The following is a 72089-nucleotide window of genomic DNA, read 5'->3' as shown; positions in this document are numbered from 1 at the left end:
TTGGACATCATCTTCAACTTCATCATTTTCTTCAAAAGAATCGTCAATTTTTGTGGTGATCATGATGAGTTGCACTTGTGGAGGAGGAAATGGTGGTTGTTCTTCCACTGGTGTAATCGTTGGAACCAATATTTGTTGCTGCACAAATTGTTTCTCTGACGGCAACTCCACTTTTTCAACAAATTTAAAAGCTTCCACATCCCTTTCACCATGATTAATATTCTCTTAATAGGTAGAATGCTGATAAGTGCCAAATATTGCATATTTGGACCCCTTTATTTACATTAGTTAATCCTTTAGCTGTGTCGTCATTTAATATTTTGTGTTAGTTTTGTGTTTTTAATGTTTTGTAGGTCATTAAAGAAAAACTACAACTTTAAAGGGAAAAATGCAAAGTTTGAAAGATAGCATACTTTGAGAAGACTTTGATGATGTGGTTAAGTCTAACAAAATATAAGAAAATGTTAAATCGGATTAAAGATCATATTGGATTAAAGTTCATATTGGATAAAATTTCGGATTGGATTCAAATTCAGATTCTGCACACGTCTCAGTATTTTAACCATAACTTTCCTTTCAAATATCGGATTGAAGTGATTCAAATGGCATTAGAAAGCTAACTCAAAATAATACAATTTGTTGTGAAATATGATTTTCCTAATTCGGACGGTTACTATGACAAAATCGCCCCAAAATTAAAGAACACAAATCTGGACGAATCCTATTCCGATTTCAGACTTCTATTTTGACTGGGAGACAGATGTCCGAATTATCTAGGTTTAATAGGGCTTCTAGGACTTTCCTAAGGCTATAAATAGATTTCTTTGCATTCTAGAAAATATAGAATTCCAGAGAACAAAATTCTACAGTTTTTCTCTTTTTAATTGAGGTTTTCTTTAGATTTAGGTTTTATTTTTATGTGGGGCTAAATTCCCAACTAAGGTTGTGATTTCTTCAGTGAATTGATACATGTGATGGTTTTGATTAACTGTTGAAGCATAGTAAAACATATCTAAGATTTTAATTGTAAGAACTTCAGATTAATATTAATAAACATGGAAGTATGTTGTTATGATTCGTTGAGTGTGAATTCCCAAACCTTAATCTTTTATCTCTTAGTTTATTTTAATTAGTTTACGTTTGTCTTTTAATTTCAAAATCAAAAACTTTTTGGAACTATATTAGGATTTAATTAGTTTAGATATGAATTACACAATTCCCTGTGGATTCGACCTCACACTTGCAATCCATTAAACTACAATCGATTCGTGCACTTGCGAGTTAAATAAATTTGCACAATAAGTGCCTATTTGGAGATTTATGAATATGGTTGCGGACATATAGAATATGGCTTATGTCATCGTCAAGGAATCTGTAAACATAAGGATACTGAATGGGTTTCCTTCGGATCCCATAGTCATCCTGGGCATACCTGTGATTCCGAAGGGCACACGTTTGCATGCATTCAAACGTCTCCCACAACTTGTGCATCCCCTGTTGCATAGCCTACATCGTTTGCTGGAGCTCTTGAAATTCGGCTTTTGAAGGAGCCTCTGATTGCTTGATGTATCATTGGTAATCGGATCTCGAAACAACATCTCGCTCACGAACGGCGTCGTTATAAAAGCGGCGTTGTTGGAGAAGTTTGTCACCATTGAGCTGATTAGCCATGATCAAGATAAAGCCTACTCTGATACCAACTGACGCAACGGAAGACTAAGGTAACTAACCAAAGAGCAGCATCTTTGATTCTTCAAGGAGAACCGTTTTCGTCTTCTATCCAAAAGATAAAACAAACCCGCAGGCTAAAAGAACAATAAAACTCCGCAAAGTATTTGAGAGAGAATTCTCTGATTTCATAATAATTCAATTGGTTGGGTTTTACATAATAAACTAGCTTATTTATATAAAAGAAATAGTTGTAGAGAAAGTAAACCTAATCCTAGTAGTAATAGCAATAGTAATCCTAATCCTAATACGGAAAAGAAATAAAGTCCTAATAAAATAAAAATAAAATCCTAATAGAAAATTGACAATTAACAGGAATCGTGACAATCTTTCATTTTGTACTTCCATTGTCTGAGAACGGGTATCAAGCGGCACTACTCCAATATTTAATTTTTGATATTTTTGATTTTACCCAAAATATAGGTAAATATTGTCCTACATCACTTGGTGACCCACGGCGAGTCACTTAATGACCACCGGCGGGTCATCTTGTTACCTATGATGGGTCACTTTGTGGGTCACAAGGTGACCTACGATGGGTCCCTTATTTTTTTAAACAATATAATAATAATAATAATAATAATAATAATAATAACAATATGACCCGTGGGTCACAAGGCGGGTGGGTTCAATCCATCATTGTACCCACGGGTCAAGAGTTTTTAAAAAAATTATTTTTTTAATAGAAAACAAGGACAATTTAGGAATTTCACACCTCTGTTAGGATTTAATAAAAAATTCTAACGGATAGAGGTAATTGAAAAAAATCAAAATATCGATACACCAAAGTGAGAGTTTTTAAACTTTGGAGGGGTGTTTGCAAAAGACGTGACATTTTAGGAGGCTAAGTGAATCTACTCGAGAAAAAAAAAAAAAAAAATTCCACTTTTTGAAGCTCTCTTCCCAACAAGACAGTGCATCACTTTCCAAATCTCAATAACCCCGAATCCGAAAAACTAAGTTCCACTCGTCTTAATACCGTAAACATATGCAAAATTGTAAAAGTTTCTTTCCATATATGATTGACAAGCATAAATTAAGTTTCATTGCGAACACTATAAATTAAATGAAGAGCATCGATCCAAGTAGAAAGAAGAGTGTTACGAACCTAAGTTTGCAACGAGATAAATTAGGTTCTAAGGGAACCTAGACCTAAGATTCTAAAGGAACCTAAACCTTTCAAACACAAGGTTTGTGATTAACTCTCTCCATCCTTTATTCATAGCATAACCCCTTTAAATAGATTGTGATTGTTAGAATATGAATTAATGATTAAATTTAGCATTTTCTATTAGCTTTAAATTTTGGGCTAAGTAGTACGTAGTTTAAAATTGTATTAAAGCAAAAAATCTTGAATTAGAATCCTGTCTCATTCATTCAATTCCTAGTTCAATTAAAATATTCAATGGTTTGGGCCACAAATCCCAAATATTTGGATCATCCTCACCACCGTTGAAGGGAGGAAAATCGAGCTTGATGAATGGTTGTTGTATGTCTGTCTTGATGAGTCCTAGACTCATGTGTGACATTGGAAGATTCTTTAAGTTTGACTCCAACCAACAAAACTAGATTACCAACTCTAAATTCATTAAAAGACCAAAAATATCTCCACAAAACATCAAACAATATCCAAATTCAAGGCAAAAGTCAACAACAAAACATGCCCAAAGTCTTTAGCATAACAATCTAATAGAACACGTCTACAATAGCAAGAGATAACAAGGCCAACCATTTGTCCTTCAGTGTTGTTCATATTCCAAGTTGAACTACCTCACAATGACTAATTATGTACTTAGCACTAAACCTAAAGATAAATATTACAATGAGATTACCGAAACCCCAAACAACTCCTAATCAAGTTGCTGATCAAGACGTACAGTTTTCCTCTTAGACATTAGCTGGGACTTTTGCTGGAGCCTTTGTTGACTTGCGTTTGAAATTGCGCAAGTTATTCACCATCCAATAAAGTGGGCAAATTATTTGAATTACGCCAGTAATCACAACCACTCCAATACAAACTTTTGTTACATTGTATGCGAACTTATTAATATTATCTAAAACCTCAAACGAGGTAATCAAATCTAGTGCAAACAGATAGGTAAGTGTCATGAACACAACTGAGGTAGTCATGGTTAATGATAATAACCATACAGAGAACTTGCTCGTAAGAGGAAATCCACTAATGACCAAGAGTACGACGCACACACATGCAATGAAAGAGGTGGTATTGAATTTTAACATGAGTTGGTAGACTTTTGGTAACGAACAAGATAAAATCGTTGTGCCAGCATTATAGAATTTTATGTTTTTGATGTATTTACTGCCTACCAAATACGTAGTACAGTTGCTCTATTTATAAGCTCATAGGATATACAATTTGTTTAGATATCTACATATAATTCAAATATATAATCTAATCTTAGTGTTCTATTGCTACAAGAGGATTATGATAAGATTGTTTGATTATCTTGATCTGTAGCTTTATCTTCATCTAAGACTTTATCTTCATTTGAAATTCTAACTACATGCTTATCTTCATGTGATCCAATACGTCCCCTCAAGCTCAACATGGATGGTCGAACGTTAAGCTTGGTTTTGAGAAGAGTGAACCGTAGAGTTGCAAGAGGCTTGGTGAGAATGTTTGCTATTTGGTCTTTGCTGGATAAGAATTGGACTTCCAACTGTTTTGCTGTGACTCTATCCCTAACAAAATGATAATCAATCGCTATGTGCTTCGTTCTAGCATGAAATATAGGATTGGATGTGAGATATGTGGCACCAATGTTATCACAATGGAGGATAGGAGCACGTGAAAGGGGTATTCCAAGTTCACCAAAGAGAGACTGCAACCAAATTAGTTCAGCTGCTATGTTTGCAAGGGCCTTGTACTCGGATTCAGTGCTTGAACAAGATACAGTGGGTTGTTTCTTGGAGCTCCATGTCAATAAGTTTCTGCCAAGGAAGATGCAAAACCCGAGCTTTAGCGTCTGTCGTCTGGACATCCTGCCCAGTCAGAGTTGAAGAATGCAACAAGGGCTAATGTAGATTTCTTATGAATATAAAGACCATGGTCAAAAGAGCCCTTTAGGTACCGTAATATTCTTTTTACAGCAGACCAGTGAACATCTCTAGGATCCTGCATGAACTGGGAGACTTTATTTACAGCAAAGCCGATATCTGGTCGTGTCAAAGAGAGGTACTGGAGGGATCCTACAATGCTCCTGTATAGAGATGGATCAGTCATGGTGGTGCCCATGAATTTGCTCAATACTGCAGACGACGACATTGGAGAGCCAATTGGTTTGGCTTGTGACATATTGGTTTTGTTGAGCAAGTCACTGATGTAACGCAATTGAGATAGTCGAAGACCTCCATTTTCCCATGTAGCTTCAACACCTAAAAATAAATGAAGAGGCCCCAAATCTTTTAGAGCAAATTCAGAGTTAAGATCCTATATTAGCTGAGATATAGCACCACGGTTAGGACTAGTAATTATAATGTCATCAACGTAGATTAAGACATAAATAACTAGTGTAGAATTGCGAAGCATAAACAGAGATGAATCTGACTTTGACCTATGAAATCCCAGCTCATGTAACCTTGTGCTTAGACGAGAGAACCAAGCTCAAGGTGCCTGTTTAAGGCCATATAAAGCTTTGCATAACTTGCAAACAGCATTGGGAAATTTTGGATGAGCAAACCCGGGTGGCTGTGACATGTAAACATCTTCTTGAAGAATCCCATGTAAAAATGCATTGCTTACATCAATTTGATGTATAGGCCAGCCAGCAGTCACGGCAATGGTTAACACTGTGCGTATGGTTATTGGTTTGACAACCGAGCTATACGTTTCATCAAAGTCTATTCCAAGCTGTTGATGAAACCCCTTGGCAACTAACCTGGCTTTGTATCGCTCAATACTACCATCAGCTTTCCGTTTGATGCGAAACACCCATTTGCACCCAACAATGTTCATAGAGGGAGAAGTGGGAACAAGTGTCCAGGTTCCATTTTGAAGAAGGGCATCAAACTCCTTATTCATGGTTGTTCTCCATTTAGGATATTTTACTGCACTTGAGAAGCAGGTGGGCTCAACTTCAGACAGAGAGAGAGATGCAGTTAAGGCCGTTGGGGCTGGATACCGCACAGTTCCATCAAAAAATGACTTGGGCTTGTAAATTTGATTTTGTGAGCGTGTGGTCATTGGGTGAACATGAGGCTGAGCCACTGGCAGTGATGGAGAGTCCGAGGAACCAACAGATGGGGGAGACGGAGGTGGGGAGGGTATATCTTGATTGGAGTTGACGACAAGCTCAGACATGGTAGATGTGGAGTCTGCAGAAATGCTACTTGAAGGTATAGGAGGAATGATAACAGTTGGAGAAGGAGCTGATTTTGATGGAGTGAAATTGGCAAAAGGGAAGGAGGATTCATTAAATATGACATGTCAAGCAATGTAAACACGTCCAGATTTAACGTTGAGACACTTATAACCGTGATGATTTTTGCTGTAACCAATAAACACACATGATTGAGATCAAAAAGAGAACTTGTTGTTGTCATAAGGCCTGAGAAATGGCCAACACTCACAACCAAATATTTTCAAAAATTGATAATCAGGAGGACTTTGAAAGAGGATATCAAATGGTGTTCTGTTTTTGGTAACAGGGGATGGGAGACGATTTATCAAGTAACGGGATGTTTGAAATGCATCATCCCATAGAGAAAGAGGTGCCGATGCATGAGCCAATAGAGCTAGGCCCGTGTGAACGATATGGCGATGCTTACGTTCTACGGATCCCATTTGATGATGAGTGTGAGGACAACTAAAACGAAAGGAAACTCCAATGGAGGTGAGTTTGTTGTGAAGTGGGAGAAATTCTCCACCATTGTCACTTTGAACCAATGCAATTTTATATGAGAAAAAATTTTCAACAATAGTTTTGAACCTTAGAAATACATGAGTAACATCAAATTTCATATTGAGAGGAAAAAGCCAAGTGTATTTGTTGTAGTCATCAACAATGCAGAGATAATATCGATTATTATTGATTGAAGGCATTGGAGAAGGACCCCATACATCAAGAAATAATAATTGTAATGGACGACTAGACCTAAACAACGAATTTGAAAAATGCAGACGATGACTTTTGCCCATTTGACAGGAGGAGCACACAGCTGTGGCTTTGGAGTAAATGGGCAGCTTATTGGAAGCAAGAACTTGACGAACAATGGATAAAGCAGCATGACCCAGACGGTTGTGCCATTGATCTACCGAGGCTCTCTCACCAACGAATGCAGCAAGTTCAAACGTAGGAGAGGAGTGTTTGGAAGGCCAAGGGTACAACCCTTCTTTACTCGGGCCGCGGAGTAGTAGACGGCGGGTGGGGATATCCTTAACACAGAAAAAACTAGGATGAAACTCAAGAAACACATTGTTATCAGTTGTAAATTGATTGACAGAGATTAGGTTTTTCTGTATAGCAGGAACATGTAATAATGAAGGTAAATAAAAAGTATTATGAGGAGATTTAAGAGATGCAAGGCCAGTATGGTGAATACCCACACCTTGGCCATTACCAACTCGGATCTGTTCACTGCCAAGGTACTCATTTGCTTTTATGTTGAGATTGTGCAAGTCATTTGTGATGTGGCTTGTGGAACCAATATCGGGATACCATTGATGATTAGATGGCTGTTGTGTAGATGCCATAAAAGCACCAAGTTAGGATGTGTCACATTGGTACGCATGATCAAATCGGTGCCAACATGTGGTAGCTGAGTGTCCTGGACATTGACACACCTAGCAGATGAGTCGCTGAGATCCATTTTGATTAGATCCTGATGACTAAGATGAGTGTCCACCACAGCCACACCCCCTGCCTCTGCTGCGATTTGAGTTTCGCGAAAAATAGCCCCCGGTTTAATGTGTTAAGCCTCGGCTAGATCTATAAGAGCCAGATTGATTGCGTTGAGCAACATTTGCTGTGGAAATAGACAAATCAACTGCAGTATGGTGCTGTTCCAAACGCAATTCATGGGATAGTAAGTGCCCATAGAGATCACCTAGAGAGATGGAGTCATTCCGAGTGGTGAGGGATGTTATAAGTGGATCATATTCCACGCTCAATCCAGCAAGGATGTATGCAACAAGATCTTCATCTTTAATGGGGTGACCGGTAGCAGACATAGATTGAGAGAGGCTTTGAGCCCGCTGAAAATAATCAGCTATTGAGGAAGAACCTTTCTTGAGGTTTGCCAACTGGACTCAAGTTTGAAGCAGACGTGCTTGGGATTGTGAGGCAAAATGCTGCTCCAGAGTTTTCCATACTGCCCGAGCATTGTCAAAACCAATTACATGGGCAAGAGTCTCTTCAGTGAGAGAGGATGGATAGAACCACCTTGTCTTTTTGATACCAGGAGGCATAGGCAAGATTTGCCTTCATGATACCTGTGGTGGAATCAAGTAATTCTTTGGCAGGGCATTCGAGTGAGCCATCAACATGACCAAAGAGTTCATGGGCTTGAAGGGTGGGAACAATCTGTGCTTTCCAGAATTGATGATTGTCACGAGTGAGTTTGATGTGGGAGGAGGGAAGAAGGTTGGAAGGAATTGCAGAATAGGAGCTAGAGGTAGACATTGTAGATGAACGACATTGGTCGATTTGAAGCTCTGATACCATATAGAATTTTATGTTTTTTATGTATTTACTGCCTACCAAATACGTAGTACAGTTGCTCTATTTATAAGCTCATAGGATATACAATTTGTTTAGATATCTATATCTAATTCAAATATATAATCTAATCTTAGTGTTCTATTGCTACAAGAGGATTATGATAAGATTGTTTGATTATCTTGATCTGTAGCTTTATCTTCATCTAAGACTTTATCTTCATTTGAAATTCTAATTGCATGCTTATCTTCATATGATCCAATAAGCATAACATATGTCTTCTTCCATAGAAGCCTTACCTTTTACATCATCTTGCCAAACGCCACCTGGTGGGTTGATCCCAACTTGGAAAGCCATGGTTGCCATCACAGTGGCCACTACCATCAAAGTGCCACGTGTTTCATCGATCCAATTTCCTTGGTGCTTCAAGCGTCTACCAAATGAAGAACAAATGCACCTCCACCCTCTCTTAAGCCATGATTGATCTTTTGACACCGGCTTCCTTTAGAATGTTTTTGATTTCAGCATATTTAAAATCTCTTGGATAAACGTTAGAGGCCTCTAAGACATCTAAAGTTGTTTGACCATACTTGTTCTTGGAATTAGCCTCTCTTTTTATTTCTCGTACTGAAAGTAAGTAATTTATGACCTGCACAAAGACAACACTCTATTGTTACTTCCAGCTGCTACTAGAAACTGTAAAAGCACTTCCATCGAAACAACCCAAATAAATTTAATTCAACCACACACACATTGAATGGCATTTTAGTTATTCTACAAATATATCTTTCTTCTAATTAAAAAAATTTAGTCATACTTTATGAATACAAACAGAGTTGCAAATTACAGGAAGGAAAAACAAGAAGTAGATCTAAAATAATTTATATTTTATATATAATTAACTGGAAAAAAAAAAAAATGCTCGTCTAGGAGATTAGTAGGCAAAAATATTGTTAACACACCTTCATTTGCTTGAGCATCACTGCTAAATGCAATATGGAGTTGTCATCACCGTCTTTGGAGCTAAGGAATGATTGGTCACCATTAGCCGATGCCGGCCACTAACAATTTCAGAGCCTCCAAATGATTGTTTTGAACACACAAGTGCAATACACTATCTCCGTTGAGATTCTCCAAGATGGACGTTGGTTGAGCATGAATTGACAGTCTCATAGTCTCTATTCGTCCTCTCATTGCGGCTAAATGGAGGGGAATTCTCTCATCTTGATCACAAAAAATGACGCAAACATCTGCATTTACTAGCAACAATGCTCTTACAATTTCAGTGTGACCCTCAGCAGAAGCCAAGTGAAGAGAGATTCGTCCTAGCGAATCCACCTCTTCTGCAAGTTTAGGTTTCTTGCTTAGAAGAGCTTTACTAAATTCAAAGTGACCAAGCAAAGCAGCTCTGTGTAAGGGAGTCTCACCAAAAGATGTGAGTAAAACTCTATCAAGGATGAGTGCATCCCTTTGGATCAATGTGGTCAAGGTGCTCACATACCCATCTCGTGATGCTTCATAGACTGCATCCATATTGGCTTTCTCATCATGCCCTCTATCTATCCTTCACTTGTGATTTATGAAAGTGAAGATTGAAGAAACTTCAACAAGTACTTATAGACTTACTACAGTCACGTGGGTTACTTACAATGACATGTATGATCAGCAAACGAGGGCCAACTGCTATGTCTCTTTGGTCAAGACACGTGTTTGTGTTGGGTTGTCCAAAGAAGTTTCACAGCTGGGTAAGTAGTATTATTGGACGAGAAATAAATTTTTTATATTTAACTCATTTTTTTTTATAATTAATTAATTATTAAATCTGTGGAACTCACATTAATTTATGTAAAATCTAAATAAATTTATAAATTTAAAATTTAATTGTACGAAAATATAGATTAAATATGAAAAATTTAAGAGTAATGATCTGGGTTATGCGGCGTGCGTGAACAGTAACGCACGCCGCTGACGTGGTACACGCCACGTCGTAACCTCTGGTTTTTTTTTTTTTTTTTTTTTTTTTAAATATATATATCAAAACAGAGACAGAGACACGATCGTCTTCCCCCCACCCCAAAAAATTTCCCCCCAAAACCCATTTTCCCTCCACGGCTCCACCCCATTCTCCCTCCACCGAAAACTCTCTCCACCGACGCCGGCGCCGGCTTCGGCTCCGTGATCCCACTGAAACCGTCGCCGTGATCTCCTCTCCCCCACCGTCGACCGACCCCTTTCCTTTCTTCATTTTTCCTCCCCAACCCGTTTTCTCCACCGTGCGTCCTCTCCTCTCCCCACCTTCACCGGCATTTTTGTTAGTGGAAACACTTTGATGGCTATCTGATCTGAAATGCTTTGTCCCGTTTGCTTAATTATGTGTGATCTCATTTAGCTAGGTAGAAGCTACAATATTTAAATTTCTTTGTTGGGTACGTTTTAGAGGAAGGGAGCTTTTATCCATTTGATGACTGAAGTTCACGACTGTTTTCTGACCAATAAAATGTTATTTGTGCTGCAGGAATAAGGGGATATTTTTTTGTACCCATTGATTTAAAGAGGCCTCTGTCCGATCAAGGTCCTTTCGACGTTGTTTTGCATAAGGTTAGTGATGATTTCTTTTGGAACTCCGCTTGTTGTTTAACTTTGTGAAGTTTCTTTGATTGTTGAGCTTTTCTTGTAGTTTTGTTGGTTGTCTATGGTGTTTTGACTATAAACTGGTGACCAGTCTATTGCTTTGCCTTTTTTCTTTTAATGTGGATAATACTTATTTAGTGCTCAAGTAAATGTCTCACAAGCCTTATGTTCCTTCCAGTTGCCAGGAACGGACTGGTGCGAGGTTATTGAGGTTCGTCCATCTATACCCATCGATACTGATATTTTAAATTATTTTAAATTGGGGCATCGTATCAGGAATTGAACCTGTGATACTGCAGTTTCTTGATATACAGCTTTTGGTATGATGTAAATAGATGCGGCTGTTCATGCTGGAGATTATCAACTCGAGGGTGACTGGTTGAAAACCAGATCTTATGACCCTTAAAGCTTATTTTTGTCTGCTATAAATTGCAGAATTCTCTCTTCTCTTCATGAATCATGATCATATAGTTGAGTCAGTGCCCATGGATTCAAGAGGATTTTACTTTTTAGTGGTCAATCTAGATAAATTATTAAGCATTGGTTAGCTTGGTTGCAAAGCTTTTCTTACATTTCTAAAGTTAATAAGGTTATTCTTGACTTATCTGGACTTAGATGTTTTGTAAACGTAATTTTTTTGGTCATAATATTCGTTTTTCCAGTCAATTAAATGTGCAATTTGAATATTTTGACTTAGTAAGCAAGATAGCTAACTCAATCCTCGAAGTTCCTATACGCAATAATTAAAATTTCACAAAGTAAAAATTGAGTAAACATGGCTCAGCGGCTGCTGAAATGTGTTGTTCATTAAATTGAAATGTCTACTAAAGGATATCTTGACACTCTTTCTATTTCCTTCCTTTACCTTAATAGTCTAATGGAATTATATGATATTTAATAGTAGGCTTACATGCATAACATGTACTTGTCTTGGCTTCAGCATTACAGAGAATAATGTTAGAATTTCATGCTTGATTTTATGCGTATGCATCTTTATGTATTCACGTTTCTTGGTGATTGAGTTGTTGAAGATATATTTGATTTTATTACGTATCTATTTTTTTAAAAGAACAAAAAAAAAAAAAAAAGCCACAAGCTGTTTCGGGTTTGCGTTATCCTTTTCAAGCAGTGCGTCTCATTATTCAATCCAAGGAGAAGTTATCTGCAATTGGTCAATAGTATAATCAAGTCACTCGTGGTATAACTGTCTCATATGCGCCCGTCTGTCCTTTTTCCAAAGATTCTGGCATTCTATCTAGAGGGACTTTCTGAGGTCTGAGGTTTATGATCTTATAGGATGGTCCATTGTGATAACATTCTATCTGATCTGCTGTCTGGATTGAGTTTAGGGGAACTCTTAACCTAGAAGGGTTTTCTTTCTATTCATAAGAAAATGCTTTTCTTTTTCTTCTCTGTTTTGAAAAGAAAAAAAAAATGATAATGTGGACTTTCTATTGGTGTGATTAGGTATTGCCTTGGCTCTTGCTGTATCAGTCAATTTCTAGATTTGAATATAGTTGAATAGGTGAACCGTGTGGAAGATTTTCTACCCATATGGCGATCACCCTTGCTTGATAAAATTAGCCATACTGTTACTAGAATTATTATGAATGGTCTGTTCATAAAAATAAATGTGGTTGACAGTTTAGTTTTGCTAGACACCCTTGACAACTCAAATTAGACACAACCTCATCTTAGAAGCTGTAGGTTTGTGACGCTGTACTTAGTTCCAATGCTGATTCTCTGCATTTTGTTTCTTTCTCCTTCTGAAGACATATGGTTTGTAGGCGCTTTTTTCTTGTCTGGCAGATCACTTGTGCAATTAGGAATTAGATACCATGATTATCTTTAGCTGATGACAATATTTACACATCTCTATGCTTTTTCAACCTAATCACATTCTTAAAATTGTGCTCGGCTTGTATACCTAAGCTTAAGAATGTGTTGTTTTCTATTCTCTAAATAGGGACCATTAATCCATCAAGGCTTTTAGGGAATGAGAAGTGCCTTTAGCCATTTTTCCATAGCGAATGAAGACGTCTATATATCGTTTAGGTGCCCTTTTCCACAATCCAATTTCTCTAGCAGTGCCAGTTGTATTCATGAAACAAGTGACTAGGAAATGAAAAAAAGAAAAGTGGATCAGTTAAAGTGCTCAGGCTGAAGACTAAATTTGGCTTTGGAGGATGATAAAATACTTTTGAAACGGAGTAGCCATTTTATCTCTCCTTGAAAGGGGCTTGCTTATCAGGGACATAGCAATTGATATCCCAAATGGCTTGAGAATGGATGTCTCAAATAATAGCTCACATTCGTAGCAAACAATTGCTAAGGCCTTTGATCCAAAATTTTCACTGAAAATATCTATAAAGGATGTCGGCAACAAGTGAAAAATAGCAGAGAGAGAATCTTGTCACACCAACTCTTATTAGAGTGTCAGTTCACATAATTATTCTCAAGTTCAATTTTTTGGTTTCTTGACTAATTTGACAAGAATCTCTTCATTTAGGGTCCATCGTAAAATTATGGGCACCATGCAGGATCTGTTGACCATTTAAAAGATATAAGTAGAGGAGGCAAGATACTTCATTGCTTACCTAACATGAGTAGAGCGAGCATTGAATAAATTTCTGTATATGCTCCTTTCCAACTAAATAACTAATACAAAAGCTGTTTCATTGACTGTTTCAAGATGGCTTATTACCTTGACCTTCCTCTTGCTGCTGTAGAATCTTGGAGACCATGAACATTGAATACAGGGCTGACTGAGTCTTACAGAATTGTAATGTTTTGCTCAAAATTTTGCTATTCTTGTCCTGAAATTTGTTTGAAACGCAGATCAAAATACCCTCAATCATTCTCCAGGAACCTGGACAGAAATATTCTATCCATTTTGGTTCTAGATCTGTTGAGAAAATGTTCTCCCTGACTTTAAATTTAGTATAACTGGTTCAAGTTCAGTATTTTTCAAGCTAAATCTTCATAATAGGGCACACTAGTATATTCTTTTGAATATACTATATATGCCAATTTTTTTTTTTTTTTTTTTGGGGGGCATGGGTATTAACATTTTTGGGTGGTATAGGTATTAACATTTTTTGGGCATTAAATTTGTCTTATTGACTACCAGTGGCTGGAATATGACCAATTCCTTGCAATTAATAATTAAATTCAGTAATTTTGTTGCTATTATAAATTATTATTATTATAACTGTTTAGATTTGTTGTGCCAGTAAAGTGGGGCTTATTTTTCCCTCATTGGTTTTTCCTTTTCCCTTTTGAAGGAATACTGGCAAAAACAACCTGAAGTAGCAGTCCTCGATCCTCCAGATGGGATACTACATCTACACAATCGCCAGTCCATGCTTCAGGATGTGGCAGATCTAAACTTGTCTGACTGCCATGGTAATGTTCTTACTACTCTTCTTGTGAACTGAATCCTCCCCCCCCCCCCCCCCCCGACGACCACCTCCACTGCCCTCCATCATCTCCGGCGCTTTCCCCAAAAGCATTCCCTCCTACCACACATTTCATTTGCCCCCTAAATTTTCCCCAAACCCATTCTCCCCCACCGGGCCATGAGCCCATTACGAAATCCAGTTACAAAACAAAAAACTTCACAATTACGATTCAGTAGTCCCAGTTCATACTTCATTTCTCATTTCGTAGAGTTTGGGGCGCGCAAAGTATTGAATTTCTCCGATTTTCTCTTGTTGCGCTTGTTTGGTGAGTTTGATTTCTCGTCCTCTCTCTTTGAGCTTGTTCTGGAAAATGGGGGAAGAGAAATGGTGAGCGTGAAGTAATATTATCATCTTTTTAGGTCTTTAGGAATTGAAAAAAGCTGATTTGAGTGGAGATTATTTCTGGGTGCTGAGATTCAAACAAATTTTTAAGCACTTTCACTCTCAATTCCTTTAGTTTTCTCTTATATTTCTCTTCAGAGGCTGTTCAACTTGCTGTAATTTTTAATTTAATTTAATTTATTTAAGATTATTGGTGCATTATTCAACTTGCTGTAGGTTTTGTGCATGCATGTAGATTTTTCTGGTGTAATATTGTTAATGCTGATTTTGTGTTTGGGCTTGTTTTTCTTGTTTTTGTGCTTTGAATCAAGCTTGTTTATAATTGCTTCAAAAAAGATAAATTGGAAAAGGTCACTCTATTATGAGTTCTAGCATATTTGGTTTCTTTTTGTCATCCTTTCCAAGAATCACATGGAGAATGTTTAGAGAGTTCTACACCGGTTGGTGTGGGATTAGTTGTGGGTTTGGATGCTAATTGGGCACATCTACCTACTAGATTTAGCACTGTCTCAATGTTTAGATATCTTGTACTTTCTACTTATTTATTGCAAATTTTAAGTAGTTCGGATGGTCAAGGGAGGACTTGCAATGGTCTAAGCTCATTTCGTAATAGGCTCATGGGTTGTTGAAGATACGAAGTTTTGAAGAGATGCTTGGGTTGGGCTCATGGTGACTGGTCTTTATTGCATTTCTTGTTTGGTTGCTGAGAAATTGAATGAAAAGAAAAGGCTTGTTTAGTGACTTTATTGAAAATCAAAATATTTGTGTAGGTTTTTAAAGAGTATTGGATCATTTGAAAGAGTTTCTTGATGTGACATGAATTCGCTTTTCGATACTGAGTCTTTTCTCTTACTAAATTTTTAGATGCTTCTTTTTAGCAGCCTGCTATGATGGGTGGTGACATCTTTTACTTTTTGCAAATTAAGAGTCTTCTAGGGACAAAGGTTGAGTGGCTCTACTATATTCTTCAGGCATTCAACTCTGGTGATTTAGTTATGTTTGAACCAGGTTAAGGTCTTCTTGTTCAGCTTCCCTTTATTCATTTTTTTTTTTTAAAAAAAAAAAAAGAAAAGAAAGTAGTGGGTGTGCTTAATAAATTGTTTGAATAGTGTTTTCGGTTGTGTTTTGAAAGGAGTTTTTGTAAAGGTGAAATTAAGAGGTGTATCTGGTGGGTTTACATTTGAAAGTTTTGAGCAAGTAAAAAATTTAGTATTTAAAGAAGATAAAAAGAAACAAAACAAAAATGGTTGAAAAAAATTGAGTTTATTGTAGGTGTCACTTCACAGGTGGTGGTTTCTAGATCTTGTTTTGTAACCACTAGGTCCAACACAGTCTAGCTTATTGTATCCGTATAATGTAATTTCAATAATTTGGTCAAATTGGCTATCCACTTTGATCTTATGTAATTTCATAATGTATCCGTCATGACATGTGAATCTATGTTTCAGGCGGTACACTATTTTTTAGTAGCATCTCGACCTTTCCCAATTGTGTTCTTATTGAATAAATGGTTTGTGCAGACATAATATGAATTGTGTTCTTATTGAGTAAATGGTTTGTGCAGACATACTATGAAATGGAGCATGCCCAAAGACCTTGATGCAGCTGCATGAAAAGATCATATATGTGGATGAAGTCATGATAAAGATAAAAGGCAATTTTGGGTTGTGTAGAAGATGTTGTTTAATGACTTCTGTTGGTGTTCTTCAAAAGTATAGTTTTAGATTGGAGTACTTGTGATCCAGTTTTTACTGGAGTATTTATTGTAATTGTTTTGTTTTGTTATAAATGATAGAATTGACAAAATAGCCTGCACATTCTCCTTAATAATAATGCCATCCTTTTAAGAGGACGAGAAAAAGCTCAATCCTTATGTCTGTCAAGTTGTAATGAAGATTGGTCTGTCAAGCTCACTAAATCAATGGACTTAATGCCTCAGGCGTTCATGCAAGCCATCAAAAATCCCATCACATAATAGCAATATGCAACAAATCGATTAGAAGTGAGGGAAGGTTCAAAATGTATACACTGCACAAATTTATGGAATGGTCCAATTTCTAAATTTATTTGCTCCGAAGGCTATATGAAAAGGCTCAATTCTTAACATCATTTTATCAACACTAGTATTGTTGTACACAGCTTCACCCCATACTTCATACTAAAGAAGTTATAATTCCATGGACAAGGGTAATTCCATGAAACTGCATACTTGAGCACCCTTTATAGCATCCGATATCTTCTCTTCTTTATTCTCCATGCTCTCTTTGTGCTTTCCCCATAGCACTGAGTAAAGCCCCACAACAATCAACACATAAGCACATGCTGCACATCAACCTGTATAGGACAAAAAATAAAAAATAAAACTCAGCAGCAGCACTCAATTTGAAGCCAATCACACATACCCAATATCAAATAGCACAAAAACTAACATAAAGTTCCTCATTTTAGCTCACACCCATTTCGAAAACTCACAAGAAAGTGAAGAAACCATGATTCCTTGCATGCCTGACTTTCACAAATAAAAATTTCACATAACCCTCATTCATAATTCCTCACTCTAGCTCATACCCAGAAACAAGCTCCCACTCTAGACCTCAATTCAAAGAAGTATGGAAAAAATTCAGGGACATAAAAAGAGTGGGCAACCAACCTTGATCCCAAGCTCAGAATTAAAGTCGTACTTCTCAAGAGCGGTATGGAAGGTCTCGAGAGTGAAGGTGACGCCGTTTGTTGGGTAGAGAGAAGTGTGATGTGCTGTGCGTGATTTTTGGGAGAGAGAGAGAAGCATGCTGAAGGTGAAGGGGATAGCATGTGTGGGTGGGGTGGGTGAGTGGGTTTACTTTTTATTAAAAAAACCAAAAAAAAAACTTAACTGTAGTTTACTTAACTACAGCCACGTCAGTCGAGAACTAAGATTCGGGAAAATTTCATATTAGGCTAATGTAGTTTAGCTATGTTCATAAACTTATGCATTTATGCATACGTCCAGTCCAAGTGCATGTATGTACCAATATAAAGATGGACACAAAAATCTTAATGCAGCAGTCAAGAGAGTGTGTCAAGAGAGTGTGTGATACAAAAAGAATGACAACATTGGAGAATTATTTGTGAGCTCAAAATTCACCATATATATATTTTGCGATTTTTTTCAGGGCCAACCACTAGAGTGTTAAGGCTTTGAACTAAAAGTCTCAACACTTTTTTTGTTTCCAAGAATTTTAGGAGGGCCACGCCCCATCCCTCTCCCTCCAGTAGTGTCTAGGGGATATTCTTCCCTCTCTTTCTCAATCAACTATCAAAACTTTTCACTGGGCTGTTTTCAAAATAGAGAATGCAACTTTCTCAAGCATTTTAACACCCCATATACTCTTCCAAGGAAACATAGCAATGGCCTCTCAATAAACCATAATTAGACATACAAAAAACCTCACATTGGCAGCCACCCTCCACAATCTATTCTCACACCCAAAAGGATAATTAAAATGCAGCAATTGCAACAAAGAATCCATTGATTCTGACTCCCAATACTGAAAAGCTACATCGAAGCATAGATTCCAATATTTGCCCCCTTGTCCCAAAATACATAAATATGAGGCAACAGAAACATCCTAATCTCAGCCAAGAAAAACATATCGAGAGATAACTTCTCCAATGCCACCTCCTGCACTACACATCATGCCAAAGACAAACTATTATACCATCGCTTACCAAATTTAACATTATTTGAGAACCTCACACATTAGTATAGATTTTTTTCGATTCAATACACAAAATAATGGGAATCTGCTAGGTGAAAACAACTCGAGTCATTACTTAAGAAAAATATGTTGGCTTTTAAGAATGCCTCACTATTGGTACTCAGCTAAAATGTCCAAAACATAGAATATAGAACCAGTTCAAGTAAATCGTAATACTAGGAACATTAATTCATAGTTGCTACTTTCAGTGCCTACTTGGTAAAATGATGCTTAAAAAGAAGAATATTACAGAAAAAAGGCACTTTGGGGATGCATTACTATTACCTTGAATATTGAAGCCCAATAGTAATCATAACAGCACCGAAACTTACTTCTCTCAAGGGGGTAAAACACATGCTTGGCTTTATAATTGAACAGTCCAAGTTCACAAGCCTTAGCGGACCTAAGATCCACACCTTCAAGGAGATTATACTTTATTACAGCTCACATGATGCTTAGAATTTTGAAATGAGATGAAATACTTGATCAAATGAAACTTACACAGAGCAAAAGTGTAACAAGTAATGACATTCTCAAAACAATAAAAAAAAAAAATGACATTCTCAAAACAATAAAAAAAAAAAAATGACATTCTCAAAACAATAAAATGAAACAAAATGGACATAAACTATATCGCATGTGTTTACCTAATCAGAGTTCATATTTTCAGAACAGATTGATTATGGTAAATTTAAATGCATTAACTGAACTTCTGTTTTTCAATATTATCTTTGATCCTCTTCAAGAAGGTGAAAAATCACTGATCTCTCATTAATCAAAATTAGTGCTGCAAATATCAAAAAGTTCATATGTATAGTGTCACAGTTTCCACGTCCAATCCTAAGATCTAATCTTAGATCTACGGGGTGGAGACAATGGAATTAAAAAGTAGTGCTGTATAGATCAAAAAGTTCAAATGTGAAGTATCACAGTTCCCATGTCCAATCCTTAAGGTCTCATCTTAGATCTACATGCTGAAAAATCAGTTTAAGATAAGCCATGACATGTGAAATGTCCAATAAAATTAGTTGCAAAGCATCAGCGGTTTGAGAAAATGGAGCAAGTGCATCAATCATCAAGAAGAAAGAATGAGGTAGTCGCAAACACAAGAATGGTTTAAAGAGAATAAAAAACAATAACAGGAAACATACAACAGACATAAAGTTCATCTGCTACACTTTACTTCGTAAGACAGCACATGACCACCACATCAAAAGTGTACTAAAACTTTAAGAGTTGCATAAGAAACCACAACAAAGAACAACAAACGTCCTACAACTATAGTTGTTTTTCAAGATTAACAATTTGACATAGTTTCCATAGCTAATTCCAAATAGACGGCTTGTGTTAACCTTCCCAAAAACCCAACTTAACACAGTATGATATATGGTGGAGAACCTCCTCTCAGTCATCAGAAATGGGTTCAACAAAACCACGACAGAACTTTATATCACTGTAACAGCAGTGCAACTGTATCATGCTTTGTTTCAAAAACATGTAACTGAACTCTTTCCCTATTTCTCATTATCTGACAAGTTCACCGATGTTTCAACTTTTGCTGACATTGTCAAAAACATAGTTTAATAGTTCTCATAATTCAGCACACTATTAAAAGTAATATTTTCACATATGGGCCTTCATCTGTTCAGCACTACCAGCTAAACCTATGTTTGGTTCACGAGAAAATTAAGGGAAATTAAATGGTTCATAATTACATCCCATTAAACCAGATGTAAGTCAAATCAGGCACAAATTGCATTTTCTTTTGCTAACATGCATTTTCTAAGCATTCAAAGCACCAAAACCACAAAAAAAAAAGTACATTTTTAGAAGACTCACTGCTGGAGACTATCTTGCATTGAGAGGGCACGGAAATTGGGCTGCTAATTCGTGAATTCGCGGCGAAAACTGCTACAAAGCCAACCAGAAACAACATGGAAAAGAAGATAATGATAGGGAAGAGAAGGGCCAGCCAAGACTAACCAAAGCTTAAAGCCATGCACATTTTGGCATAGGTCACTCAATGTCCAAACCAAATTACATATGATTGAAAGCTTTTGTTCCTCATGCACATATATGACACATGGCAATGATTCCAATCTACTAAATTGATTACATTTTGAAGTAAGATCAGCTTCTTATATAGGCTAAAGAGGTCATAGTTGAATTCATTTCAATTTCACCTATTCAACAAAGGCATGTATGAATTGGTAGTTTGGTACTCACAGCGGAAAAGCAGAAGGGTGTTGCAGAACCAAAGGTCAAGAGAGGAGAAGCCAATGATTTCCCTAGCATAAAGAGAAAAAATAACAAAAACTAAAAAAAGTTAGAATGAGACAGTGAATGATTATAGCTATCTGCAAAGAACTATTTAGCATTCAGAGCCCAAGACATTTAACTTCGCATTTGACCTTTAGTTAATTATAAAAAATAAAAAATAAAAACTAAATTCTCATACATATCCACTATCAATCTTTTGGTCAAAAAACTTCCTTTAGATTAAAATTTTCACAACCTAACTAATTTAAGTTCAAAGATGTTGCACAACAACAAATCCACAGAAAGAAGCTATTTTTTCCTTTTGTTGTTTAAGATGACAAATCACTTCTACTACACAGAAATGAAACAGTCGAAGCAAATCCCATTGGCCAAGACTGTTAGCAATATTTATTACCTAGTCCTTTTTTAACGTCACCAAAAGAAAGAAAAGAACAACTTTTGACGATGGGTCAGCCACAATGACATCCTGCTAAAATCAAATTCAAACCCCAAAACTGCAAAAACCCATCAATCTTCATTCATCACCCTTTCAACAACACTGCCCCCAAGCTCCAAGACCTTCCAACATGTTCCATCATTCATGAGATCCCTACAAGAATTTAAAACACTTAACCCTTAACAATATAAAAATGAAAAAGAACAAAACATGCTAAATAACTGCAATAATTGATTTGGAAATACATGGTAGGAACGGTAAATAGATAGGAACCTCTTGTAGTCGAAAGTGGCGTCCATCTATTCAACGCTTAATAAAACCATACAAAAATCATTCCACAAGTTCAGTACTTAAAAAAACCATACACCATTCCAACTATTCCATACTTACAAAAACTATACACCATTCCTACTAATTGATACTACAAAAACTGTACACTACCATTAGACAACTACATACTCAAAAGGTAGTATCATCTACTAAAAGCACTAGTTGAACAAAAAAGAGTAGTGCTTTCAAAAAGAAACAAAACAGCATGTTCAATCGCCTAGTTGAAGAGGTTGAAACTTGTAGCCTGCAGCAAAACAAATTTATAAGTTAGCAAATTAAACAAACTTGCCTAAATTATAAAAAGCTTTAAAAAAAATAAGGGAGACAAGCAAGTAAATAATTTCTTTTCACAATGGACAAAAAAAAATTAAAAAATTGAGACTAGGAGAGAGACACAAAAAATCTAGGTTCTTATAAGCAAAACATTACACAATCAAAAGTGCCACCACCAACAGGTGCTAATGCCAACTTCTCCGTCCCAGCTGCAATAAGCTTTGTGATTTCTTGTGAACCCTACAAGTATTTAATAGTTTTTACACTTACAAATGTATAAATCAAAGGCAATGGAGCTTCTACAATTTAATGTGTACCTGAGCCATTACACTATCTTCAATTCCAATTTCCCGACCGTGATGAATACAAGTTGTCGAATTCAATGGAACTTCACTTGTGTTCATTCCTTCTTCTTCTATTGATTCACAGGTCTTCAATTAAATAAAGTACCAAATGTGTTACAATATGCATGAAATTTTTGTGGATGCAAAACCAATTTTAATAAGCATAATTAAGCACACGTAAAGAAAGAAAAATAATGAGAAACCTGATTTTTCCTTCTCTTTTGTTTCGCAAGGAATTTATTCCGTTGTTTCTTTTTTGCTTGTTCCACAATCCTTTTAACTATAAGCACCTTCCTTTTTGATAGTCACACCTTCCTTTGAGTTGCCACACTACCTTCATTACGTGTAAAGAATGCAGCACATTTGCAGTGAAAGGAAGGTTGACTGGATTCAAACCTTGAGCCACTGTGTTTCAGCATTAACATGCGCAAACCACGCATGACCTCCATGCAATGCTCATTGCTTAATGCTGTAGCCACTGCTATTGGAAGAAACATTTCCAACAAGTTGTGAAATCTTTCTTCGTAACGGTTGCCCATTGTCTCTGAAAGATAATCATCATGTTGACATTATTAAGAATTTAGAATAGAAAAATTGAAATCCTACGGTCCCAAAGAAATACTTTACTATCAAACACGTTATCCCGAAAGTAATGAATAAAACAAACATATGGAAACTCCACTTTCTATCTCTATAGAAACATAGAATAAGGCCCTTTTAACATAAGTAGAAAAACAACCCCCACCTTCTGTCTCTCACTATATAAACATTGACAATAATGGAAGTGTTACATGTGCCATTTTAGGTTTAAGTTTTATTTACCCAATCTTGATTGTCCTTTGTAGTGTCACTAGCTTTGAAGGGTTTAGGCTGATTTCTCTAGTTATATAGCTTGTGCATGTCATGTGCTGCGTTGTTTAGTATATTGGAGGGGTGATTAATGTCTTTCTGAATTTTTTTCATGAAAGTAATTTGGCTGGTTTTAGCATGATTTCAATATTGACTTATAAAAATAGCTATAAAACTTTCATGACACTACAAATTTAAACCAATTTCGAAAAATAAACCCCTAGGCCTCCGTCCAATGACCAATAATAAGATCTAATATAAAATTTATTCCCATCCCAGTAACTTGCACCACATCAAGTAAGTCAAAGTTTTCAACAGATTCAAGTAAGTCTAGCAATAAATATACAATTAATTTGAATAAGCAACTCCATTAACAAACAAACCAAGAACACATCAACAACTAATACAAGCCTGATTAACAGATTGAAAACAGCCAAATTCAGAAGGAGTCCAAAAAACAAAAAACAGCAGAAAACCTCTAGCCAACAGCCCAAAACAATTAAACCAAACCCTTACAGAGGGCTAAACAATAGCCTAAAATCAGAAACAAAAACCAACAAAACAGAGGAAAAATCCCCTATCCTCAAACAAGCCACATATAAAATCTGCAGCAACACCCTTACAGAGGAAACATACTATCCTAAAAACCATAAACAAACCACAAAAAATCTGCAACATATCATCAACAAAACAAACTTTCAGATAAGGTCCATAAGAAGCAGAGTAAATTCTGCATTTCCAGCAATTAAACTCAACCCACCCATTACAATTACAATTACAATTTATGAGGATTAGTGTTCAAAGTGAAAAAATTTGCGGAGTGTCAGCTTACCACAATTTGGGGCAGCAACTGATGGAGGAGTGACCGAAGGGGATTGGCCACGACTGGGGGTAGCAGCAGGTGGACGCGTGGCCGTATCTGTCAAGCTGCGGCTTGCAGAACGAACTGTGTCGGTGGCCTTCCAGGCGTTTGTGGAGTCCATTGTTAGTTCCATTGTGATAGTGGAGGTAGTAGTCGTAGGCAGTGATGAAGATGTCGGAGTGGGGAGCATTTTGGGTTTCAGAAAAATTAGGGTTTTGGGAGAAAAGCTGAAAAGCTGCCTCTCGTGGGGAATGGGTTCCGGCCGGAGCTGATGGAGGGCAGTGGAGGTGGTCGTCGGCGGCGGTGACTGTGGGGAGAGGAGAGGAGAGGACGCACGGTGGAGAAAAGGGGTTGGGGAGGAAAAATGGAGAAAGGAAACGGGTCGGTCGACGGTGGGGGAGAAGAGATCACGGCGCCGGTTTCAGTGGGATCACGGAGCCGGCGCCGGCGCCGGTGGAGAGAGTTTTCGGTGGAGGGAGAATGGGTAGAGAGTTTTGGGGGGAAATTTTTTGGGGTGGGGGGAAGACGATCGTGTCTCTCTCTCTGTTTTGATATTTTTTTTTAAAAAAAAAAAAAACCAGAGCTTACGGCGTGGCATGTGCCACGTAAGCGGCGTGCATTACTGTTCACGCACGCCGCGTAACCCAGATCATTACTCAAAATTTAATCACCCTTACCATTTTTTTGGTTGTATAACACGTTTTTGATTGCTCAGCTACCTACGTCATTGTACAGAAAATGTTGACGTCTATCTTTCCATTACTTCTATAAATTGTAGATTTGATTATTATAGTGTCAAATCGTTGCCGTCATCTTTGGTAAGCAAAATGGCACTAGGGCTAAAATTTAAAACCACATAATCGCAACCGCTAACCGCTAACCGCTAGCCGCCTAACCGCTTTGAAAGCGGTTAGTAAAAACCGCTAACCGCTTAAGCGGTTGCGGTTAGCGGTCAGTGGGTTTTGGAAACCCGCTAACCGCTAACCGCTTTTTTTTAAATATAATATATATTTATATTATATATATAATTCTATTTTATTTCTTGCTAAATGATAATATGATGTTCTCTATTTTATTTTCGTAGTTCACTGGTTTACAATTTCTTCAAAATTTGTACGTCCAAATATTTATTTCTTGCTAAATAATAATATGATGTCCTCTATTTTATTTTCGTAGTTCACTTGGTTTGGCTTATTTTTTTACTGGAACTTTGTTATGCAAACGAAATCAGAAGAAAATCAAAAGGAAATAGAAAGAGGGAGAGATTTGAGCACTTCTAAGAGTCGTCCTTCACAAATTGCACAAAGCAATTGACTGAATTATTTCTCGGTGAGTAGTCATATGGCATCTACACTGATTATATAGAGGAAAATCTAGAATTTTCTGGAGTAATAAGGAATCCTAACATATTATATTATGAACTTGCTTATATTAATTTAATTTAATTGTCGTAGTAATTAAGGTTATTATTTCATTAATTAAGAGATCCAAAATGAGGCGTACGTTGGCATCCAAAGTTTGATTAGTCTTTTCATCCTCAGCGTACAGTGTGGACCCTCAGCATCCCCTGTTTTGGCCGACAATTATATTATACGGCCAGTTATTACTTTGGACAAGTATTATCATATCTCAGCCTTAGTCATGGTCACTTTTTTTGTTGATCATTTTAAAATTTGAAAACAACTTGTAATTGCATTTGTTTCTGCTGGATTTTGTGATGTCTATTGGCTACAATGGGGCCACGAGACCACCCATTTACTCAACCAGTCAAGCCATCTAGGAGTTGGCTTAATCTGCTTCTAAGCCAACATATATATATATATAGTTATTATTTGTTTATAATAAGCTTTTCAGGAAGAAAAAAAAAATTATTATTATTTCAGATGTAAATTGTTGGACCACAATATAATTCAATACTTACCATTTACCAAACGACCTCGCTTTAAGAGGTTTCGTGAAAATGAAAAGGTACGTAAAGAAGATTAAAAATGACAAGTTGACAACGAAGATTAAAAATGACAAGTTGTCAACAACCATGATTCGTACGCATGCTGACAAGGACTTGGATTTGTTGGTGTAAAGTAAGTGTGCATATTTTTCTAAACAGGCAAAGCCATTCATGTAATTAAATACATTTATATATTTTGTTAATTGAGAAATAGTGAATAATTTAATTTTCTCAAGTGTTACGTGGACTGCAGCACTAGATCATAAAACATTTACCGTTTCTAGCTACAAGTGTTATGGTAAATTTGGCATTACTTGTAGAAAGCAGTTTTGAGAGGAGGACCTCTTCCCTTTCTACTCTTTGCTCTTACTTTGCCCTCGATCCCCTTTTGAGTGTTTTTTTTTTTTTTTTTTCTTTATGTTTGTAGGTATTCTCCGACCAGATTAACAACTTCGACTTATGTGCTATGCGTCTGTCGACCTTCCACCGTGTTGTGCCATTCATCTCTTCCCCAACTATCGCTGTTGTTTGCTGGTTGTTTATTTGTGTTTTTTGTTTTGAATAAGATGTTTATTCTCTCTAGATCTGCCATCATGAGTGATGATGAATAATTATGTGTAAGGGGTTATTTCTCACAGCCTGAATAATTAGGTGTGAAAGGTTATCTCTTATGACCGCTTCAAATAAATTTTGTTAAAAAGTTTGACTACTCATGTCTTAGATCTAGTCTCTTCGGAGCAAATCTACTCTTTAACTGTATTTGTACATGGGTTAACGAAAGATTGAAAACATAGATAGCACCTGATTGTAAAAATTTTTGTTTGTATCTATAACTTTGTAACCTCATAGCATGTGGTTATGATTTTTGTAGAGTTTCATGCTTTGTGCTGTAAAAGCTTTTTCTCTGTGCTGTAAAAGCTTTATGCTTGTAATCGTTAATCAATGAAATCCTCAAAATTCTGTTAAAATAAATAAATAAATTTGGCATTACCTTTAACAAGAAACAAATGCACAAAATCACAAATTAATAACCTTACATTTCCACGTTGCATTATTGATAGGGAAGAAGAGAGAAAATTTATATTATTTTGTATTCATTTGGTGAGTTAATAGTATATGTGGTATAAAAAATAATTTATTAGTATTCAAAGTATGCCAAAATAATAGTTTACTTTATGAAATCAATTTCTATTAAGTAATTAACAAAATCTGTCACTTGCCACGTCATACCTAATAAAAACACGACATGTGTTATTATTAATTTTTGACTTTCAAAAATAACAATTAAGATTTTTCACATCATTTTATGATGCTATATAAGATTACACATCAGCTCTCACTTCACATCATACTGTTACAATAAATTAACCTAATATTGCTACAGTAAATTAATCTAATCTCTTATATCCCTAAAATTTTACCCCATGTGTAACCCTCCCTCATCTTCATCTTCCTCAGCCATTTCATAAAATGCGACCGTCAAATTATCGCAAAAGGCTCCCAAATCATGGTGGGGAAGATAAAAATGAGTGAGGGTTACGCACTGAGTAAAATTTCAGGGATATAAGAGATTAGGTTAATTTATTGTAGTAATATGACGTGACAAAGTAATGAATTTTGTTAAGTTATTTAACGAAAATTTATTTTAAGCAGTGAACTGTTATTTTTGCTTACCATGAAAACTTATCAATTATTTTTTATACCACATAGAGTGATTTGTAATTTAGGTCAACTACAAAGACGTATAAATTATTTTTTATATCACAGAGAGTGATTTGTAATTTAGGCCAACTACATTGACCAATTTTTCATTTATCTATATATATATATATGAAACGACGTCGTTTTTGTGTTGAAATATATATAAAAATTTAGAAATGATGTCATATGTAGTAGGATATTATCATATTACCATATAAACGACGGCATTGAATTTTTTAATTTTATCTTTAAAAAACGGTTAGCAATTATTAAGGTTATTAACCACTAACTGCCGGTTAACTTCCTAGGTAGTTAATAAATTTTATTAACCGGTCTTTTCACCCCTAGTTAAAATGATGAGTCTAAAAAGTGAAGATTTAAACTACTTTTATTAAATTGTCTCACTAAAATAATTAAAAAATGATTGGTGAAACTGCACGGAGTGCTCTTACAGTTTACACTCCACAAATTCAAATTTGCAGATTACTTACACGCTGTGTCTTTACCCATTCTTGCCCCTGGCACACCCAAATTGTGCCTATTTTTCCTTGGTTTGCAAGCCTGAGAATTGCTAGTGTCATGGTTGATTGTGTGAGATGAGAGAGGCAATTATTATATATATATATATAGAGAGAAATGCTACACTTATTTTCACTTTTTTATATTATTTTTTTCACTCATTAGAAAGACACTTTCAATAATTTCTTCAAAAATAAAAAATTAATAAAAAACTTTGTATGAACTGGAGTTGTTAGTGGATGGAGTAATGCTAAACCTCTTGTCTCTTTTATGTTATTCTAATAATAATATAATTTTTAAAATTATCATTAAATTTATAATTAATCACTATTAAATTTTAATTAAATAATAATTTTAAAAATTACATTATTTTTGAAGTGACAAAATAAATTTATAACATTATTCTAGAAGATGACAAAACCTACGTCAGCTAAATGACAATCAAAGTCCAATTTCTTCACCGTCTCTCGATAATACAACAATCTAATCAATGCAATGGAGAACTAAAAGCCGAAACGAAAAATTTGCAAATCCATTTGGGATAAACCCAAATCTGCCAGCGAAAAAGAAATTGTGTGGACAGCAACGATGATCCATTTGGGATAAAGACTCCAAGAAACATGGTGGAGTCTGGAAAGTTGTGATACCTTTTATTTTTATCTCTTTTAGTCAAAAAGATTATAAGCCTAATGTAAGAGAGTTTAGCTTTATTTTCCTGATGATTGAAGAAAAATTTGGCTTATTTGGAAAAAGAGTGGACTGACAATGACGTATTCTGAAAGAATCTTCCAAAATAGGGATAATATTTGCCTTTTCTTCTCTCATATTTCATTAATTTTTTTAATTAATCATTGAATCTGAATTTTTAGCATAAAATTTTTATATTATTAAGTATACAGTTCTGCAAAATTATAGCTAAAAGTTATGAAGGTTATAAAATCATAAAAATGATTTCAAGCTTCTATTAACCCATGTACAATTATATTTAAGAAACATATTTGTTTGGTGCAGATTAGATCTAAGACATAAATAATTCAAATACAAAAATAAAAATAAAAATCAACTAAAAAAAGATCATTTATAAAGAAGTAGATGACGTAGATATAAAAAGATCATTGATAATGAACTTGATATATAGTTTTTGGTTTAGAAATGATTACTAGGATATAAAGTAAATAAAAATTTTAAATTTATTATAAAATTTTATTTTGTCGTGAATCTTTTATTTAAATCATAATAAAAAGTAATTAGTTTTTCTTTTCCCTTAAAACTTTTCTTTCTTGTTTCACATTTACCAAGGAGTACCATATCATATATAAATCATAGTGCGTCCCCTACAAGCTTCTCATGCTTCTTTTATGCAATATATAGGGAGGACAGGCTCTCACATGCCCTTTAACCTCTTCCTCCATCTTAGGCCACCATCACGTGGGCCAGCTAGCACTGTCATATAAACAAACAGAGAATTTTTAGTGACCATACCAAAAAAGGAAACATTTTGATTCTACTCACCAAAGAAAAAAATAATAAGAAGAAAAAGAAAATGAACTTGCCCCCACCCCTCTCCAACGCAGCATGAATCAAGAGAAAAAAAAAAAATAAATAAATGATTAGTGTCTCACTAACTGGGTAAATTTGGTGTTCACGCAAACATTGAGTCTCGACCACAAAAAAGCATAACAATCAAAACTCTTAAAGAAGAAAATATTTTTTTTCAGTATCATAAATCTATGGGTACAAAAAAAATACTTAAAATAGAATCTCAGAAATCTTAACCCTAAATTGAATGACTTTTGAGTCAAGCCCATTATTAAATTATAAAATAAATTTAACCCTATTTTGACTGATTATTGACCAACCCATTATTAAATTGGAAAATATATTAACTCTTTAAAATATAAAACCTAAAGACTAATTTTATTTTTTTATTTTTTTTTATTGCATCACTCTCCCCTCACCAAAAAGACTTGATGATAAGATGTTGACGTGTTTCTACCTTTCTCAATTTTACCTCTTTCTCTCTTCTTCTTTTCCATTTCTATGTTTCTCTTCTTTTCGATCACTTTCGATTTTGGTCGCTACTTTTTCAGTTCACAATAATAGTAAAACGACAACACTACCATCAATTATCTGCATTCTTTTCTGTTTTTTTGTTTTCTCTATTTTTGTCCCAGGATTAAAATTTAATCTTAATTAGCTTAAGCTCAAGCAGTAGCCATATATCATACAAATATTTGGGTTTCTTTTTGTTATGTTAGCTTTGCTTTAGGATAAATGCAAAATTGATCATATGGTTAACTTATATTACAAATCTCTCCCTGTGGTATAAAAAATAATTTATAAATTCTTGTAGTTGGCCTAACTTATAAATCACTCTATGTCGTATAAAAAATAATTTATAGGCCCACAAGATAGGCCAAGATAATAGTTTACTCCCTGAAATCAATTTTTGTTAAGTAACTTTACCACGTCATATCTAATAAAAAATGCGGCATGTGTTATTATTAATTTATGAACTTTAAAAAAGACAACTAGGATTTTCTACATCATTTTAGGATGCGAGCTAAAATTACACATTAACCCTCACTCCACGGGTAAAATTTTGAGGACAGAAGAGATTAGGTTAATTTATTATAGCAGTATAATGTGAAGTGAGGGTTTATGTGTAATCTTAGCTAGCGTCCTAAAATAGTGTGGAAAATTCTAATTGTTATTTTTAGGGAAATTAGATATAAAATCCTTAGGTAAACGCGCTTTTTTTAAAAACTCCCTGGGTTTTTTTTTTTGAAAATTTAGTCCCTGGGTCACTCGAAACTACTAGAAAACTCCCTACCGTCAATTTTTGTTAACTTCCGTTACTCTAATCAAAACTCACCGTTTTATCTGATTAAAATACTATTTTTTTTATTAATTTAATTTAAAAAATTCAATCTTAAAAAAAAAAAAAAAAAAAAAAAATTTTGAAGGGTGGCCAAGGGTGGCACCACCACCCCTGGCCGCCCACTCACCCCCTCCCCCGTATGGGGTGGCCGTAAGCCACCCCAGGGGTGGTTCGCCCACCCCTGGGGTGGCTTGCGGCCACCCCCAGGTGGTTTGGGGTGGCCTGCATGGGGAAGCGGGCTTCTTGTTCTGCAGCAAATTGTTCTTGCAGTCGTTTCTGCTCCCGAAATTTTCGCTTTTCCTCTTCCTTTTTCCTGTCGTAGCACACTATATTCTTCCAAGCTTTGTAAGACAGGAACCTTGTCATATAAGAAAGGAATTCCTTTCTCTATCTCCCAAGCTTTTACTTTTGCAATCAAATTCTCGCAAATAGATGATATTTTGCTGACCAGGGTCCGTGCTTTTTCAGCATGTTTCAGATTTTTGTGTGCTTCCTCTCCTCTTCCAGCACTATAGCGATTTTCATCCCTTTCATATTCTTCAAGCCACTTCTCCTCCTCAATTGCATATCTCCATTTCTCCACCTTGTCCAAGATATCCTTCCTGCTTAAAGCTTGCTCTTTGGCTTTTGCAATCTGATCATCCATGCTTGAAAGAAGATCAGACAGATCCACATTACCAGAATCTACGAGGCTCCCGAGAATCTCTCGCGCTACATCACTATCTACATCCATATGAACCCCTCGGTAGATTTCTTCTAGTTCATTTTGCCTCTTAAACACCAACTCCTTCATTTTGCCTCTCGCTGTCACTCTCACCAATTTCATCCCATATTATCTGCAATTCGTGAAGAAGAGAGGCGCAAGTGGTGCGAGTGGGGGGCATATTCGTCATTTCACAAGCGCTTGAAGAAGAAAGAAGAAGAAGAAGAAGCCAGAGAGAGAGAGCAGAAGAGAGGAGCGTTACGAGCGTTCGCGAGCCACCCCATGGGTGGTTTGGGGTGGCCCGCAGGCCACCCCATAGGGGTAGGGGTTGGGGGGGGGGGGGGGGGTGGCCAGGGGTGGTACCGCCACTCCTGGCCACCCTTCAATTTTTTTTTTTTTTTTTTTTTTTAAAGATTGAATTTTTTAAATTAAATTAATAAAAAAAATAGTATTTTAATCAGATAAAACGGTGAGTTTTGATTAGAGTAACGGAAGTTAACAAAAATTGACGGTATGGAGTTTTCTAGTAGTTTCGAGTGACCCAGGGACTAAATTTTCAAAAAAAAAAACCCAGGGAGTTTTTAAAAAAAGCGCGTTTACCTAAGGATTTTATATCTAGTTTCCCTTATTTTTAAAAGTAAAAAATTAATAATAACACATGTCGCGTTTTTATTGGGTACGACATGACAAAGTAACAGATTCTATTATATTACTTAACAAAAATTGATTCCAGAGAGTAAACTATTATTTTGGCTTACCCTGAAGATCTATAAATTATTTTTTATACCAAATTGAGTGATTTGTAATTTAGACCAACTATAGAGACCTTGTGACGACCCCGATGGGCGAGTCAATTAACTAATAATTGATCTCCCATGGTTCATCTCCCAGTCCTATCCCTCACAAGACAAGACTTAAGGATTTCAACCTCTCAAAGATGAGAGACCTCAGTGGAAGACTTTCTAAACTATAGGAATATAGGGCATTATACACACAACCACACATTCATACACCTGAGTAAACAAAATACTTCATAATATAAAAATAATCATCAAATGTACCAGGACCATCATCAAATAAGGTTACAACCCATAATATAAGTGTCTTAACAAAAGCACAGCAGATCAAATCCTAAGTTTAAGTAAAGATAGAGAGATAACAATCTCGATCATATCAGCTCGGGTGGTTCCTCCATCAGTCCACATAGAATGTAACTAAACTAGATCCAAGTCCTCAAAAAATACTCGAATCAAATCCTGTACGATCACCCACATCTACTCCGAAGGCATCTCTGTCTAAGCTAACTAAACCGCCTAATTTTTCGTAATGGAGAGCGAAAAACATAAAATAAAAGGGTAAGTCTAAAGACTTAGTGAATGTAAACACATATAATACTCGTGCTAGTTTTTGTAATGAACTCTGATTTTTATAAAGTATGCAATAGTTTCATCATGACAATTTATCACAGATATGAAATAGATATATGATATATGCATATGATATAAAGTAATAGTCATAGTTTAACAGTATGTTCTACCCAAAATATTACTCATTCTTAGCAGGATTAGCGCTATCCCGAAAGACCTGTAATACAATGCCGGTGCTCCAGCCATTGTACGCTACTGCACATCCCATTAGTGGCATGATCGAGTCTGACCTCCGGTAGCCAAAATGGTGCTGTGGAGTGCAAACACCGACACATAGTTGAAACAGGCTTAGCCCTACTCACTCATGCCCATGTTCCATTCGAATATTGAGAAGAAACTTTTCAAACTGCATGTTATCTCATTAATCGCATGCCTATACCTCTTTTGAAAAATTCATCTCCATATGAAATTTTACTTCTCCGGATTACAAACTATTACGTATTTTTGGGTGTGCATGTTGGCCAAATCTTCGTCCATATAATTCTCATAAACTACAACCTCGATCTGTGCATTGTATTTTTTTGGGCTATAGTATTCATCATAAGGGTTATCAATGTCTCAATCTCAAAGATGGTCATCTTTACATCTCAAGAGATGTCGTTTTCGAAGAAACCATATTTTCCCTCCAAAATCCTTTGCCCAATAAAACATAAAATCCTCCGGATAATACCCATACCTACCCGACACCTCATCCTATTATCCCACAAATCTTATCCCCATTTCCTACGCATGACACACTCTCTCATGCATACATCTCTCCAACTAGCATCTAAATCACCCATACCCATCAATACTCACCCCATGCTCACACGAACAAGATAATCTCCAGTCTTATCTCAACAAACTAAACCCAAGATAACAAGCTGCAATTAAAATATTTTAAAATAGGATAATTACATATTTGAAATTGTATAGATAAATTACATTATCTCAAAATAATTTGTACATTTGAATTTGAATTGTAACTCTTCATATTATATCTATCATCAACCTATGCTAGATTACAGTAAGGTGAAAAATATTAATTTTCTGAGTTTACAATAAAAGACCAAAAATGTCCCAACAAAACATCGAACAATATCCAAATTTGGACAAAAGTCAGCAACAAAACACGCCCAAAATCGTTAGCATAACAATCTAATAGAACACATACCACAATAGCAAGAGATAACAGGGCCAACCATTTGTCCTTCAATGCTGTACATATTCCAAGTTGAACTACCTCACAATGACTAATTATGAACTTAGTACTAAACCTAAAGATAAATATTACAATGAGATTACCCAAACCCCCTAAAAATTCCTAATCAAATTACTGATCAAGAGAGTTTTCCTCTTAGACATTAGCTGGTTCTTTTGCTGGAGCCTTTGTTGACTTGCGCTTGAAATTGCACAACTTATTCACCATCCAATAGAGTGGGCGAATTATTTGAATTACGCCAGTAATCACAACCACTCCAATCCAAACTTCTGTTACATTGTCGGCGAACTTGTTAATATTATCTAAAACGCCAAACGAGGTAATCAAATCTAGTGCAAACAGATAGGTAAGTGTCATGAACACAACTGAGGTAGTCATGGATAACGATAAAAACCATACAGAGAACTTGCTCGTAAGAGGAAATCCACTAATGACCAAGAGTACAATGCACACAGATGCAATGAAAGAGGTGGTATAGAATTTTAACAAGAGTTGGTACTCTTCTGGCCACAAATAAGATAAAATCGCTGTGCCAGCTTCACATATTTCTTCCGTACAAGCTTGACTTTTATCTTCTGTTTTTACGTATTCTTGCCAAACGCCACCTGGTGGGTTGATCTTGACTTGGAAAGCCATGGAAATGCCATCACAGTGGCAACTACCATCAAAGTGCCATGTGTTTCATCGATCCAATTTCCTTGGTGCTTCAAGCGTCTACCAAATGAAGAACAAATGCCCCTCCACCCTCTCTTAAGCCATGATTGATGTTTTGACACCGGCTTCCTTTAGAATGTTTTTGATTTCAGCATGTTTAAAATCTCTTGGATAAACGTTAGACGCCTCTAAGACATCTAAAGCTGTTTGACCATACTTGTTCTTGGAATTAGCCTCTCTTTTTATTTCTGGTACTGAAAGTAAGTAATTTATGACCTGCACAAAGACAACACTCTATTGTTACTTCCAGCTGCTACTAGAAACTGTAAAAACACTTCCATCGAAGCAACCCAAATAAATTTAATTCAACCACACACACCCATTGAATGACATTTTAGTTATTCTACAAATATATCTTTCTATCTTTCTTCTAATTAAAAAATTTAGTCATACTTTATGAATACAAACAGACTTGCAAATTAAAGGAAGGAAAAGCAAGAAGTAGATCTAAAATAGTTTATATTTTATATATAATTAACTAGAAAAAAAAAAAATGCTCGTCTAAGAGATTAATAGGCAGAAATATTGTTAACACACCTTCATTTGCTTGAGCATCACTGCTAAATGCAATATGGAGTTGTCATCACGGTCTTTGGAGCTAAGGAATGATTGGTTACCATTAGCCGATGCCACTAACAATTTCAGAGCCTCCAGATGATTGTTTCGAACACACAAGTGCAACACACTGTCTCCGTTGAGTTTCACCAAGATGGACGTTGGTTGAGCATGAATTAACAGTCTCATAGTCTCTATTCGTCCTCTCATTGCGGCTAAATGGAGAGGAATTCTCTCATCTTGATCACGAATTGCGCAAACATCTGCATTTACTAGCAACAATGCTCTTACAATCTCAGTGTGACCCTCGGCAGAAGCCAAGTGAAGAGGGATTCGTCCTAGCGAATCCACCTCTTCTGCAAGTTTAGGTTTCTTGCTTAGAAGTGCTTTACTAAATTCAAAGTGACCAAGCAAAGCAGCTATGTGTAAGGGAGTGTCACCAAAAGATGTGAGTAAAACTCTATCAAGGATGAGTGCATCCCTTTGGATCAATGTGGTCAAGGGGCTCACACACCCATCTCGTGATGCTTCATAGAGTGCATCCATATTGGCTTTCTCATCATGCCCTCTATCCATCCTTCACTTGTGATTTGTGAATGTGAAGATTGAAGAAACTTCAACAAGTAATTATAGACTTACTACAGTCACGTACGTGGGTTACTTACAATGACATGTATGATCCGCAAACGAGGGCCAACTGCTATGTCTCTTTGGTCAAGACACATGTTTGTGTTGGGTTCGTCCAAACAAGTTTCACGGCTGGGTAAGTAGTATTATTGGGCGAGAAATGTTAGGAATCAATAAATTTTTCATATTTAACTCATATTTTCTTACAATTAATTAACCAATAATTTGTGGAGTTCATCATTTACTTATATAGAGTTTACATAAATTTACAAATCTAAAAATTAATCGTAAAAAAATATGAATTAAATATAAAAAATGAATTAAATATGATCATTTTTCTGGTTGGGCAACAGGACCGTGACCAAGGCATGATGGGTAGAAGCCACTTGGCTCTGTTGTATAACGCGTTTTTGATTGCTCAGCTACCTACGTCATTGTACGGAAAATGTTGACGTCTATCTCTCCATTACTACTATAAGGAGATTGCCTTTTATAATAAATATTTTATTTATTTTCAACGACCCATTTTGGTCATTTTATTTTTACCTTTTTACTTGTCCCACCCTTCAACAAAGTCCACACGGTAACCAGCATAATATCACGTGGGTGAGAAAAAAAAACATGGACCTATTCATCAAAAAACAAAAAAAAGCATGGACCTGAGGGACGGCCAAAACCCCAGATTCAGAAAAGTTTCCGACTGGAAGTTCCTCTGGTTCCTCCCTTGGTTGGAGTTTCTTCAGTTTTCACATTCACAGGTGAAGGATGGATAGAAGGCTTGTTGCAGAAGAGACAATGATTGCAGAACTCTATGAAGCCTCACGGAATGGGTGTGTAAGCACCTTGACCACTTTGATCCAAAGGGATGCGCGCATTCTTGATAGAGTTTCACTCACATCCTTTAGTGAGACCCCCTTACATTTAGCTGCTTTGCATGGCCATCTTGAAATTAGTAGACTTATTCTTAGCAAAAAACCTACACTTGCAAAAGAGGTGGACTCGCTAGGAGTACTCTTGGCTTCTGCTGAGGGTCACACTGAGATAGTAAAGGCATTGTTGCAAGCAAATACAACTGTTTGCTTAGCTTTTGATCAGCATGAGAGAATTCCTCTCCACTTTGCTGTAATGAGAGGACGAATAGAGATCATAGAAGAGTAAATTAGAGCTCAACCAGAGACCATAAGGAAGAATCTCAATGGTGAGAGTGTACTGCACTGTGTTCAATATAATCGCCAGGATGCTCTAGAACGGCTAGTGAAGTTGGTTGACTGCGATGAACTCCTCAATTCCAATGACCATGATGGCAACTCCATATTGCATTTAGCTGTGATGCTGAAGCAAATGAAGGTGCGTTAAAAATCTGTTACTACTCTCTTATAATAGATATTTCTTTCTAGTGATATATAAAGTACGTAGAACAATGTCCGCGTCTATGAATTTATTTGAGATCAACTTCTCTTTTTTCCTTCCTTTTTTCGCGAGCTTTTTGCATTCATAAAGTAGGACTAAAATTGTAAATTGGTAGAAGATATATTCGTATGTTAAGGAAAAAAAGAAGGAAGAATCACAATGTTGTCATACTTGACTACAAAAAATTTGGATCATCCTCACCACCGTTGAAGAAAGGAAAATCTAGCTTGATGTATGTCTATCATGATGAATCCTAGCCCCTTGTGTGAGATCAGAAGATTCTTAAAGTTTGACTCCATCCAACAAAACTAGACTACCAACTTTAAATTCATAAAAGACCAAAAATGTCTCCACAAAAAATCAAACAATATCCAAATTCAGACAAAAGTCAGCAACAAAACACGCTGAAAATCATTAGCATAACAATCTAATAGAACACATACAACAATAGCAAGAGATAACTAGGCCAACAATTTGTCCTTTAATGCTGTACATATTCCAAGTTGAACTATCTCACAATGACTAATTATGAACTTGGTACTAAACCTAAAGATAAATATTACAATGAGATTACCCAAACCCCCTAAAAACTCCTAATCAAATTACATATTCCAAGTTGAACTACCTCACAATGACTAATTATGAACTTGGTACTAAACCTAAAGATAAATATTACAATGAGATTACCCAAACCCCCTAAAAACTCCTAATCAAATTACTGATCAAGAGAGTTTTCCTCTTAGACATTAGCTGGGTCTTTTGTTGGAGCCTTTGTTGACTTGCGTTTGAAATATTTGCGCAACTTATTCACCATCCAACAGAGTGGGCGAATTATTTGAAGTACGCCACTAATCACAACCACTGCAATCCAAACTTTTGTTGCATTGCGGCTGAACTTGTTAATATCATCTAAAACACGAAACGAAGTAATCAAAGTTAGTGCATACAGATAGGTAAGTGTCATGAACACAACTGAGGTAGTCATGGTTAACGATAATAACCATACAGAGAACCTGCTCGTAAGAGGAAATCCACTAATGACCAAGAGTACGACGCACATAGATGCAATGAAAGAGGTGGTATTGAATTTTAACAAGAATTGGTAGTCTGTTGGCCACGAATAAGATAAAACTGCTGTACCAGCGTCACAAAAATTTTCCACCGAACATTTTCGACCTTTCTCTGTTGCTCTCACATCTTCTTGCCAAACGCCACCTGGTGGGTTGACCCCGACTTGGAAAGCCATGGTTGCCATCACAGTGGCCACTACCATCAAACTGCCACGTATGTCATCGATCCATTTTCCTTGGTCCTTGAAGCGACTACCTAATGAAGAACGAATACACCTCCACCCTCTCTTAAGCCTTGATTGATCATCAATTGATTTTTTGACACCGGCTTCCTTTAGAATGTTTTTGATTTCAGCATATTTAAAATCTCTTGGATAAACGTTAGAGGCCTCTAAGACATCTAAAGCTGTTTGACTATCCTTGTTCTTGGAATTAGCCTCTCTTTTTATTTCTGGTACTGAAAGTAAGTAATTTATGACCTGCACAAACACAACACTCTATTGTTACTTCCAGCTGCTACTAGAAACTGTAAAAACACTTCCATCGAAACAACCCAAATAAATTTAATTCAACCACACACACCCATTGAATGACATTTTAGTTATTCTACAAATATATCTTTCTTCTAATTAAAAAATTAAAGGAAAGAAAAACAAGAAGTAGGTCTAAAATAATTTATATTTTATATATAATTAACTAGAAGAAAAAAAATGCTTGTCTAAGAGATTAGTAGGCAGAAATATTGTTAACGCACCTTCATTTGCTTGAGCATCACTGCTAAATGCAATATGGAGTTGTCATCACGGTCTTTGGAGCTAAGGAATGATTGGTCACCATTAGCCGATTCCACTAATAATTTCAGAGCCTCCAAATGATTGTTTCGAACACACAAGTGCAACACACTATCTCCGTTGAGATTCACCACGATGGACGTTGGTTGAGCATGAATTAACAGTCTCATAGTCTCTATTCGTCCTCTCATTGCGGCTAAATGGAGAGGAATACTCTCATCTTGATCACAAATGACGCAAACATCTGTATTTACTAGCAACAATGCTCTTACAATCTCAGTGTGACCCTCAGCAGAAGCCAAGTGAAGAGGGATTCGTCCTAGCGAATCCACCTCTTCTGCAAGTTTAGGTTTCTTGCTTAGAAGTGCTTTACTAAATTCAAAGTGACCAAGCAAAGCAGCTATGTGTAAGGGAGTCTCACGAAAAGATGTGAGTAAAACTCTATCAAGGATGAGTGCATCCCTTTGGATCAATGTGGTCAAGGTGCTCACACACCCATCTCGTGATGCTTCATAGAGTGCATCCATATTGGCTTTCTCATCATGCCCTCTATCCATCCTTCACTAGTGACTTGTGAATGTGAAGATTGAAGAAACTTCAACAAGTACTTATAGACTTACTACAGTCACGTACGTGGGTTACTTACAATGACATGTATGATCCGCAAACGAGGGCCAACTGCTATGTCTCTTTGGTCAAGACACGTGTTTGTGTTGGGTTGTCAAAGAAGTTTCACGGCTGGTTAAGTAGTATTATTGGGCGAGAAATGTTAGGAATCAATAAATTTTTTATATTTAGCTCATATTTTCTTATAATTAATTAATCAATAAATTTATAGAGTTCATTATTTACTTATATAGAGTCTACATAAATTTATATATCTAAAAATTGGTCGTAAGAAAATATGAATTAAATATAAAAATGAATTAAATATGATCATTTTTCTGGTTGGGCAACAGGAGCGTGACCAAGGCATGATGGGTAGAAGCCACTTGGCTCTGTTGTATAACGCGTTTTTGATTGCTCAGCTACCTACGTCATTGTACGGAAAATGTTGACGTCTATCTCTCCATTACTACTATAAGGAGATTGCCTTTTATAATAAACTTCAAACAAAAAATTGGAAAAAGAGAAGAAACTTCAGCAATAAATTATATAAAATAATCATATTAATTTTATACTTACTTTTCATCATAAATGGAAAAGAAAGATGAAAAAAAGAACTGAAAAGTCAGGCCTTTGGGAGGCATGGACAGCAAGCGCGAGGTTTCTTCAAGAGACGTGTATGAGTCCCAGGGGCGGACCGACATATATTATTGGGGGACATTCGTCGCCTCAAAAGTTTTAAAATTCTTCTTAAAATATGTCATTTTTTAAAAATTGTCCCTCCAAAATACTAAATTTGTCCCCCAAAATTTTTCTTTTCACATTTTTCTCCCTCTTGCAACTTAGAAAACTGGAAATACCCCCATAAAATTAGTTTCTTCCCGTTGGCTTCTGACCAAACTCCAGACCTGATTTGAGACTTGAAACTACTTTTTTGTAGGACTTTGAGCTCTGCACTCTGCATATCATCATGTCAACTTGTCAAGGCATCAAGTCATTACGCTCAAGAAATAGCATTTCTTTGTTGGGTCCAATACACTAGATTTGCTATTTTAGGTGATTTTTTTTTTTTGTTCAAAACTGTACCTACCATAATCAAGATGACACCAAGCTCACAGCTGATTTTTGAGGGATCCAATCCAATGATATAGTTCAAGTCCCACAAAATTTTCAATTTTTTTTTTTTTTTTTTTTTTGTAAAAAAAAAAAAAAGAAGCAAAATCAGTTGATGTGGTTTACTTGATTTGCAATTAACTCTATGTGATATCAAAATGAATTCAAAGATCCTTAAGATATCCAAAAAAATAATAATTTAGTTCTTACTGTCAAATTCCGTTAATTGACTTAATAGATTTTGATAGCGTAAAACATTAGAATCAATAAAATTGTGATACTTATCTTATTTAAGTCGGTGTCACACTAACAGAATATGTTAAATTAGTGGGGATTGTAGGGACTAAATTATTTTTTTGGCATAATTCAAGGACCTTTAAGTTCATTTTAGTACCATAAAAAGCTAATTGTAAGTCAGAAAAATCACAATGACTAATTTTACATTTTTTTTTTTTTTTTTTTTTCATTTGCTTAAGACCAAGCCTGAAATTTAAAAAGGAAACGTCTAATCAGCTACATTATTTGCTAGATACTATAGTTGGTGCATAGTATAGAATATAGTTGATTGTTGAGTGAATTGTAAATGTGAGTTTTTGTATTCGGATGTATAGAAAAACAGAGTATAGGAGTGTGCTTATTTTTCTACAGATTGCAGATAGAATGTTTTAGAGTAGAGTGGTCAGCTTGGCTTGGGTAACTGAAAGTCTGAAACCACACGGCACATTGGGCATAAAAATCACTATCGGATCAAAACTTAAGTATGATTCATCTAAAAATTAATAGTAATTTTAAAAGTTACATTAACTTTAGAGAATAAAAAAATGATTCCTAATATTGCTTTGGTATTTATTGGCTCCATATTAATGGACTGTACTTTTTTCGTGTTTGCCTCCTAGTATGCAAATTGAATCTGCATCTCTTTTGGTAAGGTTTCTTTGGGTGGACGGTCCCAATAAGAAAAGATAGCAACACTACCATCAGGCATCAATTATAGTCCCATTCTGTCTCACACATATATAGCACAATTATTGTTGAAATAATGATGAAGTGGAAAATAATAGCAAAAAACATTAACTTGATTTTTTTAAAATACAATGGTCCTTATTTATAAAGTATTGCGTAAATACAAGTATAGGCCTACTATCCATCCTTCACCTGTGAATGTGAAAACTGAAGAAACTCCAACCAGAGGAAGAACCAGAGGAACTTCATGTCGGAAACTTTTGTTTTTGGCCGTCCCTCAGGTCCATGCTTTTTTCTTACCCACGTGATTTTCTGCTGGTTACCATGTGGACATTATGGAAGGATGGGACAAGGAAAAAGGTTAAAATAAAATGACCAAAATGGGTCGTTGAAAAAGATGTATAAGGTGTATACACCTCTGTTTGCCATCTCTTTTGGTTAGGTTTCTTTGGGTGGATGGTCCCAATTAATAAGAAAAAGACAATAACACTACCATCAGGCATCAATTATAGTCCCCATTCTCTTTCACACGCATTTATCTCTCTTCAACTATATATCACAATTAATATAAGTATATATACTAAAATTATTAGTTTTCATGTGATTCACACGTATGTTATATCTTTATTGAAAATGCTGGACATGTGTACAAGGATGGGACTATGGCAACCTTAAAGTTGTGTAAACAATGATAAACTTTATAAGCATTGACCCCCAAAATATAATATCTTCCCCCATGACACAGATTGCCTCCCCCAAATCAAATCCTCTTCATTTTTAACTTGGACATTTGTATTTTAAAAGTGGACGGTCGTGTAGATGTCAAATCCTATTGAATTGGGTGTTTTTCTTGGTAAAATGATACTTACGTATGGCTATGGTAATTGGGCATGTAACGGCAATTTTACCATTCTCCTTACAATTTAATTTTAATGCCAATAAAAAATGGACTTACATCTGTAATTTTGTTGCTTCAAAGCATTGTTAACAAACTCACTAAATATTACTCACCAAAATAACTAAAAGTATAATTTTCTCTATTTTAACTATCCGTTTTTTTAAAGCATTCCAACCGTCTCACTCTGTTAACTATCAACTTTTACTATTTCATTTAAATATATTTTTTTTCAAATACTTATTTATATATTTTTTAACTTTTTCAAAAATAGTGAAGAAGAGAGAAAATTTATATTATTTTTTATTCATTTAGTGAGTTAATAGTACTTCAAGGTATGCCAAAATACTTAACAGTTTACTTCATAAAATCAATTTCCATTAAGTAATTAACAAAATCTATCCCTTGCCACGTCATACCTAATAAAAAAACAACATATGTTATTATTAATTTCTGACTTTCAAAAATAACAATTAAGATTTTTCACATTATTTTATGATGCTATCTAAGATTACACATCAGCTCTCACTCTACGTTATACTGCTACAGTAAATTAACATAATATCTTATAGCCTTAAAATTTTACCCCATGTGTAACCCTCCATCATCTTCATCTTCCTCAGCTACTTCATAAAATGCGACCGTCAAATTCTTGCAAAATGTTCCCAAATAAGAGGAAGATCAAAATGAGTGAGGGTTATGCACTGACTAAAATTTCAAGGATATAAGAGAATATGTTAATTTACGATAATAGTATTACGTGACAAAGTAATGAATTTTGTTAAGTTACTCAACGGAAATTGATTTTCGGGAGTACACTGTTATTTTGGCTTATCCTGAGAACTTATCAATTATTTTTTTATACCACATGGAGTGATTTGTAATTTAGGCCAACCACAAGGACGCAAAAATTATTTTTTATACCACAGAGAGTGATTTGTAATTTAGGCCAACCACAGGGACCAATTTTTTATTTATCCATATATATATATATGAAATGACGTCGTTTTTGTGTTGAAATATATATAAAAATTTAGAAATGATATCATATATAGTAGGATATTATCATGTTACCATATAAACAACAGCATTTCTTTTTTTTCTTTTTTTTTTTTAAAAAAGAACTTTTTAATTTTTTCTTTAAAAAGCGGTTAGCGGTTATTAAGGTTATTAACCACTAACTGCCGGTTAACTGCCTAAGCGGTTAATGAATTTTACTAATTGGTCTTTTCACCCCTAGTTAAAATGACGAGTCTAAAAGTGAAGATTTAAACTACTTTTATTAAATTTCCTCACTAAAATAATTAAAAAATAATTGATAAAACTGCAAGGAGTGCTCTTACGGTTTACACTCCACAAATTCAAATTTGCAGATTACTTACACCCTGTGTCTTTACCCATTCTTGCCCCTGGCAGGCTGGCACACCCAAATTGTGCCTATTTTTCCTTGGTTTGTAAGCCTGAGAATTTGGCTAGTGTCATGGTTGCTTGTGTGAGATGAGAGAGGCAATTATTATATTCAGAGGAATGCTACACGTATTTTCCTTTTTTATATTCATTTTTTTTCACACATTAGAAAGATGCTTTCAATAATTTCTTCAAAAATTAAGAATTAATTAAAAAAAAAAAAAAAGCTACAGTACCGGCCCTAGAACGGTACTGTTCAAGGGCCGGTACTGTAGCCTTTTTTTAGAAATAAGTGTTTGATTGATTTTAGTGAAAATGTTTTGTGGGAAAAAGTAAAAAAATATATTTTATATAGAAAAATGTAAAAAATTTGTTTTGTAATTATTTTTTTATTTAAATAATAATAATAAAAATAATTGATGTGATATAAAAAGTAGAGATGTTTGAATTAATTTTGAGGTAAAAAATTTTTTTTTTGAAAATTGAGGGAGGCCCTGAAACAGAAATGGCCATAGGCAAACACACCCTTCGTGGACCTTTCAAAAAGCAAATCCATTTGGGATAAACCCGAATCTGCCAGCGAAAAAGAAATTGTGTGGACAGCAACGATGATCCATTTGGGATAACTCCAAGAAACAATGTGGAGTCTGGAAAGTTGTGATACCTTTTATTTTTATTTCTTTTAGTCAAAAAGATTATAAGCCTAATGTAAGAGAGTTTAGCATTGTTTTCCTAATGATTGAAGAAAAAATTGGCTTATTTGGAAAAAGAGTGGACTGACAATGACGTATTCTTGAAGAATCTCCCAAATTTGGGGACATTTGCCTTTTCTTTTTCTCATATTTCGTTAATTTTTTATAATTCTCCAGTCAAGATCAACGTCAAAAGAGAATGGTCCATTACTAAATTGAATAACTTTTGAGAAAAGCCCATTATTAAATTATTTTGACTGATTATTGATCAACCCATTATTAAATTGCAAAATATATTAACTCTTTAAAATATAAAACCTAAAGACTAATTATTATTATTATTATTATTGCATCACTCTCCCCTCACCAAAAAGACTTGATAATAAGATGTTGACGTGTTTCTATCTTTCCGGTTTCTCTCTTCTTCTTTTCCATTTCTATGTTTCTCTCCTTTTCGATCACTTTCGATTTTGGTCGCTACTTTTTCAGTTCACAATAATAATAAAACGACAACACTACCATCAATTATAATCCGCATTCTTTTCCGTTTTTTTTGTTTTCTCTATTTTTGTCCGAAGATTACAATGTTAATCTTAATTAGCTTAAGTTCAAGCAGTAGCCATATATCATACAAATATTTGGGTTTCTTTTTGTTATTTTAGCTTTGCTTTAGGGATAAATGCAAAATTGATCATATGGTTAACTTAAATTGCAAATCTCTCTCTGTGGTATAAAAAATAATTTATAGATCCTAATAGTTGGCTTAAATTATAAATCACTCTATGTCGTATAAAAAACAATTTATAGGTCCACAAGATAGACCAAGATAACAGTTTATTCTCTGAAATCAATTTTCGTTAAGTAACTTTCCACATCATTCTAGGATGTGAGCTAAGATTACACATTAACCATCACTCCACGTCATACACACGGGTAAAATTTTGGGGACAGAAAAGATTAAGTTAATTTATTATAGCAGTATAATGTGAAGTGGGGGTTGATGTGCAATCTTAGCTAGCATCCTAAAATAGTGTGAAAAATTCTGATTGTCATTTTTTAAAGTAAAAAATTAATAATAACACATGTCGCGTTTTTATTGGGTACGACGTGACAAGTAACAGATTCTATAAAGTTACCTAACGAAAATTGATTCCAGAGAGTAAACTATTATTTTAGTTTACCATGAAGACCTATAAATTATTTTTTATACCAAATTGAGTTATTTGTAATTTAGACCAACTATAGAGACCTTGTAACGACCCCAATGGGCAAGTCAATTAATTAGTAATTGATCCCATGGTTTGTTTCCTAGCCCTATCCCTCGTAGGACAAGACTCGGGGATTTCAACCTCTCAGAGACGTGAGACCTTAACGAAAAAACTTTTTAAACTACAGAAATATAGAGCATTACATACACAACTACACATTCATACACCATAGCAAATAAAATACCTCATAATATAAAGATAATCATCAAATGTACTTATGTACTGGTCATCGGACCATCATCAAATAAGGTTATAGTATACGTCATAAGGGTTATCAATGTCTCAATCTCAAAAATGGTTGTCTTTACATCTCAAGAGATGTTTTCGAAAAAAACCATATTTTCCCTCCAAACTCCTTTACTCAATGAAACACAAAATCTTCCTGATAATACCCATAATTACCCAACACCTCATTCTATTATCCAACAAATCTTATACCCCATGCACCTCTAGTTAGAATCCAAAACTCACCATCAAGTGAAACACTAGCTGTACCCTTATACTCAAACACACCCACGTCACCCATTACTTTGTCTCCTACCCATCAATCCTCATCTCTCACGCCACACTCTCACATGCCGCCACCTACACAAACCAACAATCAAGCCTCCTCTAGTAATATTGTTCAGCCCGTCAGAAATCCCACGCCCCAAGTACCCGTGCCCCCTACACAAACGTCCCCATTGCCTCCTCCAGTAGCCGAAGCTCACCCACAGCCTCAATCTGAAAATTTTCAGATTTCTTCTCCTTTATTTGAATCACCCATATGCATCAATACTCACCCCAAGCTCACACGAACAAGATAATCTTCAGTCTTATCTCAACAGACTCAAAATAACAAACTGCAATTGAAACACTTTAGAATAGGATAATTACAAATTTAAAATTGTATAGATAGATTACATTATCTCAAAAGAATTTGTACATTTGAATTTGAATTATAACTCTTCATATCATATATATCATCAACCTATGCTAGATTACACTAAGGTGAAAAATATTAAATTTTTTGTGTTTACAATAAAAGACCAAAAATGTCTCCACAAAACATCAAACAATATCAAAATTCGGACAACAAAACACACCCAAAATCATTAGCATAACAATCTAATAGAACACATACCACAATAGCAAGAGATAACATGGCCAACCATTTGTCCTTCAATGCTGTCCATATTCCAAGTTGAACTACCTCACAATGACTAATTATGAACTTAATTAGTACTAAACCTAAAGAGAAATATTACAATGAGATTACCCAAACCCCCTACAAACTCCTAATCAAATTACTTATCAAGAGAGTTTTCCTCTTAGACATTAGCTGGTTCTTTTTCTGGAGCCTTTGTTGACTTGCGTTTCAAATTGCGCAACTTATTCACCATCCAATAGAGTGGGCGAATTATTTAAATTACGCCAGTAATCACAACCACTCCAATCCAAACTTTTGTTACATTGTTGCCGAACTTGTTAATAGTACCTAAAACGCCAAACGAGTTAATCAAATTTAGTGCATACAGATAGATAAGTGTCATGAGCACAACTGACGTAGTCATGGTTAATGATAATAACCATACAAAGAACTTGCTCGTAAGAGAAAATCCACTAATGACCAAGAGTACGACGCACACAGATGCAATGAAAGAGGTGGTATTGAATTTTAACAAGAATTGGTAGCCTTCTAGGTACGAATGCACCAGCTTCACATATATCTTCTACCGAACAATTTTTACCTTTATCTTTTGTTTTTACATCTTCTAGCCAAACGCCACCTGGTGGGTTGGCCCCGACTTGGAAAGCCATGGTTGCCATCATAGTGGCCACTACCATCAAATTGCCATGTGTTTCATCGATCCAATTTCCTTGGTGATTCAAGCGTATAAATATAGGTAAATATCATCCTCGTTAAATATCCAATTTTAACAAGAATTCTCTAATTTTATAATAATTCAATCGGTTAGGTTTTACATAATAAACTAGCTTATTTATATAAGAGAAATAGTTGTAGAGAAAGTAAACCTAATCCTAGTAGTAATAGCAATAGTAATCCTAATCCTAATACGGAAAGGAAATAAAGTTATAATAAAATTAAAATAAAATCTTAATAGAAAATTGACAATCAGCAAGAATCGTGACAATCTTTCTTTTTGTACTTCCATTGTTTGAGAACGGGTATCATGCAGCACTACTCCAATATTTATTTTTTGTTATTTTTTGTTTTTATAAAAAATATAGGTAAATATCATCTTATATCACTTGGTGACCCACGGCGAGTCACCTAGTGACCACCGGCGGGTCACCTTGTTACCCATGATGGGTCACTTTGTAGGTCACAAGGTGACCCACGATGAGTCCCTTATTTTTTTAAACAATATAATAACAATAATAATAATAATAATAATAATAATATGACCCGTGGGTCACAAGGCGGGTGGGTTCAATCCATCATTGTACCCACGGGTTAGGAGTTTTAAAAAAATATATTTTTTTAATAGAAAACAAGGGCAATTTAGGAATTTCACACCTATCTATTAGGATTTAATAGAAAATTCTAACGGATAAGGGTAGTTGAAAAAAATAAAAATATTGATACACCAAAGTGAGAGTTTTTAAACTTTGGAGGAGTATTTGCAAAAGACGTGACATTTCATGAGGCTAAGTGAATTTACCCAAGAAAAAAAAATATTCCACTTTTTGAAGCTCTCTTCCCAACAAGACAATGCATCACTTTCTAAATCTCAGTAACCCCGAATCCGAAAAACTAAGTTCCACTCGTCTTAATACCGTAAACATATGCAAAATTGTAAAAGTTTCTTTCCATATATGATTGACAAGCATAAATTAAGTTTCATTGCCAAAACTATAAATTAAATGAAGAGCATCGATCCAAGTAGAAAGAAGAGTGCTACGAACTTAAGAGTCAGAACCATAAAGAGAGTATAATATACACTCAGTAGTTCGTAATGAAAGAGGGGAAGAATTAACAATCAAATTACATTCAAATATTAACAAATTATGTGATTCTCACCTGCATTTTTATAAATGCATACATAATTTATTTATCTTATTAAAAATGCATGTAAAAATTATGTTATTTTATTTGTTTTTTTTTTTAAAATATTAGTTTAGTAAACAAAATCGAAAGAAATTCTGAAACTCAATTACTCATTAGGATGTATTTATAAATGTGGAAATTTTTTCAACATAGTTTTCTCATTTTTATGTTTTTAGGAGACTTTTCTTTGCAATTGCTGACCAGTTGGCATTGCGATCGTCTAAAAAGATTTATCCCGGCTATCCATAGGAAATTAAGATTTTTTTCAATTCAAATAAACCGGAGAATATCCCGTTAGCTATACTAGAGGGGTATTTTTGTCTGGACAAAAATACACCCCACTATAACTAACGGGATATTATGGAGAAGATCATGTTCCATCCATTGAATATTGCGTTAATCTAGATAAACATCAACTTTGAGAAAGTTGTTTCTCTTTTTTCTTTTTATCTTTTTCTTTTTGTGAGTAATCAACGAATATTGCGTTAATCTAGATAAACACCAACTTTGAGAAAGATGTTTCTATTTTTTCTTTTTTTCTTTTTCTTTTTGTGAGTAATCAACTTTGAGATAGTTGATCAATAGACTTGGTCAAAAGCAATGCCTTTTTTCTTTTTGTGAGTAATCAACTTTGTAAAAAGTTCATTTGCGCCCTGGGGCACACATATGGAATTTTATAAAAAAAATTAGGAATATAAAAGTTATTTCACTCATTTGTTGTTTGATCTAACCCTAAATTTAATGAAATTGCTAAATTAAGAATTTTTATACATCAAAGAGTAATTACAAATATGATGAAAATTAAGGAATTGGGTGAAGTTTTTTCTAATTTTTTATTTTTTTATTTTTTTTATTTCGCAGTTCGCATGTCTTGATGTTTGTGCCTAAACACTGAGACTCTGAGAAGTTTAATTAGTTGAAGGGTAGCCTTGGCCACTTATGAGATTGAATGACTGTCTGTTATATGTATTAAGAAAAATATTAGTTTAGTGAACTCAATGGAAAGAAATTCTCAAAACACAATTTGTAAATCTTTGTCTATAATATATCTGTCATCCAATGGTTGCCATTTCAAGGCAAAATAATGTGTGGATAAGACTTGAGATTTCAGATTCTTTAGGTTGAAAGCCTGAAACACGTGGTCGAGTCGAATTATGGATTGCGTTGATTCAACTGCAAATCAAATCCGTCATTCCCTACTTTCATAGGCCCGAAAGAGTTTCAATTACAATTTTTATTTTTATTTATTTTTTTTATTTTTTACATATGCGCATAAAAGGAGAAAGGAAAATTCAAACTAGTGACTTCCGTTTCTTTAGACGTGATCCCAAACGATTAAACTACCTCTTGATCAATAGACTTTGCCAAAAGCAATGCCTTTTTCTTGCACCCTAGGGCACATTTAGAATTTTATATAAATTTAAGAGTATAAATGTCATGTCGTTTGATTTAAACCCAAACTTAATGACACGAATAACATTGCAAAAGATTGAAACTTGAATATAATAAATTAAGAATTTTAAAATTTTAAAAAGTAATTATAAATATGATGAAAATTAAGGAGTTAGATTAAGTTTTTCCTAATTTATTTTTGGAGAGCCCTACTATCCAGAGTAATGCTATAAGTCTTTCTAGTGTCACTCTTGTTTTCCTTCAAGGATGATGTGGCTCTTAAAAATACTGTTGGGCATGTGATTGATCATTATTAAATTTTAATCAAATAATGATTTTAAAAGCTACCTCATTTTTGTAGGGACACAAGAGTGACACAAAAAGAACTTCTAGAATTACTCCCCATTTTCATTGACCAATGTTGTGCTTGGCGTGCATCCTTAGTTGTCTTCATTTTCGTGTTGATTTTCTTTTTTTCCTTTTCTTAATTGTTTTTGGTTCATTCGTGTTGTTTGTGTATTTGTTCAGAAAAAGGGGAGGGTGGACAAGAAATAGACACGATATTATTTTTTCACATTTTTAAATGGTTACTTTTTTCAAATATACTCCAAATGAGAAATAAGAAGAATCCAACAAATTAAATACCCAATTTCATTACCTTTAAGGTTGCCCATGAATAAAGAGAGTACAACACTCACTTGTTCGTAATGAAATACGAATTCACAATCAAATTACATTCAAAGATTAACAAACTAGGTGATTCTCACCTATATTTTTATAAATGAATATCTAGTTTGTTTATCTTATTAAAAATATATGTAAAAATCACACTATTTAAAGACAAATATTAATTTAGTAAACTGAATCGAAAGAAATTCTATGAAGCAAATCTTTATCCATGAAATATCCATCATCCAATCGTTGCCATTTCAAGGTAAAATAATGTGTGGATAAGACTTGAGATTGCATACACATTGGCTGAAACACGTTGTTGAGTCGTACTATGGATTGGGTTGATTCATGTGCTTTGAGAAAGTTGATCAATAGACTTTGCCAAAAGCAATGCCTTTTTGGTAAAGCTGCACCCTAGGGCACATTTGGAATTTTATAAATAATCTAAGAGTATAAAAATTATTTCACTCATTTATTGTTTGATTTAACCATAAACCTAATGACACAGATGATATTGCAAAAGATTGAAACTTAAATACAATAAATTAAAAGTTTTTAAACTTAATTTAAAGTGTAATTATAAATATGATGAAAATTAAGGAGTTGGGGAAGTTTTTCATAATTTTTTTTTAGTAAGGTCTTGAAAAAGTGACGACTCGTGATTTCCCAGTTTACATGCATGCATATTTGTGCCTAAACACTGAGAAAGGTTTAATTAGTTGAAGGGTGGCCTTGGCCACTTGCGAGATTGAATGACCGTGTGTGACATGTGTTAAAGGAGGAAGCAATAGAAAATTAATTATAAACTTTACAATTAACAAATATTGAACTATAGAAAAATATTCTAACAAGACAAATCACCTTCCTTGTCATACTCTAGTATAATCCTAGAGAACCCTACTATCCGGTCCGGCCTAAAGCACTACTTTTTCAGCCTCTAATAAAAATTTAACACATCATCAAAAAGCAATATATAGAATAGACATAAGAACACCCGAAAGCATCTCATGTTACGAGAATTGAGTTTTATGCGGAATAATTATTAATAGTAGGATATATTAAAATATATGATACCGTAGAATATTTTATTTTGTTTATTTTTATTTAATATTGTCTTTATTTATTTCCATGTAAGAGTATTGATGATTCAACCCTAGTTTATATTTCATTAAGAGCTGATGACTCAGCCCTAGAAAATATTGTAATAGTTTGCCTATTTAAAGCCTATTATGTTATGAATAAAGCAAGTAAAAAATTAATCTAAACTTTATATTTGAAAAGGTTTTAGGTTCCCTTTAACAAATCTAAAGGGTTTAGATTCCCTCAAAACCTAACAATCTATCTCATTACGTATATGTAAAAGCATTCACGTAACATTGGTATCAGAGCCAAGTTGTTTGATGGCAAATCAAAGAATGGATCGTTTGGAGCAACAAATTAATCATAACATGATATAATTTTTTTTTTTTTTTAAAAAAAAATTGGCAGCGACACCCAGAGTCGCCACTGATGAGGGGTCAATAGCGGCGATTATGAAGTCGCCGCTATTGAGAAGAGAAAAATTTAAAAAAACAAAAAACTTAAAAGGTCATTAACGGCGACCTAATGTCGCTGCTATTCAGTCCTCAATAGCGGCGACCCTTAGAGTCGCCGCTGATGAGGGGTGAATAGCAGCCACAATGGGGTCGCTGATAAGCGCCGAATGTTGCACATTCAAGCCCCTTAATTTGCATATGTTAATTCCTTAGCGTTGTTATTTGTTTGATTTTGTTTTGTTTTTGTGTTTTCAGGTTATAAATAAAGATGCAATTAATTCCATTCATTTTGGGCTTAAAAGCACACTTTGAGAAGACCTAGAAGATATGATTAAGCTTAATCAATCATGGTTAAGTTTAATCAAATAAAGGAAGAGATTAATTCGGAATTTCTCAAATTTGAGTCAAAATCGGATTGGATTCAATTTTGGATTCTGCCTATGTCTCGGTATTTTGGCCATAACTTTCAGCTCAAATATTCGATTGAGGTGATTCAAGCGGCAATGGAAAGATAACTCAAATTTATACAAATCATTGTGAAATAGTATTTTCCTAATTCGGAGCGCCGCATTGCCAAAATCGCCCCATAAGATAGGAACGCAATTCTGGGCGAATCCTATTCCGATTTGGACTTAGGTTTTCTTTATCATAATTGGACTTGGACTTAAATCTCCGAAATTTATAGGATTCCTAGGGCTTCTAGGACTCTCCTAAGCCCTATAAATAGGCCTCTAAGCATTGAGAAAAGACACACCGCCTCTTAGAGCAAAATTCAGTAAATTGTCTTTGGAGCTTAGGAGATCATGAGCGGCTAAACCCCTTCGTGGGGTGTTGATGTAACCCTATCCAAGCACAATGGTTTGATTGTATTTAATTTATAGCTTTTTAATTTATGCATGTTGATTGTATAACTATGAGGATTGCTACAATTGATTTATGTTCTTCATATTAAATGCAATTGTTCTTAAATTCAAATATCAATATTTGTGAAATTCTTCTCTTGTCTTAGAAAGTATTTTACTTTTATTGAAATCAAATCATTCTTATTTTCTGTGATTATGAGGATGATGGTTATACAATGGGTTTAATTGACATATGATCAATAGGATTTGATAGGCCATGCTTAGGGAAGACGGATTGTACTACACCCTAGTTTAGTGTAATTTAGGTAGACAGTCCGTGCCAACCGAAGATGGGTTACACTTATTCATTGATTGTATGTATCCTGTTATAGAATTTGATAATTTATACCTAGGGAAGACGGGTCGTACCGCGTCTTAGTGGTTAGGTGGACGATCCGTGCCAACCGAAAATAGATTATGCTTATTCTTTAATAAGGTAGTTTCTTGTTTATTTATAACATGCATATAATGAATTTATGGGATTAATTATGATTAACCATTGTTGTGCGGATAGAGGTGAAGTCAATACCCTACTCTCTCTCTCTTATTTTAAATCTCTTTTATTTTCATGCACTTTAGTTTTTAAGCAAATCAAATCAAAACCCCTTTTAATTAAGTTAACTTTGATCTTTTAATTTTGATAATTAAACCCTTGCAGTCCTTGAGGTTCGACACCCTCTCTATAGCCGTATCCTACAAAGATTCGTCCTATTGCGAGTGGTTATTTTTATAATTGATATTTTTGGTCACAAAAATACCACATCAATTTTTGTGATTCCATATATTATCAAAATATATGGAATCCGTTGACTTGGCGGATTCCATATATTTTGAATAGATGAGTCAGTTTCATAAGATCGAGTGCAGGCCCTGTGCGCTCGACTCCTCATTCCACCAGGGCATATGATCTCCATCCAGGTTTATTTTATCCATTGTTGCTTCATTCTTTGTTTATCTTTTTACAACAATGTGTGCACTTGATTGGTATTTGGTTGGAGTATCACTTTGTTTTTCAGGACATGTGCTTTTGCATACAAGTTTGGGGGTATGATATGCCCACATCTGCTCATTCAGGTATTTCTGTACTCTTGATCTTATTCTTTAGTTCTATACATACATTGGGGACAATGTATGATTCAAGTTTGGGGGTATGGAAAAACAAAACACGGTCCATTTTTGTTGTTATGTCATTCTTAAGCATATGGTTGAGCTTTGATTTTGGTTTGAAATTTATTGGTAGGCTTAAAGTTGTGAACACATGATCATATGACTTAGGGATTTTGAGTCTTATTACTTACTTTTGGCAACATGAGATGCTTCTTGTTTTAATTTAAATCTATCTTGAGCACACTAGCACATGTCTGTGAGGTATGAATTTTGAGACCAATTATGTTTGTTTTCAATGTCTTGAATTCTGTTGGGTGACATATTGGGTGAATAACTTTGGCATGCTATAAAAAAAAAAAAAAATCAAGTTTGAATTTTTCGCTGAGTAACCGGATCTCTTGCCTCATTAAGCAGTGAGTGTTCGCGTCAAAAAGTGAAATTTTTTGGGTTGATTAATAAAATGGCTAGCTTAGCTTCGTAGCCTTTTTGACTCGAGTTAGTAAGTCCTTAGGAGTGTCTTTACACCTAGTGCCCTAAAACCATTTGGTTTGGGAGACATTGGCCTAACACTCGATACATGGGTCAACTAGAAAGCTTAAGGGAGCTAAGCATTGCAAAGCCTACAACAAGAAAAAAGAAAAAAGAAAAAAAGAAAAAAAAAATGTATGTCTTGGTTGTTTCATTTGATATGAAGTCCAATAAATTCTGAGATGTTGATTCATTCATACTGGAATTATTTTGAAGCCTCATGATTATGTGTTAGTTCACTTTGCACTAATTGAAATTTATGTATCTCAATCTGCCATTTGTAAGTGATTTGACTTGTAAATTCCTTGGAATTTTGAAGATGAAGTTTATAATTTTAAGCTTGCTAATGAATGAGAACCATTATTTTTGTGATGCTTTATCCTTTTGAATAACATAATGATGACAATGTTTGTGGGTATCATTCCTGGAAAACCCTCACGAGACTTCACTCGTCCTCTAGGGAATGCCTAGGGGTTTAAAAGGCTTGTTGCATATGCTAAATGCAATCCTACATCCCACGAAAGATGGACTTATCTTTTTATTTTTCAGTTTATTTTCTGTTTTGTATTGCTAAGGGACTAGCAATATGTAAGTTTGGGGGTGTGATAAGCGCCGAATGTTGCACATTCAAGCCCCTTAATTTGCATATGTTAATTCCTTAGCATTGTTATTTGTTTGATTTTGTTTTGTTTTTGTGTTTTCAGGTTATAAATAAAGATGCAATTAATTCCATTCATTTTGGGCTTAAAAGCACACTTTGAGAAGACCTAGAAGATATGATTAAGCTTAACCAATCATGGTTAAGTTTAATCAAATAAAGGAAGAGATTAATTCGGAATTTCTCAAATTGGAGTCAAAATCGGATTGGATTCAATTTTGGATTCTGCCTATGTCTCGGTATTTTGGCCATAACTTTCAGCTCAAATATTCGATTGAGGTGATTCAAGCGGCAATGGAAAGATAACTCAAATTTATACAAATCATTGTGAAATAGTATTTTCCTAATTCGGAGCGCCGCATTGCCAAAATCGCCCCATAAGATAGGAACGCAATTCTGGGCGAATCCTATTCCGATTTGGACTTAGGTTTTCTTTATCATAATTGGACTTGGACTTAAATCTCCGAAATTTATAGGATTCCTAGGGCTTCTAGGACTCTCCTAAGCCCTATAAATAGGCCTCTAAGCATTGAGAAAAGACACACCGCCTCTTAGAGCAAAATTCAGTAAATTGTCTTTGGAGCTTAGGAGATCATGAGCGGCTAAACCCCTTCGTGGGGTGTTGATGTAACCCTATCCAAGCACAATGGTTTGATTGTATTTAATTTATAGCTTTTTAATTTATGCATGTTGATTGTATAACTATGAGGATTGCTACAATTGATTTATGTTCTTCATATTAAATGCAATTGTTCTTAAATTCAAATATCAATATTTGTGAAATTCTTCTCTTGTCTTAGAAAGTATTTTACTTTTATTGAAATCAAATCATTCTTATTTTCTGTGATTATGAGGATGATGGTTATACAATGGGTTTAATTGACATATGATCAATAGGATTTGATAGGCCATGCTTAGGGAAGACGGATTGTACTACACCCTAGTTTAGTGTAATTTAGGTAGACAGTCCGTGCCAACCGAAGATGGGTTACACTTATTCATTGATTGTATGTATCCTGTTATAGAATTTGATAATTTATACCTAGGGAAGACGGGTCGTACCGCGTCTTAGTGGTTAGGTGGACGATCCGTGCCAACCGAAAATAGATTATGCTTATTCTTTAATAAGGTAGTTTCTTGTTTATTTATAACATGCATATAATGAATTTATGGGATTAATTATGATTAACCATTGTTGTGCGGATAGAGGTGAAGTCAATACCCTACTCTCTCTCTCTTATTTTAAATCTCTTTTATTTTCATGCACTTTAGTTTTTAAGCAAATCAAATCAAAACCCCTTTTAATTAAGTTAACTTTGATCTTTTAATTTTGATAATTAAACCCTTGCAGTCCTTGAGGTTCGACACCCTCTCTATAGCCGTATCCTACAAAGATTCGTCCTATTGCGAGTGGTTATTTTTATAATTGATATTTTTGGTCACAAAAATACCACATCAATTTTTGTGATTCCATATATTATCAAAATATATGGAATCCGTTGACTTGGCGGATTCCATATATTTTGAATAGATGAGTCAGTTTCATAAGATCGAGTGCAGGCCCTGTGCGCTCGACTCCTCATTCCACCAGGGCATATGATCTCCATCCAGGTTTATTTTATCCATTGTTGCTTCATTCTTTGTTTATCTTTTTACAACAATGTGTGCACTTGATTGGTATTTGGTTGGAGTATCACTTTGTTTTTCAGGACATGTGCTTTTGCATACAAGTTTGGGGGTATGATATGCCCACATCTGCTCATTCAGGTATTTCTGTACTCTTGATCTTATTCTTTAGTTCTATACATACATTGGGGACAATGTATGATTCAAGTTTGGGGGTATGGAAAAACAAAACACGGTCCATTTTTGTTGTTATGTCATTCTTAAGCATATGGTTGAGCTTTGATTTTGGTTTGAAATTTATTGGTAGGCTTAAAGTTGTGAACACATGATCATATGACTTAGGGATTTTGAGTCTTATTACTTACTTTTGGCAACATGAGATGCTTCTTGTTTTAATTTAAATCTATCTTGAGCACACTAGCACATGTCTGTGAGGTATGAATTTTGAGACCAATTATGTTTGTTTTCAATGTCTTGAATTCTGTTGGGTGACATATTGGGTGAATAACTTTGGCATGCTATAAAAAAAAAAAAAAAATCAAGTTTGAATTTTTCGCTGAGTAACCGGATCTCTTGCCTCATTAAGCAGTGAGTGTTCGCGTCAAAAAGTGAAATTTTTTGGGTTGATTAATAAAATGGCTAGCTTAGCTTCGTAGCCTTTTTGACTCGAGTTAGTAAGTCCTTAGGAGTGTCTTTACACCTAGTGCCCTAAAACCATTTGGTTTGGGAGACATTGGCCTAACACTCGATACATGGGTCAACTAGAAAGCTTAAGGGAGCTAAGCATTGCAAAGCCTACAACAAGAAAAAAGAAAAAAGAAAAAAAGAAAAAAAAAATGTATGTCTTGGTTGTTTCATTTGATATGAAGTCCAATAAATTCTGAGATGTTGATTCATTCATACTGGAATTATTTTGAAGCCTCATGATTATGTGTTAGTTCACTTTGCACTAATTGAAATTTATGTATCTCAATCTGCCATTTGTAAGTGATTTGACTTGTAAATTCCTTGGAATTTTGAAGATGAAGTTTATAATTTTAAGCTTGCTAATGAATGAGAACCATTATTTTTGTGATGCTTTATCCTTTTGAATAACATAATGATGACAATGTTTGTGGGTATCATTCCTGGAAAACCCTCACGAGACTTCACTCGTCCTCTAGGGAATGCCTAGGGGTTTAAAAGGCTTGTTGCATATGCTAAATGCAATCCTACATCCCACGAAAGATGGACTTATCTTTTTATTTTTCAGTTTATTTTCTGTTTTGTATTGCTAAGGGACTAGCAATATGTAAGTTTGGGGGTGTGATAAGCGCCGAATGTTGCACATTCAAGCCCCTTAATTTGCATATGTTAATTCCTTAGCATTGTTATTTGTTTGATTTTGTTTTGTTTTTGTGTTTTCAGGTTATAAATAAAGATGCAATTAATTCCATTCATTTTGGGCTTAAAAGCACACTTTGAGAAGACCTAGAAGATATGATTAAGCTTAACCAATCATGGTTAAGTTTAATCAAATAAAGGAAGAGATTAATTCGGAATTTCTCAAATTGGAGTCAAAATCGGATTGGATTCAATTTTGGATTCTGCCTATGTCTCGGTATTTTGGCCATAACTTTCAGCTCAAATATTCGATTGAGGTGATTCAAGCGGCAATGGAAAGCTAACTCAAATTTCTACAAATCATTGTGAAATAGCATTTTCCTAATTCGGAGCGCCGCATTGCCAAAATCGCCCCGTAAGATAGGAACGCAATTTTGGGCGAATCCTATTCCGATTTGGACTTAGGTTTTCTTTATCATAATTGGACTTGGACTTAAATCTCCGAAATTTATAGGATTCCTAGGGCTTCTAGGACTCTCCTAAGCCCTATAAATAGGCCTCTAAGCATTGAGAAAAGACACACCGCCTCTTAGAGCAAAATTCAGTAAATTGTCTTTAGAGCTTAGGAGATCATGAGCGGCTAAACCCCTTCGTGGGGTGTTGATGTAACCCTATCCAAGCACAATGGTTTGATTGTATTTAATTTATAGCTTTTTAATTTATGCATGTTGATTGTATAACTATGAGGATTGCTACAATTGATTTATGTTCTTCATATTAAATGCAATTGTTCTTAAATTCAAATATCAATATTTGTGAAATTCTTCTCTTGTCTTAGAAAGTATTTTACTTTTATTGAAATCAAATCATTCTTATTTTCTGTGATTATGAGGATGATGGTTATACAATGGGTTTAATTGACATATGATCAATAGGATTTGATAGGCCATGCTTAGGGAAGACGGATTGTACTACACCCTAGTTTAGTGTAATTTAGGTAGACAGTCCGTGCCAACCGAAGATGGGTTACACTTATTCATTGATTGTATGTATCCTGTTATAGAATTTGATAATTTATACCTAGGGAAGACGGGTCGTACCGCGTCTTAGTGGTTAGGTGGACGATCCGTGCCAACCGAAGATAGATTATGCTTATTCTTTAATAAGGTAGTTTCTTGTTTATTTATAACATGCATATAATGAATTTATGGGATTAATTATGATTAACCATTGTTGTGCGGATAGAGGTGAAGTCAATACCCTACTCTCTCTCTCTTATTTTAAATCTCTTTTATTTTCATGCACTTTAGTTTTTAAGCAAATCAAATCAAAACCCCTTTTAATTAAGTTAACTTTGATCTTTTAATTTTGATAATTAAACCCTTGCAGTCCTTGAGGTTCGACACCCTCTCTATAGCCGTATCCTACAAAGATTCGTCCTATTGCGAGTGGTTATTTTTATAATTGATATTTTTGGTCACAAAAATACCACATCAATTTTTGTGATTCCATATATTAAAAATTGATGTGGTATTTTTGTGACCAAAAATATCAATTATAAAAATAACTACTCGCAATAGGACGAATCTTTGTAGGATACGGCTATAGAGAGGGTGTCGAACCTCAAGGACTGCAGGGGTTTTATTATCAAAATTTAAAAGATCAAAGTTAACTTAATTAAAAGGGGTTTTGATTTGATTTGCTTAAAAACTAAAGTGCATGAAAATAAAAGAGATTTAAAATAAGAGAGAGAGAGTAGGGTATTGTCTTCACCTCTATCCGCACAACAATGGTTAATCATAATTAATCCCATAAATTCATTCTATGCATGTTATAAATAAACAAGAAACTACCTTATTAAAGAATAAGCATAATCTATCTTCGGTTGGCACGGATCGTCCACCTAACCACTAAGACGCGGTACGACCCGTCTTCCCTAGGTATAAATTATCAAATTCTATAACAGGATACATACAATCGATGAATAAGTGTAACCCATCTTCAGTTGGCACGAACTGTCTACCTAAATTACACTAACTAGGGTGTAGTACAATCCGTCTTCCCTAAGCATGGCCTATCAAATCCTATTGATCATATGTCAATTAAACCCATTGTATAACCATCATCCTCATAATCACAGAAAACAAGAATGATTTGAGATCAATAAAAGTAAAATACTTTCTAAGACAAGAGAAGAATTTCACAAATATTGATTTTGGAATTTAAGAGCAATTGCATTTAATAATTAAGAACATAAATCAATTGTAGCAATCCTCATAATTATACAATCAACATGCATAAATTGAAAATCTAGAAATTAAATACAATCAAACCATTGTGCTTGGAAAGGGCTACATCAATACCCCACGAAGGGGTTTAGCCGCTCATGATCTCCTAAGCTCCAAAGACAATTTACTGAATTTTGCTCTAAGAGGCGGTGTGTCTTTTCTCAATGCTTAGAGGCCTATTTATAGGGCTTAGGAGAGTCCTAGAAGCCCTAGGAATCCTATAAATTTCGGAGATTTAAGTCCAAGTCCAATTATGATAAAGAAAACCTAAGTCCAAATCGGAATAGGATTCGCCCAGAATTGCGTTCCTATCTTACGGGGCGATTTTGGCAATGCGGCGCTCCGAATTAGGAAAATTCTATTTCACAACGATTTGTAGAAATTTGAGTTAGCTTTCCATTGCCGCTTGAATCACCTCAATCAAATATTTGAGCTGAAAGTTATGGCCAAAATACCGAGACATAGGCAGAATCCAAAATTGAATCCAATCCGATTTTGACTCCAATTTGAGAAATTCCGAATTAATCTCTTCCTTTATTTGATTAAACTTAACCATGATTGGTTAAGCTTAATCATATCTTCTAGGTCTTCTCAAAGTGTGCTTTTAAGCCCAAAATGAATGGAATTAATTGCATCTTTATTTATAACCTGAAAACACAAAAACAAAACAAAATCAAACAAATAACAACGCTAAGGAATTAACATATGCAAATTAAGGGGCTTGAATGTGCAACATTTGGCGCTTATCAGTCGCCGCTATTGAGAAGGGAAAAATTAAAAAAAAAAAAAAATTACTTAAAAGGTCATTAGCAGCGACTTAATGTCGCCGCTATTTAGTCCTTAATAGTGGCGACCCTAAGAGTCGCCACTGATGACCCCTCATCAACGGCAACTGTGGGGTCGCCACTATTGAGAAAGGAAAAAAACAATTACTTAAAAGGTCATTAGCGGCGAGTTCATGTCGCCGCTATTCAGTCCTCAATAGCGGCGACTCTCGAGGTCGCCGCTATTGAGAAGGAAAAAAAATTAATAAATAAATTTAAAACAAAAATTAAACATAATAAATAAATTTTGGGGCGATACTATTGACCCTACATATATAATAAAAAAAAGTTATTTCCCAGAAATTTACCTCCGATAATATGAAATTATTTCTTTTATATTAATTATTGGTGAATTTTTTTTATTTTTATTTTTCTATTTTCTATTCTTATTTTATATAAAAAGTAAATATTTATTTATTTCTTATAAATAATAGTGCATTGGGTTCCTATTAAAAACAAATTTTCGTATTAAATTAAAACGCTTAGGAAAATTAATTTTTTATTTTATTTTATTTATTTTTTTTTTTTTTTATAGTATTATTGAAGTTTTCTATTTCTTATTCTTATTTAAATGTTTGATCAGTCATGATAAGAACATCTGATTGATCCTTATGCATTAACCGATTAATCATGATAAGAACATTGGATCGATCCTAATAAATTAGTTCGATTGATTATGATAGGATCAAATGATTGATCAAATATTCGATCGAATATCCGATCGATCAAACATCTGATCAATCGTAGTATATTAGTCCGATTGATTGTGATAGGGTCAAATGTTCGATCGAACATCCAATCAAACATCCGATCGATCCTAGTGAATTAGTTCGATTAATCGAGATAGGATCAAATGATTGATCAAATGATCGATCAAACATCTGATCAATCCTAGTGAATTAGTTCGATTGATTGTGATAGGGTCAAATGTTCGATCGAACATCCGATAGATGCTAGTAAATTAGTACGATTGATCATAATAGGATCAAATGATCGATCAAATGCTCGATCGATTATCCGATTGATCCTAGTAAATTAGTCTGATTGATCATGATAGCGTCAAATATTTGATCGAACATCCGATTGATCCTAGTGAATTAGTTCGATTGATCGTGATAGGATCAAATGATCGATCTAACATCCGATCAATCCTAGTGAATTAGTTCGATTAATCGTGATATGATCAAATGATCGATCAAACATCCGATCGATCCTAGAGAATTAGTTCGATTGATCGTGATATGATCAAATGATCATTTAAACACCTGATCGATCCTAGTGAATTAGTTCAATTGATCGTGATATGATCAAGCATCCGATTTAAAATGCGATCGATCCTAGTGAATTAGTTGGATTGGTTGTGATAGGATCAATTGATCGATCAAACATCTGATCGATCCTAGTGAATTAGTTTGATTGATCATGATAGGATCAATTGATAGATCAAACTGGATACAATTGAAGGTTCAATCGAACATTCAATTGAACTGTAAGCTTTTTATATTATCTTAGTGCCTTAGTTATATTGATCTTATATTATCTTTGGATTTTTTATTTTATTTTATCATTAATTATAAGATAAATATCAACTTAATGATTATGCAAGAAGAATTGCAGGGAATTGCGGAAAGGAGACTGAGAATGGTTATGCAAACATAGTGACAGAAGAAGTATATGATGCCCTACTTCTCTCTGTTGATAGTTCTCTTGATTCTTAGGTCTTAGACTCAGGAGTATCTTTTTATACGACAGCGATCCGTGAAATTCTCGAGAACTATGTTGGTGGAGATTTCGGGAAGGTGTATTTGCCTGATGGATCGACACTGGATATTGTGGGCATGGGTGATGTTTGCATTAGAGTTCACAGTGACTCAGTATGGAAGTTACAGAAGGTCAGGCATGTTCTGGAGCTGAAGAATAACCTGATTCCAATAGGACAGCTTGATGAGGAAGGGCATTCAATTCATTTCCACGGTGGAAAGTGAAAGGTCAGCAAAGGAGCCAGGATTTTGGCTCGTGGTCATAAGACGGGTACTCTTTATATGACCACGAATAGCAAGGATACAATTGCTATTGCAGATATGGGTGCTGACTTAAAAACTATGGCACCTAAGGCTTGGGCACATGAGCGAGAAATGGATGAAGGTACTTATGTCAAATGGGAAACTACTGGAGTTGAAATCAGTTGGGTCTGATTTGTGTGAAGGTTGCATCCTAGGAAAGCAGAAGAATGTGAGTTTTGTGAAATTTGACAAAGCACCTAAGCTTGGAAAGCTGGAGCTGGTACACACGGATTTGTGGTTTCCAGCACCAGTGGCATCTCTTGGAAGCTCGCGGTATTACATCACATTTATTGATGACTCAAGCAGGAAGGTATGGGTTTATTTTTTGAAAAGTAAATCTGATGTATTTGAGACTTTTAAGATATGGAAGGCCATGGTTGGGATTGAAACGGGCTTGAAGCTCAAGTGTTTGAGATCAGACAATGGAGGAGAATACACAAATGTGGAGTTCAAGCAGTTCTGTACAGTGAATGTGATCAGAATTGAGAAAATCATCCCTAGAATGCCACAACAGAATGACGTGGCTGAGTGCATGAACAGAACTTTCAATGAGCGTTCTAGGAGTATGAGGTTGTATGATGGGTTACCAAAGACTTTCTGAACTGATGCAGCGAGCACTGTTGCATACCTGATAAATAGGGAACCTTCCGTTTCCCTGTGCCATAGACTACCGGAAGAAGTCTGAAGTGGAAAATAGGTAAATCTTTCACATCTGAAAGTTTTTGGTTGTGCTTCGTATGTCCATGATGAGTCTGATACTCGGAGTAAGCTAGATGTTAAATCTAGAAAGTGTTTCTTCATTGGATATGGAGATGAGGCCTTCGGTTATAGATTTTGGGATGATCAAAATCGGAAGATCATTAGAAGTCAGAATGTGACTTTTAATGAGTGTGCTATGTATAAGGATGGGTCAATTGCAGAACCTAAAGTTACAGAGTAGAAACTGAAGAAGTCTGAGTTTGTTAACTTAGATGAGCTTTCTGAAAGTACAATGCAGAAAGAAAAACAATTCGTGGAGGTGGAGCTTGATGAACAGTGTTTACTCACGGATGAATGTGATGACGGGGAATCTTCAAGAGACTCACAGCACCAGAAAGAATCTTATTCTTTAGCAAGAGGCAAAGAGAAACGTGATCGAAAAGCAACAAAGAGGTATGGCTTTGAGGGTGTGGTTTCTTTTGCTCTGACAGCTAGTAGTGGAAATCCATCGTCTGTTCAGGATGGTATGCCGAAAGAAGTGGAGTCACTACGGAGAGGTAAAGCTTGGGAATCAGCAGAATTACCCAAGGGAAAGAACGCTAAAGAGTGCAGATGGGTCTACAGGAAGAAAGAGTCATCAGAGAAAGCTGTATGGTCTACAGGACTGGTAGGAAAGCATGGTGTTATGTCTAAACCAGGTCCAATGCTCAAGTTCAATAAGCGCTTGGACTTGAGTAACACTTGTGGAGTGTGATTGCCCTTAAGGGCTGAGGCGGAGACATTCGAAAGAGATACATTTGGTAGACTTGATGGGATTCAAGTAAAGGTGGAGATTGTTAAGTGTGACTGGAATTTAGAATGGGCCCAACTACGTTTACAACTCCTTCACAGTTTGGTGTTTTGCTCTACAACTTGTACTTGGAATTGAAGTCATTCTCCTACTTGTATTGGTATTGACCGACTTGCTCTTTGAAGTCCCATGTGGACTTGGTTTTAGTGGCAAACTTCAAAGAGGAGAGTCTAACCTACTTTGAGTGCTATATTAAGGCATGAGCCTTTGAGTATTGAGTGTGCCAAAAAAGGTGAATATTGTGAGTACCGAAGGGTAGAGAACAAGGAGAGAATTTGAGAGTGTGGGTACAAGGGTTGTCATGGTGTTTTTTCTTCTTAGTGGTTTTTGGAAGAGCAAAAAACAAGTGATTAGAAGAAAAATGTGCAGCAGAGTGAGAGGAAAAAACAAAGATCAGCCGCCATCTGTTCCAGTAAAGGAAGAGTTTGTATACCTGTCTTTTGTATTCTACATTGAGAATAATCTCTCTTGTGTGATAGTGAGATTTTGGTGTTTGGGGTTTTAGGATCTGAGTGATTTTCTCTTTACTATTTTTGTACTCCATCTTTTGATAGTGAATTTTTTCCGGATCGTTTCCGCCAGTGGATATGTAGGCTAGTTAAACCGAATTATTTAAATTTTTGTGTTGTGTGTGATTGCTTATCTTTGTTATTCAACATTCTTTTTATTTTTCCCATCTCACGGGTCTTGGTAATAAGATGAACTTCGTAACACTATCCATCCTTCACCTGTGAATGTGAAAACTCAAGAAACTCCAACCAGAGGAACTTCAAGTCGGAAACTTTACTGAATCTGGGTTTTTGGCCGTCCCTCAGGTCCATGCTTTTTTCTTACCCTCGTGATTTTCTGCTGGTTACCGTGTGGACATTATGGAAGGATGGGACAAGGAAAAAGGTCAAAAGAAAATGACCAAAATGGGTCGTTGAAAAAAAATAAAATATTTGAATAAATTTAATATAAGGTGGATGCAAATAGAATTTGCCGTCTCTTTTGGTTAGGTTTCTTTGGGTGGATGGTCCCAATAAGGAAAAGACAATAACACTATCGTCAGGCGACTCAGGCATCAATTATAGTCCCCATTCTCTCTCACACACATTTATCTCTCTTCAATTATATATCACAATTGATATAAGTATGTATACCACAATTATTAGTTTTTTTCATGTGCTTCACACACATGTTATATCTTTATTGAAAATGGTAGACATGTGTACAAGGATGAGTCTATGACAACCTCAAAGTTATGTAAACAATGATAAACTTTATAAGCATTCATCCTCAAATATAATATTATTATTTTAACTATCAACTTTTATTATTATTTTTAAATATTCTTTTTCAACTACTTCTTTATATAATTTTTTTTTTAACTTTTTCAAATAATAAGGAAGGAGAGAGAAAATTTATATTAGTTTTGATTCATTTTGTGAGTGAATAGTACTCACTATCTTTACTGAGTACTATTCTCTCACAATTTTATTTTGGTTAAAATTAGGGATAAAAAGACGGCTGTTATTAACTGCCCGCTACCTATTAACCGCTAACTACACTAACGGCTAACAGTCTAGGCGGTTACGGTTAGCCGTTTTAGGTTTTGAAAAAGTCGTTAATCGCTAACCGCTTTTATATATATATATATATATATATAATGAAGTTAGGTTACAATAAAAGTGTCCTATACAAACTGAACAACTATGTAACGTTTGCAACATTTTTTATTTTAACAGCTACTAAATGTTTGATTAATAGGAACAGGTGCAACTTTATCACTTGGACCGGAGTAAAAAGAAATAAATCATATAAACAACCGTAACGTCTAAGTAATAGGAACAGGTGCAACTTTATCACTTGGACAGGAAATGTTTGAGTGAATAGCCTTGTAAGAAACTGATTTGCTGTAGTGTGTAAATTCATATGAGAATCTTGTGCTTTTACATCATGACAAATTCCTAGCTTCTTAAGTATCTGGCCTTCAGTGTTAGTGTCTTACAAAATAGTGGAAAAGATAATAAGATATGTAAATAAGCATACACAAAGACTATGATTTCATGAGAAAAGCCGTAAAACTTTATCACCACTAATAATAGGTTTTGATATGGGTGAAGCCAAGTTCTTAATTTGCATGGCTTACAAAATGAAATTTACGAAAGAGAGAAGGTAGTTCCAAATTCTATAAGCACTTTATTCATCGTTAAATCACTGATATATGTATAACATCACCCAATTATAATCCTAATACAATTCAATGACTAATTATGAACTTGGCACTAAATCTAAAGATAAAGATTACAATGAGATTACCCTAACCCTACCCCTTACAACTTCTTTCTTATTAATCGAAATTTAGATCATGACAGTTTTCCTCTTAATTAGACATTAGTCTGGTCTTCTGCTGGACTTCTTGTTGACTTGCGCCGTATGAAATTGCATGACTTCTTCACCATCCAACAAAATATGCGAATTAAGTGAATAAACTTCTTCACCATCCAATAGAGTAGGCGAATTATGTGAATCACGCCAGCAATCAACACCATCGTTATCCAAATATATACTAATTTAAGGGCCAACAAGCTAACTTGATGAAGAAGATGATCCGGGGTCACCAAAATCACTGCTTTTATATAGGTAAATGTCATGAACGCGACTGAGATAGTCACGGCTAACGTCAAAAGCCATATAAAGAACTTGCTTCTAAGAGGATATCCAGTAATGACCAAAAGTATGACGCATAGAGATGCAAAGAAAGAGGTGGTATTGAAATATAAGAAGAGTAGGTAGTGGAATGGATAGGAATAAGATAAAACTGCTGTGCCCGCATAACATACAAAATCTTCCGAACATTGGGAACCTCCCTTGGGGTTGGATATATTTGTTTGCCAAACGCCACCTGGTGGGCTGATCCCAGCTTGGAAAGCCATGGCTGCCATTACAGTGGCCACTACCATCAATGTGCCGCGTGTTTCCTCCATCCAATTTCCCTGGTGCTTCCAATGCTTAACTAAGAACGAACGAACTTTCCCCCACCATCTCCTAAACCTTGATTGAGTTGGCTGTTTGGATTGAGTTGGTTGTGCTTCATCAGCACTCGGTTTCGTTGGTAGGTATAAAATCCAATAAATTGAATTTGCTTGCTGCCTTGCCTTTAACGTAGGCTAAGGCTTTGTATTTATAATTGAGTTTGTTACAAAGAGATGGAATCAAATACTAAAGCAAATACAATTTGAAATCTATTCTATCAAGTATAATTTGAAAGCTATACAAGATAATAAGAGTTATATATTTATCTTATTATTTGAATCTTCATCTTCATTATCTGGAAGAGAGTTGGATAAGGAGATGTCTCTAACACGCCCCCTCAAACTCAGCTGTAACGGAGTGATGTTGAGTTTGTCACGAAGAAATCCGAACCTAATTGAGGACAGTGGTTTTGTGAAAATGTCTGCTAGTTGGTCTTTGCTGGACAAAAATCTGATGGTGAGTTTCTTGTGAGCGACCATGTCACGTACAAAATGAAAATCGATCTCAATGTGTTTTGTGCGTGCATGAAAAACTGGATTCGAAGATAAATATGTGGCTCCTATGTTATCACACCACAAGGTAGGGACTTGTGTGAATTGCAGACCGAGTTCAGAACACAAAGAAAGTATCCATAGGAGTTCAGCTGCTGTGTTTGAGAGTGCTTTGTACTCGGCCTCTGTGCTAGACCGTGCGGCTGTCTGTTGTTTTTTACAACTCCATGAGACCAGATTTTTTCCAAGAAATATGCAGTAACCACCGGTGGAACGACGATCATCCCGGTTGCCAGCCCAATCAGCATCTGTGTAGGCTTGAATTGAATTTGAAGGTGAGTTGTGGAACTGGAGACCAAACTGAATTGTGTGTTTGAGGTACCGAAGTAGCCGCTTCACTGATTGCCAATGAATGTCTGTAGGTTTATGCATAAACTGAGATAGTTTGTTCACACTGAAGGAGATGTCGGGTCTTGTAATACATAAATACTGAAGAGCTCCAACTGTGCTACGATATAGTGTTGGGTCTGAAAACAAACTGCCTTCAAAAGCTAAGAGATTCGTGGATGAGGCCATGGGAGAAGTTGCTGGTTTTGCCTCAGACATTTTTGTCCTCTTCAGAATGTCCAAAATGTAACGATGTTGGGATAACAGAACACCATGATAGCGGGGAATCACTTCAATGCCTAGGAAGAAATTTAATTTTCCCAAATCTTTGACAGCAAATTCAGTGTGAAGATTTTCAAGTAGCTCAGATATAGCAGCAGGTTTAGAAGAAGTAATTAGTATATCATCTACGTAAATAAGTACAAACATGGTATACAGTTCACTCTTGAATATAAACAAAGAGGTGTCTGATTTTGACCCATAGAAGCCGAGACTCAGGAGTTTATTGCTAAGTCTGGAGAACCAAGCCCTGGGGGCTTGTTTTAAACCATATAATGCTCTTTGTAATTTGCACAGGTGAGAGGGAAATTGAGGGTGTACAAACCCAGGTGGTTGAGACATATAGACTTCCTCAGATAAATTTCCATGTAAAAAAGCATTTTGAATATCAATCTGGTGTATTGGCCAGCCAGCAGAGATAGCAACAGAGAGCACAATACGTACCGTTGTGGGTTTAATGACCGGACTGTAAGTTTCACCATAATCGATTCCAGGCTGCTGATGAAAACCTTTTGCGACAAGCCGTGATTTGTAGCGATCAATTGATCCATCCGCCTTCCTTTTCAACCGAAAGACCCATTTGCACCCAACAATGTTTTTGGCTGTCGACGGTGGAACAAGTACCCACGTTTGGTTCCTGAGAAGTGCATCAAACTCCACATTCATAGATTTCCTCCAATTTTCGTCTTTGACAGCTGATGAATAGCAAGTGGGTTCAACCAAAGATGGAGTGGATTCGGCAATGAGCGCTCGAGGAAGGGGATACCGAACAGTTCCATCTGTGAATTGTTTTGGTTTGGAGATGTTGTGTTTGGCACGAGTGATCATTTGATGATGAGAGTTGGATTGAATATTGGGTGAGGGTGATTCAGTGGGTATTGCAACTTGTGAGAGAGATGGAGGTGAGGCGATAGAAACAGAGGATGAATCTGGAAGAGATTGTGAGTAGGTGGGTGATGTGGGTGAAGATGATGTAGTGGATAAAGATGGAGTACTTGATGACGTAGGTGCAGGAAAATTTTGGTTGGACTCTAAGGCTGAATTTTGGCTGGACTCTAAGACAGAATTTTTGGGAGAGTGAGATGGGCCAACCGGAGGTATGAATTGGGCTATGGAAAATGGCCGGATCTCTTGATTTTGTGTGGGTAGTTCTGAAGGGGCCTCAATTTCACAAGGAAAAATTGATTCATTGAAGCGGACATCTCTGGAAATATAAATTCTGCCAGTGGATAAATGTAAGCATTTGTAACCCTTGTGTAAAGGACTATAACCTAGAAAAAGGCATTGAATAGATCGAGCTTGAAATTTGTTGGAATTATATGGACGAAGGTTTGGCCAACATGCACACCCGAAAGTGCGAAGAAAAGTGTAATCGGGAGAGCATTTAAAAAGAATTTCAAATGGAGAATTATTTTTAAGAACGGATGTTGGCATACGATTTATGAGGTAGCATGCAGTAGAGAAAGCATCATCCCAAAATTTTGAGGGCATTTTTGCATGAGATAATAAGGCAAGACCAGTTTCGACAATGTGTCGGTGTTTGCGTTCAATTGAACCATTTTGTTGGTGTGTGTGTGGACAAGAAACACGATGAGAGATGCCAAATTGAACAAGAATTTTATTTAATGGACGATATTCTCCACCCCAATCAGATTGAACAGATTTGATAGTAGAGTTAAAATAACATTCCACATTGGATTTGAATTTCAAGAAAATAGAGCTAACATCACTCTTACACGACATTGGATAAAGCCACGTATATTTGCTAAAAGCATCCAAAAAAGACACATAATATTTGGAGCCAGATCTAGAAAGAACTGGAGCTGGACCCCATACATCGGTGTATATTAATTCTAGAGGACACGTGGCTATGGAATGTGAAGAATGAAAGACGAGCTGCTTGCTTTTGGAACTTAGACAAGCGGGACAAGGAGACATCGATTTATTTGACGCA

General features: G+C 35.3%; 2 protein-coding genes, 2 long non-coding RNA genes, 1 other non-coding gene and 4 pseudogenes across 5 annotated transcripts; 2 read left to right on the top strand and 7 right to left on the bottom strand.

The window, feature by feature from the left end:
- Positions 1-3615: 3615 nt before the first annotated feature.
- Positions 3616-10061, bottom strand: LOC148584406 (uncharacterized; annotated as a pseudogene).
- LOC132191165 (small nucleolar RNA Z247) lies at positions 7761-7900 on the bottom strand. The gene has a single exon (XR_009441196.2). It is a non-coding gene; the product is annotated as a small nucleolar RNA Z247 (small nucleolar RNA).
- A 413-nt stretch (positions 10062-10474) lies between the features above and the next one.
- LOC148584405 (uncharacterized) lies at positions 10475-15834 on the top strand. The gene is made up of 5 exons (XR_015912914.1): positions 10475-10798; positions 10921-11003; positions 11215-11247; positions 14321-14441; positions 15811-15834. It is a non-coding gene; the product is annotated as an uncharacterized LOC148584405 (long non-coding RNA).
- A 4973-nt stretch (positions 15835-20807) lies between these two features.
- LOC148584404 (uncharacterized) lies at positions 20808-21650 on the bottom strand. The gene is made up of 3 exons (XR_015912777.1): positions 21566-21650; positions 21251-21445; positions 20808-20864 (listed from the first exon to the last, which is right to left on the bottom strand). It is a non-coding gene; the product is annotated as an uncharacterized LOC148584404 (long non-coding RNA).
- A 7852-nt stretch (positions 21651-29502) lies between these two features.
- LOC132162919 (65-kDa microtubule-associated protein 5 pseudogene) lies at positions 29503-31792 on the bottom strand (annotated as a pseudogene).
- A 2673-nt stretch (positions 31793-34465) lies between these two features.
- On the bottom strand, positions 34466-36175 carry LOC148584403 (uncharacterized; annotated as a pseudogene).
- An 816-nt stretch (positions 36176-36991) lies between these two features.
- Positions 36992-37582, top strand: LOC148584402 (putative E3 ubiquitin-protein ligase XBOS33). The gene is made up of 2 exons (XM_088518429.1): positions 36992-37348; positions 37463-37582. Exons 1-2 carry the CDS (start codon positions 36992-36994, stop codon positions 37580-37582), a joined length of 477 nt encoding a protein of 158 aa, XP_088374555.1.
- Positions 37583-38375: 793 nt separating this feature from the next.
- LOC148584401 (uncharacterized) lies at positions 38376-40054 on the bottom strand. Its single transcript, XM_088518428.1, has 2 exons — positions 39461-40054; positions 38376-39185 (listed from the first exon to the last, which is right to left on the bottom strand). The coding sequence occupies exons 1-2, from the start codon at positions 40052-40054 to the stop codon at positions 38376-38378; spliced, it is 1404 nt and encodes a 467-aa protein (XP_088374554.1).
- A 28275-nt stretch (positions 40055-68329) lies between these two features.
- Positions 68330-72089, bottom strand: part of LOC148584400 (uncharacterized) — a 6701-nt pseudogene continuing 2941 nt past the window's right edge.

Source organism: Corylus avellana, chromosome 7, assembly GCF_965113065.1.
Source record: "Corylus avellana chromosome 7, dhCorAvel1.hap1.2, whole genome shotgun sequence".
NCBI classification, from domain to species: Eukaryota; Viridiplantae; Streptophyta; class Magnoliopsida; order Fagales; family Betulaceae; genus Corylus; species Corylus avellana.
Note: the sequence above shows the minus strand (reverse complement) of the source record. Positions and strands in the feature narration are given on the sequence as shown.

Bases quoted from the DNA above. Each gene is read 5' to 3' on its own strand.
- LOC148584401 (XM_088518428.1), bottom strand. From the start codon at position 40,054: ATGGATAGAGGGCATGATGAGAAAGCCAATATGGATGCACTCTATGAA. The intron at 39,186-39,460 runs GTGCGTTAACAA...GTGTTTGTGCAG, and splicing joins TGATGCTCAAGCAAATGAAG to GTCATAAATTACTTACTTTC.
- LOC148584402 (XM_088518429.1), top strand. From the start codon at position 36,992: ATGGATAGAAGGCTTGTTGCAGAAGAGACAATGATTGCAGAACTCTAT. The intron at 37,349-37,462 runs GTAATGAGAGGA...TATAATCGCCAG, and splicing joins GAATTCCTCTCCACTTTGCT to GATGCTCTAGAACGGCTAGT.